Source organism: Mercenaria mercenaria, chromosome 12, assembly GCF_021730395.1.
Source record: "Mercenaria mercenaria strain notata chromosome 12, MADL_Memer_1, whole genome shotgun sequence".
Classification (NCBI taxonomy): Eukaryota; Metazoa; Mollusca; class Bivalvia; order Venerida; family Veneridae; genus Mercenaria; species Mercenaria mercenaria.
The window spans coordinates 24080159-24152247 of NC_069372.1; the positions used below are offsets into that span (position 1 = coordinate 24080159).

The 72089-nt window shown below is 36.4% G+C and overlaps 2 protein-coding genes and 1 long non-coding RNA gene across 3 annotated transcripts in view; 2 read left to right on the plus strand and 1 right to left on the minus strand.

Moving 5' to 3' along the window:
- Nucleotides 1-3251, plus strand: part of LOC128546060 (uncharacterized) — a 9324-nt gene extending 6073 nt beyond the window's left edge. Inside the window, exon 2 of the long non-coding RNA XR_006682856.2 lies at nt 1-3251. This exon is cut by the window's left edge and continues 1619 nt beyond it. This is a non-coding gene — a long non-coding RNA (uncharacterized LOC128546060).
- A 14115-nt stretch (nt 3252-17366) lies between these two features.
- Nucleotides 17367-25360, plus strand: LOC123533684 (endonuclease domain-containing 1 protein-like). The gene is made up of 3 exons (XM_045315457.2): nt 17367-18012; nt 22393-22673; nt 23211-25360. The coding sequence occupies exons 1-3, from the start codon at nt 17716-17718 to the stop codon at nt 24301-24303; spliced, it is 1671 nt and encodes a 556-aa protein (XP_045171392.2). The 5' UTR covers nt 17367-17715; the 3' UTR covers nt 24304-25360.
- Nucleotides 25361-30174: 4814 nt separating this feature from the next.
- Nucleotides 30175-54574, minus strand: LOC123533733 (matrix metalloproteinase-2-like). The gene is made up of 8 exons (XM_053519460.1): nt 54276-54574; nt 40314-40495; nt 39601-39696; nt 38206-38364; nt 37511-37737; nt 37026-37158; nt 35570-35842; nt 30175-34449 (listed from the first exon to the last, which is right to left on the minus strand). Exons 1-8 carry the CDS (start codon nt 54443-54445, stop codon nt 34214-34216), a joined length of 1476 nt encoding a protein of 491 aa, XP_053375435.1. The 5' UTR covers nt 54446-54574; the 3' UTR covers nt 30175-34213.
- Nucleotides 54575-72089: the final 17515 nt, after the last annotated feature.

Here is a 72089-nt window from a genome sequence, read left to right on the forward strand (position 1 = left end):
GTGTTACACAGATACGAATAACAACAGGGACTATTGTTGTCAACCTTGGCATGAGTGTGACGATCATGAAGAGAGCTAATGGTGCTATTATAGCAACAAGAATGAAAGCTCCTGGAAATATTGCCATTACTGATGAAAAATTCTGGAACTACATGTATTATTAATATTGAGGAAACATAATCGAAACATTACTGTAGTTTAGGAAACAATAAGGAAACTAATGCGGAAGTTTCATCAACGAATCAGTTTTATAGTAAAATGAGGGAAATATCTTTGCAATACAGTATACAACATTACTAGTGAAATGACCGTGTCTGAGCCCATAAACTTTAAGTCTAAAAATTTAAATGCTGGGAAACATGTATTCAATAACGCACGTTTATGTTTATATGCCAGTCAAACAACTTTTTATGGTAACCAGTAGTTTACTTAATATTTACAAATAAGAGCTGATTTTCCTGGAATTTTCTCTTCTTGTCCGCCATTTTATCTTCAGTCACGGAGGCTGCCGTATTGGCCTAACCCAGCAACCCTCAACCAATCAAACGAGCAATAGTGAGCCAAATCGTTCTAAGTATACTTTTACCAATTAATATGGCCCGTAGACCCCGAACTTCAGCTCCTTTGGTCTTAAATATTTAAATTAGCTGAATAAATTACTTTTGGACATCCCCTTGGCCATAGCTGCCTCTTTTTTGTCAGATACAATTTCCTTGTATAATTTACGGTCTGTCACTGTATATATTAATATTACCATTCCATGTGCAATAAAAGTCCTTCTTACGCGTATTTAGTAGGCTTAGATCCCCATTTTACGGTGGCACAGAGGTGACATCCGCAACACTTTATTTATATTGTGGCCACAACTTAGTAAATCGTGGCTACAAGTCACTAAGTTGTGGCTACAACTTAGTAAATTGTGGCCACAACTTAGTAAATCGTGGCCTTAATATAATAACTCGTGACCCCGACTTATATCAGCCGATCGAAACTATAAATAGATGGATAGACGGACGGACAGATGAATAGATTGGATGGTACCTACGTACCTACCTACTTATTTATTTGTAAGCACTTCCGGCCGTCTATCTATTTCCCATTCCTGTCTTACCCTTTGCAGAGACGTAAACATTTTTATGCGACCATTTCGTATGGTTGCTGAATTCTGCCATTTTGCGTTATCTCCCTGCGACCCTTTCGAGCGAAAACACGAGATTTAACGAGTTAAAATGCGGGGACGCAGGCTGAAAACTCTCTATTGAGTGGGGAAGCGGAGCGAAAACACGATAATTACCGGGGTCACGGGGTGAGAATTAGTAGCTGGTATGTCAGGGGTAGGGAGCGAAAACACGATAATTAAAGCTGCTTAAACGTAGTGTTTCCGAACCGTGCCCCGACATCCTGTTACCAAATTTCACTCCGCGATCTTGTTAATCATCATGTATCTGCTCCTTGCCCCACTAAATAGCGAGTTATCACCCCGAACACCCACCATTTTAACTTGTAAATTTCACGTGTTTTCGCTCGGCGCGGTCACCAGGCGAAAACTCGTTACTGAATGTTTAAGCAGTGCTAATTATCGTAATTTGGCCCCACGCCCCAGACATACCAGTTACTAAATCGCCCTTGTGGGGTTTCGGCCTGCGTTCTCGACATTTTATCTTGCTAATTCTCGTGTTTTCGCTCGACGGGGCCGCGGTGTGAATATATAATTTAATTGGGCTAAAACGCGAATTGGCAGAATTTAGCATCCTTATAAAATGGACGTGCATAAAAGTGTTTAAGTCCCTGCAACGGGTTAGACAGGAATGGAAGATAGATAGACGGACAGAAAGACAAATAAATAGGTAGATAGGTAGGCACCATCCAATCCATCCGTCCATCGGTCCGTCCCTCCGTCGATCCATCCATCTATCTATCTTTTATTCCTGTTTAACATTTGCTGGTACGTAGACACTTTTGTGCGCTCCTATTTTGCACTCCTATACAGCAGCGAAGAAAAAACAGTCGTTTCGATTTGCTAATTCTGTCATTCCGCGTTTTAGCCCTATTGAATTACATTTTCGTCCCGCGGCCCCGTCGAGAGAAAACACGAGAATTAACAAGTTCAAATGCCGAGAAAGCAGGTCGAAACCCCGCAAGGGAGATTTAGTAACTAGTATGTCTTGGGCGCGGGGCGAAAACACGATAACTAGCGATGCTTAAGCGTTTAATAGCGATTTATCGCCTGGTGACCCCGCCGAGCGAAAACACGTGAAATTTACAACTTATAATGGTAGGGGTTCGGGGTGATAACTCGCTATTTAGCGGATGCGAGGAGCGGAAACATGATAATTATCAAGATCGCGGGGTGAGATTTAGTAACTGGAATGTCGGGGCGCGGTTCGAGAACACTACGTTTAAGTAGCGCTAATCATCGTGTTTTTGCTTCCCATCCCCGACATACCAGTTACTTATTCTCACCTCGCGACCCCTATAATTATCGTGTTTTCGCTCCGCGTCCCTGCTAAAATAGAGAGTTTTCAACCTGCGTCTCCGCATTTTAACTTGTTAAATCTCGTATTTTCGCTCGAAAGGCAGAATGGTAGAAATCAGCAATCATACGAAATGGACGCACAAAAATGTTTACGTTACTGCAAAGTGTGATACAGGAATGGGAGATAGATAGACGGACGGAAGTACAGACAAATAAATTAGTAGGTAGGTACGTAGGTACCATCCAATCTATTCATCCGTCCGTCCGTCAATCCATCTATTTATCGTTTCGATTTGCTAATATAAGTCGTGGTCACTAAGTTGTGGCCACAATTTACAAAGTTGTGGCCACAATTTAATAAGTTGTGGCCACAAGTTACTAAATTGTTGCCACGATTTACTGAGTTGAGGCCACAATTTACTAAGTTTAGGTCACGATTTACTAAGTTGAGGCCACGGTTTACTAAGTTGAGGCCACAATGTATTAAATTGTAGCCACGACTTCGTAAATTGTGGCCGCAAGTTACTAAATTGTGGGCACAATTTACTAAGTTGTGGCCACAATATAAATAAAGTGCTACGGATGTCACTTCTGTGCCACCGTACCATTTAACCTAAAGGGTTACACATAAAATAAGCCAGAGTGCTTATAATGGAGTAATTAGTTTGCACATTAAAGGTATATTAATAAGAACTGGGACAATTACTCGGTTAATCGGATCCGATTCGATTACTAGGTGAAACCGGTTTCAATTTTGCAAAACCGCTAATCGCTCTCGAAAAATAAACATCACGAGTCTTACTTTATCTTTATACACTTCTTTGACCCCATAGATCAACAGTATATTTCCGCTAAAACACATCAACTTGAACAGAATCAGTAGTCTTGGATTTGCATGTCGTGATATATTTGAAATAAAATATGACTTATCAATTGTCATATTGCTTGCAAACGGTAAAGTCGGTAAGTTTCTAATGAATTCAGCTCCTGGAAGAACCTTGATATGGTCGTCAGGAAAGGAAACAGCATTTTCAATATGGCGGCCGATAAACCGGTTTGAATCGATTGCAAACAGACGATTAACCAGTTTCAAAATTTTGCAATCGTCCCAGCCCTAATACTAATACGACAAAGGCCTGCGAGGCGATAAAGGTATTTTATATATAAAAGGTACAAACTGAGGCAGCGGTCATCATCCATCCCGGCCCTGTCCCCTTTCGAGGTTCCTTCTGAATATTGCGAGGCTCGTGACTTATGTGTTCTGCACGATTATTTGATCATCAATTAATGTTAGAGACGTAACGCGCCCCTACATGCTTACAGTGACAGAGCGGCTTGTAAAAATCCCGCATATTTGTCATATTTTCATATATCAGAATTGTACTTATGAATGTTTATATGTTGTGAAATAAATGAAGAAATGAATGTCGAATGAAATAAATGAAATGAAATAATACATAGTTTTTTTCTGTGATTGGAAACTAAATTTTTGTTGCGTTATTAAACTTCGGTAAAATAGTGAATCGGGTTTGTGTCCTCAAGTCCAAGAAGTTCGTCGTTCTGGTTTTTCCTAAACAGAACCGCGTTAGATCTAGGTGGTCAGCAATTGTTTACTAATATTTAACTCCCGCGTAACCTTTTGCCACAAGAGGGTCGTCACACTATTACACTGGTCATAGCTTTCGCAGAAGCGGTGATTCCAACGCCTCGGCGGTGGAGGATTCGTCGCAGAAGCTGTGGATAAATATAGCTGGCTGACTACATTTACGCTGTCATCGGTAAGTTTTCTGATGAGTGTTCCCATATAGTTTTCACGTTTGACTGCGTTGGAATCATTTTTTGTCGTTTATTTTATATGCCTGCAATGAAAATTCACCGATTACGAAGAAACAGTTGTTGCTTGACAGTGTCATACTTACGATTTGATGCAAACGTGCTCAGGGGTCGCTTTGCACAAGATATTACCACTTTTGATGGAAATTCTACAAAAACGGCAGTCCCTCGTCAACTGTACAGACGTGTGTACATTAATGACAAAGAATTGCACTAAACAAGTGTTTGTGGCTGGAAGGGTACGTGTGTGGGCTGCTGTCTCCCTGGTTGTTTCCAGTCAAACGTGAAAAAATATGGAAAAGCTGATTAGAAAACTTACCGATGATAGCGTAAATGTATCCGGCCAAAGTATCCACCGCTTCTGCGACGAATCCTCCACCGCTGCGTCGTTGGAACCACCGCTTCTGCGAAAGCTATGGCCAGTGTGACTACATACCTAGTTCTGTTTTCTGTTCCAGACTCCTTTTCAATTATAGATTCAGGCATTACTAACACAATATCTTGTATTATCGCCGACTCGGTGTGTTCTGGATCTGAATTACACAAGTCGTCCGATTTGACCATTGATGTGGATGTTACTAACCAGACTATGGAAATCGCGGAACACGAAAGTAGGCACCGACACCGACCGACTAGGATTATAAAGGTTTAGAAAAGACCGAGGAAGGCATATATGTAGGTTATGAAAAGAACAATAGGTTAGTGTGTTGTTGATCTGGGTTAGTTTAATATTACATTGACACTTTGTTCCTTTTGTACATAAAGTAACCATGGTAAGGTTGCGCTCACCTGGATATATTTGCCGAATGCGTCTGAATTGTTCTTTCTCATTATCAAGCAAAAACAAAAGCAAATAATAAAATTATTATTCAACAGTGGTCAGTACAGTACAATCTCTACAGAAATTTAGCGCGAAATCTTCAATATATCAACTCTGCAACTCACATTTCGACTGTATCAGGTGCGGCTGTATCACCTGTGCAGTCTACATTGCGGCTGTATCAAAGCTACACTGGAATGTATAAGGTGTACAACCTACATTGGGCTGTCTCAGGTGTACAACATGCAATGGGCTGTATCAGTTGTGCAATCTACAATGGACTGTATCATGTGTACAACATAAAATGGGCCGTATCAGTTGTGCAACCTATATTGGGCTGTATCAGGTGTACAACATAAAATGGGCCGTATCAGTTGTGCAACCTACAACCTACTGTGTCAGGTGTACAACATACAATGGAATCTAGCAGGTTTGCAACCTTCATTGGACAGTATCAGTAGTGCAACCTACATTGGACTGTATCAGATGTGCAACCTACATTTGGCTGCATAAGGTGTGCAACCTACACTGGACTGCGTCAGGTGTGCAAGCTTATATTTCCCCGCCCCCACTGCTTTCCGCCTCCCTGCTCGTACGTTTGTGATTATATGACAATTACATATTCTTTTTCGCAAACTTATATTCTTTTAACATTTACGATCATTCAACGTGGTAATGAAACGAATTGTTTATAATACGCCTTTTGTTACTTACATTAGTAATTTTGTTTAGCTATCAGAAATAGATAATGCTGATATTCAATTTACAATCGATGACCAATTATTCTTAGAAACTCTTTTAATGGAAATAAGAGGAAAAACTATATCGTATTCTAGTTTTAAAAGTAAATCTACTAAATCTAGAGAAGAGCACTTAATTTTAAAGATTAAAAAGCTTGAGGAAAATTTCTCTGAATCTAATCAGGAAGATTTACTTATTTCAAAGGCAGAATTAGAGAATATCAGGCATGAGAAAATGAGAGGACATTTTATTCGATCAAGAGCTAACTGGGTTGACAATGGAGAAAAACCGTCAAGTTTCTTTTGTAGTTTAGAAAAGACAAACTATGTCAACAAAACAATTCCTTTTATAGAAAAAGATGACGGAAGTGCAGTTTATTCACAACAAGACATTTTAAAAGAAACCGAATTGTTTTAAAGTAAATTATATAACAAGGGAGATACAGCCTCTGATATAAATATTGAAGCCTTTTTAGAAAATGTTAATATTCCGAATCTAAATAATGATCAGTCAAATGACCTAGAAGGACTTCTTTCATATGCAGAAGTTTCAGAAACCCTAAAATCTATGAAAAACGACAAGAGTCCCGGCTCGGATGGCTTCACTTCAAATTTTTTTAAAGTATTTTGGTTACAACTTGGTAACTTTGTAGTAAGGGCTATCAATTCTGCTTTTCTGAAAGGACATCTATCCGTTACACAAAAACAAGGTATTATTACTTGCATTCCAAAGGAGAATAAACCAAGACAATATTTAAAGAATTGGCGGCCTATCACACTATTGAACACTGTCTATAAGTTAGCTTCAGGTACAATAGCAAAACGACTTAAGTTGGTTTTAGATATTCTTATTGATAGGGATCAAACAGGGTTTCTCAAGGGCAGATATATAGGTGAAAATACGCGTCTTATTTATGACATAATGAACTTCACTGAGCAAAATGAAATTCCGGGTCTCTTGATGATGATTGATTTTGAGAAGGCTTTTGATACACTGTCGCTGGAATTTATTGACAAGACTTTTGAGTTCTTTAATTTTGGTCCAATGTGCAAGAAATGGATAAAACTGTTTTACACAGATATCAAAACATGTATTCAATTAAACGGTTATTTGTCGGACTTTTTTATCATAAGACGGGGCTGTCGTCAGGGGGACCCGATAAGTCCTTACATTTTTATTTTATGTGCCGAGATATTAGCAATTAAGATTAGAAACAGTAAGAAAATAAAAGGAATTGTAATTGATGGAGTAGAATATAAAATAAGTCAGTTTGCAGACGATACATCGTTATTGCTAGATGGTTCTGAAACCTCTCTGCACTCTACTTTAGATGTTTTAAATGAGTTTGAAATGTATTCCGGTCTAAAGGTGAATTTTGAAAAAACACATGTTGTTTGGATCGGTGCTTTGAAATATAGCACAAGGTCGATAAAAACAAAATGGAAACTAAACTGGGGTACAAAATCATTTAAACTGCTTGGTTTAACATTTCATATTGACCTTAAAACCATGTGCGATATAAATTTTAAAGAAAAAGTTGATAAAATAAGGAACGTCATTTCGTACTGGAACAAAAGAAACCTTACACCGATTGGACGGATTTCTGTTGTAAAATCTCTTCTTTTACCTTTGCTGATACACCTTTTTATGTCTTTACCGAATCCCGAAACACAAACTTTACAGGAAATAAATAAACTGTTTTTGGACTTTGTTTGGCAAGGGCCGGCAAAAATTAAAAACTCAGTTGCAGTAAAGGAATATGCAGAAGGCGGTTTAAAAATGGTTGACGTGTACGCATACATGAAAAGTTTAAAACTTACCTGGTTTAAAAGGATGTTAAAGGGTACAAATAACAAATGCGACTGTCTTACTAGTAATTCATTGAATCTGGAAAAACTATGCAATTGTGGAAAGGGATACATAGACATAATGGTCAACAATGTTAAAAATTGCTTTTGGAAAGATGTATTGCGTGCGTTTTCTGAATTGATTGAAAAATCTGAGATAGTTACGGTGGATAATTTTCTTGAAATGCCATTATACTATAATCACTTTATTCTTATTGATAGAAAACCTATATTCTTTAAGTTATGGTATGATAAAGGTATTAGATATGTGAAAGATATTATGAACAAAAATGGGATGTTTATTGACCAACAAGACCTAGAGAGAACTTCAGATTTGAAAATAAATTTTCTTATATATGAAGGAATTAAAAGAGCAATCTCACAAGCTTTTAAATCTATTCGTTTACTTGATAAAATGTCGGATATGGACCATGTATTCCCATTCATACCTTTTTTTATGAAGCCTATTTTAAGTACAGATAAAGGAATGAAACAAATGTACAGAATTTTTATAAAAAACCCTGACAATCCAACGTCTCAAGAAAAATGGTGTAATATCTTTGATATTGATACTGCTGAATGGAAACACATATATCCTTTCGACTACCGCTATCGTACACCGACGCACTACCTGAGACGCCAAATGCAGACTATATTTTTGGGGTTCTCCATTACCGCTACTGTTTTGCAGGCGGGCTACCGCAGACGACTTATACGTACCAGAAAAATGGGGGTGCTCATTTCCATAGCGCATAATGCAGTATTTGGGTAAAAATTGTATTTTTTCGCAATTGAAAATAGAAGGAATTAACAAAAATATACTACATTTTTATGCTGCGGTAATTTTTATGTAAAACGGTTGCTACACTATGGTAATTATGTCCATTGTGTGGTTATTGGTATAACTACACTGTGGCACAACTTATAGCTTCTTGTTTCCTGCAATAGTCTACTATGGTATTTATATGCAGATAAAACAAACAGTTAATGTTATTTATTAAAAGTGACATATTTAAACGGCCACTGCATCACTGTGGCAGTACATGCTATTTTGTGTGAATATGTATTAATACGCTGCGGCACTCTCTTTGGTTTCGCATGCCCTGCATTATACTACTGTGGTAATCGGGGGAATAAATAATGCCTACAGGATAAGTTTTGATTACTAGTATAATCCTTTCGCAGGGTAACTTTCTCAGCACTTTGGAAGTGCACTTAATTTCATTGAATACGTATAACTACACTATGGCACTGCCTTAAAATTCAAGTTTCTCACAAAAGTCTACTATAGTTCTTAGTAACAGGACGAGTAAAACTACACTGCAGTACTACATTGAAATTCGTTCTTCCTGCAAACGTCTACTGTGGTAATTATTTGCAGAGTGGTTTGGTTGCTGTACCACTTCCTCCCTATGTGAGCCCCTCCCCCTCCCCAATCCCGTCTAACAAGACATATGCATCCCCACTCCTATACCTAGATCCTCACTCCCTGTAATTACTATAAGTACTCTTTTTTCCAGGCACCATAGTGCTTTTGAATTCCCTTCCAGTACAACTTATGCAAGCCCCAACCCTGAACCAGTTTAGGCAGGGTGTAACCAAACTTGCACACAATGCTTAACATGATAGACCTGTTTCTTTAAACTGCTTTTATCTGTAAATCCTTCTTGTTTTTAACACTATCAACTGTATTCATGCCTTCAATACACATCGTGTATTACTTTTATTCTCCTCTCCATTCTACTTTTAAAATTCTTGTACAGGCGCGCAGCTGCACGTAATACTCGTAAAGAGGAGTGATGCAGTTTAAAAAGATAAATAGATAAACATTTAGTTAATAGTATGTATTAAAGAGAGGCTTTAAAATATTCGTTTTAGCAGATGCAGTTTCTGCATATCTTTGGAAGTTTAAAGTTTATATTAGAGGGAAAAAAAGAAGTAGAACTAACGAGGAAGGTTGTTGAACATCTGGTTGAACCGTATAGTGCTTCTAGACACATCCCTTTCGCACAGGCGTTCCTTGCCAGCTCCACCCATCTTTGTGGGTCTTTTAATAAGGGCGAAAATTCTTGCCATATGATTTGAAACCACAGAAATTAGTCCGACAGAAGGATGTTTCGGCAGGAATAATGTAATACATGTAATACATTATAATTCATGGTTTCGGTTAGTACAATGAACAAAGGACAGCATATGACACGTCAAATCAAAGATGGAAACATGGTAGCTAGGTATGGAAGGTTACCGTTCAGGAATTAGGAAACCCAAACAAACGCGGGTAGTTGATACGATTGAACGAGAGTTTGCAGACTCACATGAAATTATCTCAATGTCAGGGCGAACAAATGCTTGTCAGTTTTGCAATATGAAGAAACTAAAGACCGCCGGTGGTCTCCGAACATAAACATCATCATTTGGTTGTAAGCAGTGTAAAGACAATTTACACAGGTATAACAATACTCTTCTTATTAAAAAGTTATATTGATCTAATGAGTAGTTTTAAAGATTCATGGTATTACTGAGTCATTGCTATGTTACTGAACGTACTTTTCTTTTAACTCCATGTATATAAATTGGGTCTGAATCAACAAGTCGCTCAAATCCAAAAATGTACTCAAATTATCGCTCTGGGTCAAATTTCTCGAAATATTTAAGCATGTCAGAAGAGGAAAAGTCTGTTATTTCATTATATATTCGACTGCTCTTAACAGGTTAATTTCTTAGTACAGGATAAAATGTTTCGAGAAATCCAGCCCATAAGTACAAAAGCCAGTTCCAGAGAAGTTGTCCAAATAATTGTAGTTGAAAATCAAATGTCTTGCTTGCATAAAAATATTTGTCATCTATTTTCAGGGTTAATCCCCGTGAATTTTTAAATAATACTTTCAGGGAATGCTTTCTTTCGTATCATGCGTCCAGAACTGGGATTGGCTAAATAAAGGACAAGTCCATACAGACCTCCAGTCCGAAAACGTCCGTAAAACTTATGGCAACAAGAGCAAAATTGGAAACTCCAGAAAATCGACTTTAGTATATATAAACATTGCAAATCACTAAATGTTATAATTTGAAACGTTTTATTATTGCTCATTATTATTACATTTTAATAAGAAATCCCTTCCTTCAATTTAGCTGCATAACGGTTGCAAAAAATTACCCAGGAAGGTACATATTAAAATAGAAACACCCCGTTAAATGCAAACAAAATTATCTTGGAAATCGACAAAGAAGAAATGACTGTCTGACTAGCGGACATTAAGCACAAACTGGAGAAAGAAACAGTCAGTGTCTAAGATTAGTGACAACATTACATGGTGTACACATTTTTACTATGTGTCGTGTGTATATGTACGTTATGTTTTAGTACGAATGAGAAAGTTTGATTGGTTCATCTTTTGAAAATTTAATTTCGAATGCAATATACTTTTCTAATATGAGCTGTCTCAAGGGAAAAGGTGCTTAGAGTTAAAGTTTTGAAATTCAAGAAAAACATGTTTCATAAAGTTTGACTTCTTGTGAATTTTGATACATTGTAACATGGTATAGAAATAATAATCATACAACCGGGCATATTAAATATAGACACATAACTAACTGATTAAACAGTTCTACCGATGACATGTTTATCACAGTGAATTTTGGACATTTTATCTTTCTATGCGTCATTAAAAATGCTAATTACCCTACCCCACCTCCCCCTTGCCTTTAGACGGCTATTAAAAAAATACATATATATATATATATATATATATAGATTAACGGTTATTGTCGTAAGTTGTTGACAAAAGTGTAGTTTAAACGGACTACAGTACAAATTCAACAAAAAACAGGAATTATTTCATGACTTTTAGTGAACTTTTTGTGTAACATTACATATACTCTATGTTACCTTTTGCGATGATTTGTAAGTAATGAATGATCCTCATCTGTTATAGCTTTTACAACTTGCTTTCGTTTAAATATATATATTTTTTTATTTTCTGTCAAATGTTTTTGCTTGCTTTTAATGTTTTACTTTTAGTCTCCTACCCGTTGCTCCGGATCGGACTATAAGTAGACTGTCTATCATGAAATTTAGTCCAAAAGACGTTGTTCAGGTTGTGTAGCATTTGATATATGATTCTTCTTACTCATACCCGTTCATAGGAGATTTCCTGTACTGTAGTGTTTTCATTCAGTTGTTAATTTTATTGTTTTATCTTATTATTTTCTGTTATAAAAATGTTTTTGTTGCATTTTACTTTTAGTCACCTACCGTTATGTCAGCGGATCGGACCATGTAAACGCGTCAACTATACGTTATTAAAGGGTTCATTTAAATTTATTCATATTCATATCTGTTTTTGTGGTGTGAACGATGCAAGTGCCAACACAAAACTCAAAAATGTCGAATGACACTACGTGGTAAAACTTATAATAGTAGCTAAAAGTGTCTTTTTCTTAGTTTGTTATGCCTTACTGACTTTCAAACAGATTTTAAAATAACTGAATTTATTAATAGCATTATATCTAAATTAGAGCGTATCCCAGTTGCGAGCTGTATTCCGTTGATACTTTTCTTTAAACTCGCAATTAAGGTATCAATTGTTTAATCATATAATGAAGAATTATAAGATCTCATTTCACCGGAAGCACATTCATGTACGGTTTTGGAAACAGGTCATTTTAGGGTCTGTTTTTGTTGAATTTATGGCCATTTTCAACATTATTTCCAGTTATATCAGGCAGCCAGTTCAACTAACCATCGTTCCTGGGAAAGACCAGTACTAGACGCCAAAGTCCGTAAGCAACTGCCTACTTTCTCACATAAAAAATCCTAGTCGGTAGCAGAACTCGAACCTGCGACCCTCCGTCAGCGAGAGGATTCAGAGATTACAAGTGCACGAATGCATCTCCTACATTACGGACCCGGACTATAAATTAATATTATGAGTAAACAAAGGCACAGATGGAATACTGAATACTGTACCATTTATAAAGCATTCCAGAGTATCCATGCATTATAATGCATAATGCATGGAGCTCAAAGTCAAAATTACCATTGTGTACTTTGGGATAATTTAAATGCATCCTAACCTAAAGTTTGAGTTTTAAATTTGAAAAGTACAATACTTCCATAGTGGATAAATTTACACACGTCTAGTATGCAATGGAAGAAGCGATGTGGCATATGTATAACCGTTGCGGCGTAAAAACGATGAAGCGTTCTGTAGAGAATTACCACAGTGTATTATAGGTATGTTTCCATGTGCAATAACAATTTAAAATATTACTGCCGTAGTGTATAAATGTACACTATTTCTGATTACCACAGTGAAATTTTGTATTTCATGGAAAAAAAGTTTAGAACTACCGTAGTGCCACAGTGGAAGTAACTGGTGAAAAGTCTACAAAATGCATCAGTGGCAGACCCGTGGTTTTCAGACTTCTAGAATGCCGGAGCCGCATAATGCAGACGTAGTAAAATAGCTTTAAATACCGTAGCGTAGAAATGAGTAATTAATTAAGTTTTAAAAAACTGAGTTCGGTAATTACCGCGACGAACAACCATCAAAACTAATGGGTATTTTTGGAGAGTAATGATCCCTTAATTGTCTGAAAAGGATTTTCTTATCAACAAATTGCGATAACAATGATTTTAGAACATTATTGCGCACGAGACGTTTGGTTTTGTTTTTAAATTTTATGGAGACCTGTAATTTGTTGCGTAATATTTTTTAGTATGTCATATGAATGATTTAACTTATTAGTTTAACTGATTTTATACCGTTTTGTTAATAACATAAATGGAAGTTTACACTTCATATCAAATTCTGCAATAAATAAAAAGCATTCAAATTCCCCCCAGATACAAAGAAAAATTAAAAAATTCCGGTAGTCCTACGCTGTACGATATCGGTAATCTGGACCCCCGTTTTGATGGTACGTTTTAGGCGTCTGCGGTAGTCAGTCGGTGTATGATAGCGGTAATAGCGACCCCCGTTTTTATGGTACGTATTAGTCTGCTATGGTAGCCGAAAGGATATAGCTGGGTTTATATGACATGTAAGGATACGTATTTACAGTGGCTACAAACTAGAATTTCTCATAGAATATTAGGTACAAATGTTTTGTTATTCAAAATGAACAAGACTATAACTGAATATTGCACATTTTGTAAAAGTGAAAAAGAAACTTTAGTTCATTTATTTTGGGAATGTGGTCATGTAAAACACTGATCACAGAAATTGAAAAACTTGCCAAACTTATGATAATATGTTTTTTACTAATTTAAATCTTTTATCTTGGGTTTCCAGGGAAAACTGTATATAATTATAATGTGTTGTGCTTAGAAAATTAAAAGATATATATTTCTCTGTAAAAGAAGGGATGTTATACCATCTTTACATGGACTTAAGGCAAGCTTTAAACTTGCTACCGCAATAATTGATAAAACTTAGAGAAGATAAACAAAGGGATGGACTCTTGTAGATCTTCTAAGCCAGTGAAAGTGGTATACTGACGCCTTGCTCGATATTTAATTCTTTAATTTGAATTCCTATTCAAGAACAAAGTTAATAGTGTGGAGAAGAATTTTTTTACATGAAAAATTATATTTCTTGTGGATAAGTTGGTCATGTTGTTTTCTAGTAGCTGATGTTTTTGAAAAACATTTTAAACATTATTAGAACTCATATTAAAAATGATTATGCAATATGCAACATTCAGAATTGGATTAACTTAGAACTGAAATGTAGATAATTGACTGGAAATGTATAAAAGTGGGGTAAAAAATAAACAACTTTTTTATTATCGGTAGTGTAATCGAACAGTAATATCTACATGAAATTGTTAAATTGTTATTAATGTATCACAGCTATTTCTATAGATCGGTTTTAACGCTTTCTTATCAGAAGATATACTTTGTAGTAAGTGGTGATTGTTAGTGTAGTATTGAAAAAGCCATAGAGCTTGTTTGTAACATTTGAATTGAATTTTTCTAAATAAAGATTTACCCCTGAAAAAAAAAAAGTAATTTTGTTTAGATACAATCGTATTCACAGTAATAAAAATGTTTAAAAGTTGCATTTTTACACAGTGCAGTCAAGTTTTGTTTCTTTTTTACCCCCACACATGTTATAATGTTATTTATATAGCATTTTTTTTCATAAAACCGCGTCGTTCAAAGGTGCTTTACATACGAAAATTAAAAAGTACGGGTAGATTTCTAGGAGGGACAGAGCACAGCAAACACAGCCAGAGCCTTGCATCACAAGAACCGCAAGAGACAGAAACTGGAGTGGAAAATATAGCAGACCGGTTGCTTCAAAAATCCAACAACTCGAAGGCAGGAACTCAGGGCGCCAAACTCATCCTCTACTAGTACATGCATTAGTACATTTTCTGTAGGGTTTAACGTCCCACCGACACAATTATTGGTCATATGGCGACTTTTCAGCTTTGATGATGGAGAAAGACCTCAGGTGCCCCTCTGTGCATTATTTCATCAAGGGCGGGCACCTGGGTAGAACAACCGACTTTCCGTAGGCCCCGAGTGAGGCTCGAACCAACATCGACGAGGGGCAAGTGGTTAGAAGTCAGTGAGCGACCTCAACAACTCGGCCATGGAGGCCCCCTGGCATTAGTATAGGCACAGACCTACCTGCCCATGTAAACGTGCATTTACATTTTTATGCGTACACATATAAATATACACGTGGACGGACGTACATATTTACTTGTACACACATATTTTATACGCGCATGTATATTTTGAAATGTGCGCACACGTATGCAGACTTGCGACCAAAATTGTGCATCATACTGAACCATAGAAAGATGCAGAACGAAAAAGTTTTAACACGTCTCAAGTTGCGTTATTGGAGCATTCCTTATATCTTTTTCTTCAATGGTCATTGATTTCGTAGGCGTTACATGAGACATATGTCGCAGCATTTTAAAGAAGGGTAGAGCAATAAGCGCAAGTTAAAAGGGTATCCATTTATATTTTGATATTCTCGCACTAGAAAATCGAGGTTGTTTTCAGGTCGAACATTTCATCGTTGGTCCGCACATAGGAACACTTTCGGAGATTTACTAATATCTTCAGTAGTCGTTATCAGTGTGATCTCAATATCTTGTAGGTAATCAAATTATGAATAAGAAAGACATCACTGCTCTGTACTTGTCTCACTTAACATGCTCTACAGTTGTCCTGTAAGACAAATTTCGCCGGGGCGGCGTTCGGCAGGGCGCCATAACGACGTTTGTTGTTGTGACAGTACGAAATAACAAAATGGCACAAATCAGCCACCAAAGGAAAATAACACGAAATATTTAGTCTACAACGAAGTGTTACTTGAAGAAAATGCTCACTGTTACCCGACCCCCTTGACCCCCTCCCCAACTTTCAGTCCATCAGTGAGTCCTGTGGCACGATGTGTAACTTTAAATAACAAGCTTTTTCATGACATATAGAAAAAGGGCAATATGCGTGCGTCCGTCCGTGCGTCCGTATATTGTTTTTGTCCAAATTATAACTTTGCTGTACATCTGGAAAATACTTTATGCTTGCCTCACTGAGGCGGATTCTCGCGAGCAAACATAATATCTCTGTCTGGAAGGTCAATGTCACACTTGACTGAGGGGGATTGGCAAGGGTTATGCTCACAAGAATCCATCTCACTGAGGCAAGCATATTTTCTCAGACGGACGGGCAAGATTGCGCTCAGTCTATCTATATGTCATAAAAAAAATCATGTAATTTAAATATCACTGATAGATTCACTGATGGGTTGAAGGGTTTGGTTGGAATAACTTAGATATACAAATGAACATTTTTATATGGATTTGTCTCACTTACATTAGATTTTGTAAAGTAGTAATGCTTTCCCTGTGACTTACACTATATACATGTTTACATTTCTAGAAGCTACACAACCATTATTTTGTGGATCAGTTAATAATGATGTTACATGTAAAGCTAGAATCACACTGCCCCGGATGGGTTTGCGGATTTGTTCCGGATAACATTCGTAACGCATCCTAGAACTTAGAACTCTTAACTCATTCGTAAGTCATCCGGTGTATCCTTTCAGAAATCGGGGGCATCCGAGGGCAAGGGTGCGAAGTTTTGAACATGCTCAAAATTTTGCCACGGATAATATATCCGTAAGGAATCAGTAATAAATCCGTTACAGTTCTAAAAAGATCGGTACAGATCTTAAAAGTTCGTAACAACCCGGAAGACAATCGCTGTAACAAAAAGAACGAGTTATTACGGGTTTTTCCGGTTCCAATTAAGTAAGTTAAGGTTCTGTTGCCATTGCATTAGATATTTATAACGCAAAACCCATTTTTTTCTGGAGCAATCCGGGGATGGGAATCCGGAACTCATCCGCGAGCCCATCCGGGGTAGTGTGATTCTAGCTTAACAAAACTCCTCGATGTTGTAGAGGCCGTATAAGAATTCTTCGCGTACTTTGATTTTTGTAAAAATGTTTTCGCCGAGACATTACTACGCTTTTAGTTAACATCAAGATAATTATCTTATTAATAACCATGTTCTTTGAATTTCATTCATGACTGCTCTTTGGGTTATTAACAATAAATGACACGTTACTTGATGATTATGATTTCTAGAAATTCGACTTAATTTAAAAAATAACCTCTGCTGTCGCTTAGAAAGATATCACATCATTGAACAACATAATTCATAATACAATGTATACAAATGCTACAAGGTGGGAAGGTCGAAAGTAAAGAGTTCAAAAGTTAACCATTGAGGCGGGTTTAAGTAGAATTCAACAAAAACGATATATACGTATAGACGTATTGTATTTTTTATGTTTTCTGTTAAAGTAAACAAAAATACTTATAAACAGAGAAATATTAAGCACGTGGCAAAAGAAGAGACCGCAGACTTCATTTTCTCTCAGAGTGAAATTGTCTACGCAATATATACAGGATTTATAGAATTTATTTATTTTACACCATAAGTCAATTACTGAGACAGAAATATGCATGTTGATATTTTGTTGGCTTTAACACTGTGTGTGCGTATTGCTGAAGGTGAAGTTGTGAATTCGTTCAATAAATGCCGTTCATTTTTCTACAAACGTTCGCCTCCTTCCGGTTTTGAGTACGACGGACTCTCAGAAATATGTCAAATGTACCAGATTGAGAACAGATATCATTTTGCTACGTTGTACAGTTCCGAAGACAGAGTGCCGATCTACTCAGCATACACACTGGACACGTTCTATTGCCCGCCGAATCAACCATCCAGAAGAAGTAAATGGTTTATTGAACCACAGGTTAGTACTCGAAGTTTATACTTTTTGGGGGTGTCCCACCGATGTGCAAGTTACACGGGGTGAAGAATCAACCTAGGTGAACGTGAGTCTGAGAATGATTTCAGTCACGACTTGGCATCAAGCAAGTGACAAAAAGGCTGTTTTATTTGTTAAATTATAAGACACGGATTAGTGCTTTACTGTTGATTTGTTTCGCTGCATAGATGTATCAAACATTGCAAAGTTTTCACTGGTTACCCGGTGGGGACTTTTTCATGTTTTCTAGGTGGTTCTAGGTCCAGCTGAATATGAAAATGGCCATTCTTGTATCATTTAAAGCAAAACTGCACACACATCGTTTGGCCATACTTTGATCATTTATACTTAATCATGTATAAATTACCATGCCTAAACATGTCATTATTCGATCATTTTCTATAAATGCTAAAACTTCAAAATCAGTCTCATTATCTACTATTATTATTTTGTAAAAGATATGGCTTGTATTTCACAAATAAATACAAACTGGTAGATATCAAAATCCGTATTGCACTAGGTGGTAATCTGATTCTGTATTTTGTGTGTGTCGGGAATATTATCTTTGATATCTATGACACGTTGAATAAATAGTTCTTTAATTCTTTCGGCTGTGGTAGTTTGAGACCAGGCTGTCGCAGATCCAGTCAAGCCGAATACAACATCCCAGATCACTAGATCTAGCAATTGAAAATAGGAGCAGAAATTTGGTTGATGTTGAGTAGTTCTTGCATTTTTCAAAGACTGAGTAATTAATAAAGCATATTCAATTACAAAATAACAATTAGTTGGCATTATTTCAGCCTTTATACTTTCCGTGCATCCTTTCTGATTGACATGTCTACAATGTGCATTTCTCTGGGCTTATTCAGTCTTTACACAACATGTTATTTATGCGCTAAAAAATAATCGGCTGTTTAGTAATTCGATTTTCCAAAACCTCCAAGTAGAATTAATAATACTCTTTCAAACAAGAATTCCGTGCACGATCGAGTAAGCTTGGAACCAGCATTTTGAACAGAAGCATCCTGTCGTCTAAACATAACCACTAAGGTAGAAGGGATTATTCGCCAATGCATGCATATTGCTTCACGACATTTCCCTTTACATTTCTAGCTTAAGTTTAAAGATATACAAGATGCATCTTTCAGTAAAACAGTTTAGTAAAAACGACATATTTTTAGATACTAACTTTACCACATCAAATGAATTTAACTAGACTAAAATATATAAACAAACTGTGTTTGTAGAGCTACAGTCATAATTAAACGCCATGTATAACAGCCATTTGTTAAAAAGAACTTCAGTTTCAGCGTTTAAACTGTGCAATAACTAAACATATACTCAGTTCCAAAAGAAAGTGTGCACTTTTTAAGTTTAAATATTTCAAAAAATTCCCCGACATTTTTGTTTCATTTTTTCATACACTAACTCTCAGGTATAACTCAAAATCTAAAATGCACACCAATTTGTTTACGAACTGATTTAAATTTTGGTACCAAACATTATAAGTTTTCTTGAAAATAACCGAGAAAAAATAACAGAAAACTAAGTGCACACTTTCTTTTGGAACTGAGTGTATATTAGGTGTATACTGTTTTAAGTCTAAAGTAGAGCAATGTTTGTACACATAAACATGATATATTTTTACTTTTAGAGATCTTATGAAGTAAAACTATTCATATTTAGAAATACGAATATGTGTCTAATATATCTTTAACTTCTTAATGGCATCAATAATGCTTAATGACATTGATTATCTTGCTAACCTTCTTAATTACATATTTCTAATGTGACATGATATTCTTACTGTGACATAAAATTCGTGTCACATGAATAATGTAATGTCACATTAACACTTATCATGCTGGACACAATTGATTCTGCCTTGATCATGATCAGCGTGCACATCCATGTAGTCTGATCAAAATCTGCACTGTTCGCCATTCTGTCAGTATGTTTTTGGTAAGCACCCCTTTTAACAGTTAATGGTACTGTCCAAATTGAAAGGTGGACAAGTGCATTATAGAAATTTAGCAGGGTAAGGTTTAAGATTCATATAATGTAAATGATCACAGTATGGTAGATATAACCCAACTTGTACGCGTTTATTATATTCCATTATATTTATATGTCGTTACCTTAATTCATTGGTTGAAAGTATTTAAATATAGTATTTCAGATAATTTTCGCAACGTAGAAAAAGACTTTTAACAGATTTTGATTTCTGCAGATTCGTATTATTTAACCTATTTAGTGCCACGACATTTGTGTTATACCACACTATTTAATTAAACAATGGTAAAAGAGAAAAAAACGTATCCAGTACAAACGAATTAAAAAATTAAGTTCATTATCAGGTGTACCAAGCTGGTAACTTTTACAGTGCACCCCACTAACGGCTTACGTGTGATTTCTACTTATATCTCGTTTTAACAGTACATATTTCAAAAAAATATATATACCCTTATTTACGACTGAAACCGTAATCTTCGAGATGTTGCAGATTAGATTGCTATGTTACGTATGTGATGTCAACAAGTTGTTGACAAAAATAACTTGTTGACAAAAATATAGATTTAGGATGGTCTACCCACTTAGAAGAAATTAAATACATCTTAGAAATATTTTTACGCTAGGAAAATATAACTTTTAATGTTCTTTGAAATAAAAACATTTCAAATCAAATTGTGTAAAATGTATAAAAAAAATGTTAAAGTACAGGGATGTAACGGTGATGCGTGAAAGTAAAAACTTGGTCTGTAACACAATACTTGGCATTCAAATATTTAGCACTTTTTCAATGTTGACATTCAAATAACTACAAAGGCCATCTTCTATAGCTTTAGTTCCAATTCTCAAAAAAAAAAAAAAATCTAGAAAGACCGGAGAAAAGTATCAAAATTTGCACAGTGGTAGATTGGACCAATACAAGACCTCTTTGGAATTATATTTTTAGAACATTCTTAGAAAAAAGCTGTTTTAGTAAAATTTAGTTTTTATTTTATTCTTGATACATATTTATGAATAAACTGATTCATACCTACTCCTAAAGTCAAGTAATGCATTTACATCAAGTGATGTCGATTTTCCCATCAGTGTGTCTGTACATCCGTCCGTCCGTCCGTACGTCAATCAAACGACGGAGAATTTAGTTTTTGGAAAATTATTTGAGTAAGCCGACGCCCAAATTTTACCATTCTTTTACGTTGCGTTTCAAGTTGTGTTTCAAAGATATCTGTGGTGAACTCTCGAAACCCCTCACTTTTAAAGAGAAAAATCTTTTTTGCCGGAAATATTTATCTAAGACCCCTTAAACACGCACATAATTCACCATTTATGTTTATTTGGGATGTTTTAAAAAATATCTAGGTGGAGGACCCACGTGCCATCCTCACATTTATACTAGTATTTTAAAACAACAAAACAATACAGTGTTATTGCATAGGAAGCGTCGTTTGAGGCCCCTTTCACACGCTCAGGAATCTACATTTTGGTTGTTTTTATACGAAAACTATATCTCGGGAGGGGAACTCCGAACCCCCTCCCCCACCATTTTTATAGGAGACATTCCCTCCTTTTATCTCTCTCTTTTGTGCGTAATGTAAAAATGAGCACATCCCCTGAGGTAGAAAAAAAAACTACCAAAATGCGTTCCGTTCCATGATCCTTAACAAATCATACGTACCCTTGCAACGCATTTTGTCGCTACCAAAACTCGGGCGATATTGCATGGTGCTGTGGTTCGTTAAGAGAGTGCCAATGGCCCAGCACCTCTGTCTTCAATTCTCTAGGTTTCTTACGGGGTTACCTCACCCTTAGTTCCGAGTTAAAACCCTATCCTGGGAACACAGGTGCTATTTGTCCCATAGCTGGGGTCTGTTCATAGGCATCAGGGCATATCCACACACCGGTGGGCCTGGCATGCCACATGTCTGTGGACAGACCTCCTCCGAGTCCCCTGCAGTTTTGCCTGAGGCCGCAAGGTGCTCAGTTACCGTGTGACGCCAACTTGGAGGTACTGCAAAAGGGCTTGTCTGCAGAGAGGCTATGCACTGGCAGAGAAGACTTACGCACTCGGCTCCTTTTTCACCAGAAGGCTAACCAGCGGTGGAGGCTGAAAGCGGAAGGTGACAAGCACACAACACACAGCACACCACACTTGACGCATCAGCAGACCAATGCCACACCATTTTGGTAGTGTATACCAAAATGCGTTGCTACCATTTTGAGGTGTAACAGTGCTGCTTGATTTTAATTCTGTATTGGTCTAGAGGAAATGAATATGTCTGACCAAATTATGGGGTAGGCATTTTTTTTTCGCCAGTCCGTATAGTTCAATTGATATATTTTCATCTGTTTCAGTTGTCTGGTCTTATATATTCAAAACATATGACAACAGAGGGTAATGCAGCAGACAGTTATAAGATAGAACAAGCGATTAACATCGACTATCCGAACACCAGCTACGACCGAGGCCATCTTAACCCAAACTTTTACCAGGGTAATGAAGGCCGTACTGCTACTTTCACACTCACGAACGCTGTTCCACAGGATCCTTGCTTTAATCAACAAATATGGAAAGACATGGAAAAAAGGTCCAAAGTCATTATGGAAACGAGGTGCAATTTTTATGGCGCTAGAAGGTTAGTGTGTAGTTTAAAATTTAGCCAACGGCCTTCACGGCTCTGATGTCTTTTAAAGGCACTAACTTTCAGATTTTGTTTAAAAATGATAGTTCTTTAAAACTAAAGTTTGGTCATATTATGAACATTAGAAATGAGTTTTTGTTTCTAAACTGTCTTAAAAATGCCAAATCAAGAAAAGAAAAAAGATGCCCTCGTCGAGAATCGAACCCGGGCCGCCGCGGCAATAAAAACTTTTACGCTCTCTTACCAATACCACCCGAGTTTAAAATAGAAGCTACACATAGAATAAAACCCGGTCAAAAAAAGACGCGAAATGTATCGTTGTTGATTCGCAAGCGTTGAATGAAGTTGAACACAGCCAGTGCCTTTATCGTGAACATTTTATTCAACAGATATTTACTGATATAATTTTGCGGTGAAAGAAGTCATTTGGATCTATATAACAACAGAATATGCAGAGTTCCCCTCAAGTATGATTTATGCCAAAACATTCCGCTTATAAAGTGAATTGTTTAAGGTATTTTTCTCTTACAGGTACTTTGTAACTGGTGCTGTTCCGTCTAAAAATAAAATTCCCTCCGTATTACATGATAATGAAGGAGATCAAACGAGGGAATATAACAGAGTCAGTGTGCCGTCGGGAATGTGGACTGCTGCCTGTTGTGACTCTTCAAATGCAGTTTATGCCGACGATCGGGATAAAGGTTTCTCTTTTGGCTATTACGGTGACAATGTTCCGGACTCTTACGTCTTTCCATACACAATTGACCTATTAGAAGAAACACTTGCCACTAAATATATGGTAAACACGTTTGAGATTTTCGCTGACTCATGTTACTCTTCGTCAAAAACCACTGAAGTAGTTTTAAGTGAGTTGTCTATCCCGGTAGAACGTAAAATTGCAGAAACACTTGCTAATATGGGAGATTCTAGTGAGTCGTCACTACGGCCTGCTAAAAGAACATTTATAGGATACGTAAATTCAAATTTACATGATAATGAGGCATTCGCTAAAAATAACTGGAGACTCGCCGATGTAGATTTCGGATTAAAAGAAAAACGGAGCGATATTCAGAATACGCGCGATTTGTTGGCGCTTTTTGAAATGACGACTCTGTTAACATGCGCAAGTAATAACAATGTTGGAAAGCGTGAAGTTTACGACCTCGCTAACGAAAAAGGTGACGACTATGTTGTTGTTCCGACTTTAGAGTCGACGCTCAGTGCTACTGGTTCCCGATGTAGACAAGATCACCCTTGCGGTTATCACAAGAAATCTTACCAATGGTGCTATATCGACTGGAGTAGCAACTGGGATTACTGTTGTATTGATGCATGCGGCTTTGAACAAAGCACGAGCTACGCATGGTGCTATACAAGTTATTCTAAACACTGGGCGTATTGTTCACAAAGAAGTTCCATGATATCTGTTTCCGGTAAACAATGTAGAGCTGACCATGAATGCGGGTTACACGGCAAGTGGTACCACTGGTGTTACACAGACACGAATAACAACTGGGACTATTGTTGTCAACCTTGGCATGAATGTGACAATCATGAAAAGAGCTATAAATGGTGCTATTATAGCTACATGAAGGAAAGCTACTGGAAATATTGCTATTACTGAGGAAAATTTCTTGAACTATTACCACTATTGAGGAAACATAATCGAAACATTACTACAATTTAGGAAACAATAAGGAAACTGTAATGCGGAAGTTTCATCAACGAATCAGTTTTATAGTAAAATGAGGGAAATATCTTTGCAATAAATACACAACTTTACTAGTTAATGACCGTGTCTGAGCCCATAAACTTTAAGTCTAAAAATTTAAATGCAGGGAAACATGTAATCAATAACGCACATTTATGTTTATATGCCAGGCAAATAACTATTCATGGTAACCAGTAGTTTACTTAATATCTACAAATAAGTACTGATTTTCCTGGAATTTTCACCCCTTGTCCGCCATTTTATCTTTGGTCAGGGAGGCTGCCGTATTCGCGTAACCCAGCAACCCTCAACCAATCAAACGAGCAATAGTGAGCCAAATCGTTCTAAGTATATTTTGCCCGTGGACCCCGAACTTAAGCTCCTTTAGTCCTAAATATTTGAATTACTTTTGGACATCCCCTTGACCATAGCAGCCGCTTTTTTGTCAGGTACAATTTCCTTGTATGATTAACGGTCTGTCACTGTATATATTAATATTACCATTCCAATTCTAATGAAAGTCCTTAAGCGCGTGTAGTAGGATTAGATCAAGGTTACTGAGTGCTTATAAAGGAGTGATTCGTTCGCACATTAAAGGTATATTAATACGATATAGGCCTGCGAGGCGATAAAGGTATTTTATACATAAAAGGTACAAACTGAGGCAGCGCTCATCATCCATCCCGGCCCTGTCCCCTTCCGAGGTTATTTCTGAATATTGCGAGGCTCGTGACTTATGTGTTCTGTAAGATTGCTTGATCATCAATTAATGTTAGAAAAGTAGCGCGCCCATAGATGTATACAGTGACAGACCTGCTCCCGCAGCCTACCCTGTAAAAATCACCGCATATTTCCATATAATCATCAGGATTGCACTTATGAATGTTTATATGTTGTGAAATGAATGATGAAATGAATGTAGAATTAAATAAATGAAATCAAATAATACATTTTGTGATTGAAAACTGTACTTGTGTTGTGATTTAAACTTCGGTAAAATAGTGAATCGGGTTTATGGCCTCAAGTCCAAGAAGTCCGTCGTTCTGTTTTTTCCTCAAACAGAACCGCGTTAGATTTAGGTGGTCAGCAATTCTTAACTAATATTTAACTCCCGCATAACCTCTTGCCACAAGAGGGTCGTCACACTATCACACTCTCCATAGCTTTCGCAGAAGCGGTGGTTCCAACACCGCGGCGGATGAGGATTCGTCGCAGAAGCGGTGGATAAATATGGCCGGCTGACTACATTTACGCTGTCATCGGTAAGTTGTCTTATAAGCTTTTCCATATTTTTTCACGTTTGACTGAAAACAACCAATGAGACAGATGCCCACATACATACTCTTCCAGCCGCAAACATTTGTTTAGTACAATTCCTCATCATTTATGTAAACACTTCTGTACAGTTTGACGAGGGACTGCCGTTTTTGTAGAATTTCCATTAAAATGGTAAAATCTTGTTCAAAGCGACCTCTGAGCACGTTTGCATCAAATCGTAAGTATGGCGCTGTTAAACAACAACTATTTCTTCGTAACCGTTGGATTTTCATTGCAGGCATATAAAATAATCGACCAAAATTGATTCAGTGACGCAGTGTGCGGTCGGTACAATTGCAACGCATTACGCAGTGTCAGATTTCTTGAATGTCCGTTTCGGTTTTCTAATTGAACTAAGCTGAACCTGCAATTTTCATCTGTGTTCTCTAAGGAAGATGACACCTCTCATCCCAACCTACCATCTAGTAAAATCCCCTCAGCTGGCACCATCAACATCACAGAGAAAGGTGTTTAAACTTCTACAGGGGCTAAAACCACACAACATCTGCGGGATCAGACAAGATCTCTTCTAAACTTCCGAAGCTTGCCGCTGATGAGCTGACACCAGGGCTTACAAAGTTCTTCAAACTGTCTGTCGACCAGGGTCAAATACCATCTGACTGGAAAACTGCACTAGTTTCCGCTGTGTTTAAGTAGGGCAAGCGCCCTCTCCTTCCAAGTACCGTCCTATCTCCTTGACCTCTGTAACCTGTAAGCTCCAAGAACACATCATCTTCAGCAACATCATGCCTCAGTTTGATTCCAACAATATACTCACTGATTTCCAGCATGGCTTCCGAAAGAATCGTTCCTTTGATACCCAACTTATTCTCACTATAACTGACCTGGTTAAAGGCATCGATAAAAGAAGATGCTATTCTTCTAGATTTTAGTAATGCATTTGATAAGCTTAGTCACCACCGCCTCCTACAGAAGCCAGATCACTACGGAGTCAGGGGCAGCATTCATTATTGGATCGAAAATTTTCTGCACTGTCGCACACAAAAAGTAGTCCTTGATGGTGCTATAGTCTATAGTTTAGAAGTCTCTTTAGTCTCATCTGGTGTCCCACAGAGCAGTGTTCTTGGTCCTCTTCTCTTCCTTACGTACATCAACGAGTTGCCTTCGAGAGTCAGATCAGCAGTCCGACCTTTTGCAGATGACTGTCTAATGTACAGACAAATCAGGAGCCAGGAAGACGCCGGACAACTCCAACGCGATCTTGATTGTTTGCAAGACTGGGAACGTGAATGTCTCGTCATTTAATCCTGACTAATTGTGAAGTTATTCACATAACCAACAAACGAAATCCATTTGACTTCACATACAACAACTATGGACCCCGCCTGAAACCTACAGAAGGCGCTAAAGATCTCGGAGTCACTCGATCTCTCTTGGAAAACCCATATAAATAACATCACCAAAAAGGCCAACTCATTTATCCGTAGGAACATCCGCTCAAGTCCACCAAGTGCCAAAGCAACAGCCTACAAGACATACGGCCATCCCTAGATGGAGTACGATTCCACTGTGTGGCCTACGCTGATAGCCACATCAGCCAGCTGGAGATGATTCAGCGAAGAGCTGCAAGGTTTGTCAAAAACGACTACCAACGAACAAGTTCAGTCTCGAATATGCTCCATGAACTCAGTGGGACACACTTCGGCACAGACGCAATATGTCCAGAGTAACCATGTTGTACATAATAAGGCATAATCTTGTCGACATTATTCCTGTTCCTCCTCTACGGCAATCAAGATCAGCCAGAATCCACAACCAACAGTACAACCAAATCTACTGCCTACCAACACAGCTTCTTCCCAGCCATTGTTGTTCTTTGGAACCGCCTGCCTCAATGTGCCGTAAATCAGCCTAGGCTAGAGGTCTTAAAGGCTGCTCTATGAAATACAACAACACATTCTAAATGCCAGTCTGTTTTATCAGTTTTTTAAACTGTGTACAAAGAGAGATTTTAAGTCTTTTCAGATGTAAATAATTGTCCCTTGCGGCTGCGCATGTACATATTTCAATCAAATCGCGTGTATACTCTTTACTGAGCATTGCATATCTTTAAGACTTAGCCTTAAATTTTTAGTAAAAAATCAAACAACACCAAATCATAGGCAGAAAATGTTGTTTCAAATGAAAATTGAACAGCATATAAAACATGTATATTACTCTACATAACAACTTCATTTAACTGATATTTACATAGAATTCCAGAAAAGGGCTGCATAAAGGGGTCATTCATTCGCTGTTAAAAACTTTCCGTTTTCAAAGAACTGTTACATATCTTCGTTTCGATGTCCCAGTGCTGAAATTTCAAAAACTAGGTTGAACGTAGTTTTCAGCAATTGTATATTTTCATTTCCTTTAAAATGGTATTCAGTGGTATTCATTTTTAAAGGGGCTAGGGGCAACTTTTTGAGAATATTTTAAGTATCCATCGCACGGGACAGTACGGCTCAGGTAGATTTTTTTTAAATATTTTTAGTCCAAGGGAAATAAGTCATACAAAATATCATGTAAAATAGTTACAGAGTGAATTCCCTTGAACAGCTTGAAAAAGTTTCGCATCATCGGGAAATTTTTTATTCATAATAACAAATAAGTATATATTTATATATAATTGGGGTCGTTATAAAGAAAGCTGTACCTTGTTTTCATTTTCTTTTATCAAATTCGCTCGTTAAAATTTCGATTTAGGTCACGTATTAATTAACCTTTAGTCTGCTGGCTGCAAATGATTCTGCCTTTGTGACCAGTGTAGACCAAGATCAGCCTGCGCATCCGTGCAGTCTGATCATGGTCTGCACTATTCGCTATTCAGTCAGTAAAGTTTCAATCAGCACCCCTTCGATTAATAAATGGTATTGCCAAAATTGAATGACGGACCAGTCCATTTTAGAAGTATAGCAGGGTAAGGGTTAAGAAATATTTCTAGCAAGCTTCGATGAAGCAAACAGCAGCAAAGGTTGACTGTCTAAGTCTGATTTTCTTGACAACTCACTTGTTCCTAGTGACGAGGCATCGATGTTTACGCTTCAAGGTACAGCACTGTAAAGAATCCCCGTGTACATGTTCAGTTTACATTCAACTGCAGTAAATAATGACCAAGGAAATTTTATCAAAAGTGATGTCAACAAAATGACTTTAAATCCTTACCATGAACACAAAATAACCCATAATAAACAGTGAACACAGTAGTAAGTATCCTAGAGCTATGTTGTCGTCGCATACTCTTTAGCCTGATTTTGCCTTTGCGACCTGTGCAGACCTAGACCAGCCTGCACGGACATGGTCTGCACTGTTTGCTATTCAGTAAGTAAATTGTCCGTGAGCACCCTTTTGAATAATAAGTGGTACTGCGCAAACTGCATGATGGGCCAGTCCATTTTAGAAATTTAGCAATGTAATAGTTAAAATTTGAAATTACTTCAGATTTTGAAAGCATGAGATGATACTATTATGGTCTCCGATTGGTTCAACTGTAATCCGAAGGGTTAACTAAATGTTATTCTTTATATTTAAAACTAGCTGTCCAAATGTTAAATTCTACTTTTTCAAAAACGTAGGACCTTCTGAGTTGTGGAAAGATCTCTCGTTGGTTAAGTCAGCCAAGATTGTGTTCTTTTAAACTTGAACACATTTATCTCCCTTTAACCTTTAAAAGGTTTCATCACTAACTATTTTGTTTTAAGTTTTTGACTCTTTAAGTAAATGTTACTAGCACACGTGTGAGAAATATTGCGACAAAACTGATTTGTTCTTTGCTAAGATAAAACAATATATTTTATGCCAGACTAATTGAACTTTATACATGTACAAACGGTATATAAAAATTAAAGGATGCAGACTCAGCCTAACGAGATATGGACAATGCCTAGTAGATATACCATATCGGTAGAATGTTGCTGTAAGACCCGGCACCGTATTCATGGGATAGTTCAAGCCTTGAAATTGGCATGGCAGGTACAGTCAAACCTGTCTATAAAGACCACCCTTGGGAGAGCCAAAATGTGATCTTTATTGGGAGGTGGTCTTTATTCACAGGTTAAAATACACTGTAAATGCTAAAATGGGAAACAAAACACGTGGTCTTTAGAGCCAGGTGGTCTCTGTTCAGAGGTGGTCTTTAACACAGGTGATTTCAAAGAACGATGCATTTCGGTATTGGCGAAAAATATTAAGGGACTTGAATATTTTTAAAGTTTTATCACAATATGATAATTCTAAAATAGCAAAGCAAAAGAACATTTTAGCCCTTTAAACCTTTAGCCTGCTGTCGGCAAATGATTCTGCCTTTGCGACCAGTGCAGACCAAGATCAGCCTGTACATACATCCGTGCGGGCTGATCATGGTCTGCAGTGTTCGCTATTCAGTCTGTAAACTTGAGCAGATTTACTTGGGAAATTATTAAGACCTTTGGTATACGAGAATGAAAAAAAGACTACTAAGATCACGTCCTGCTTTATTTATTTATTTGCTGAAAGTTTTATTTTCAGTACATGATAATGTTTTTTAAAAGCAACAACAAAAACTAGGCTCAAAATCCGGGCATCAGTAGAATCACAAAAGTACTTTAAGCAGATATGGGCAATGAATCTAAACATGCTGGCATGCGCACTGAGTAATTTCAAACTCTTAAATTGTAAAAATTGAAAGAATGTGGGAGGTCATCTTAGATTTATTCAAGAGCCTATTTATTGTTGTAACTTTTTTAAGATACAATATGGTTTATATTTCTGACAAGGAAAATGGGCATAATAAAAGACGGTTGGAAAAAATATGAATATTGCACCTATCATAATACAAAGAAACCGGCCTGACTATGAATACGCAAATTGACAATTTGTGCAATATGGATACATTTCTAAGTAATGTGCAATAAAACAAACACAGTTAATATGAATATATTTTCTACAGTTCAATACTGAGTCTTTGTATTATATTTTGTTTCCTAAAATTTGCTGAATAACGTAAATCTGCAAGACATGCAGAATTTAACTTCATAAAATCTAACAATTTTGCTAACTGTCAATTCATGACAAGTCTACAGTTAAAACAAGTGCAAAATATGATGTCTGATGAAGCAGTGAAAGCAAAAATATTTCGAAAATTCAAAGGTCCTTATGATCTTCAATGACATCACGCGATCCATCAGAAGTTTCCATTCAAGTATAGCAAGACAAACTGCTACGCAGTGATCTCCCTTGCCGCTTCTTAGCGAAGTGGCAAGGGAGATCACTGCGTATGAGTTTGATAGAAAGACTTATTCTACACATTTATATCGTTTAAAAAATGGTGGACCATGTATATAGTGATGAAAATGAAGACACTGAATCAAGATGTAAAACACATTTTCATGACCAAAATAGAAATTATTTGTTGTGGATTCACACAGCCCACAAATATCTAACACGTTTATAATCATTTTTAAAAAATACCTTGAGTATTTCCGGCGAAAGGAGTATTTCATGACGTCATCGGTTACTAAGTAACAAGACTGGGAAAAGTGTATGGTAACCCAAGACGAACCTAACTACAAGCATAACCAAAAGAACATAAAAACCTAAAATGCTGAGGAAAAATACACCCACCGTTAAGAAATCAAAATCTGAAGAAGAAAAAAAAACATGTTATGGAGTCATGTCATACCCAAGATACCTATAACAAGCTAAAGTATTGACACGAAAGTTTACAAAGCGACGTTGCATACTTTCCGACTTATAAAACATACATCATCCCAAAATATAAGGAAAAACATAAGAACAAAAGCATTACAAATAATTTATAAAAATTAAACACAACTTAAAAAATATTTGAAAATGGAAGTTTATAAAGGATACGGTATGTACACAGAGCTGCTTCGTACATGAATAAATATTGCATATAAAATATACTTGTAAAATAAATTGCAGAAAAAGAGACACAAAATTTATACACAGGATTTCCGTCTATTGGAACATGAAAAGAAACAGTTTGTTAAAACAAAACAAAATTTGATTTACAAAATACTGTTAAAATATATAATAACTAAATAATGATGATATATTTAAAAGAAATTCACCTCTACAGTTCATGCAAACTTTTGATACAGAATATTTTCGGTACATTGTATTTGGGATACTTAGGTTTAAATCAACTTTATATTTGGTACCTTTTATACTCGTAATGCCCGGATATAGCGGTATGAGGCTGCTAAAAATGGTCGGTTATTGTTAACTGCTGTAGCTCATTTTAAATCTGCATGAACTATGAGACGATTAAATACATACACTTTGAACATCATGTGAAAAAAACAACAAGCAAACTTTGTAGTATATCTTATGAGTACCATACATTTGTATTTATCAGTATTTTACTTCTCCTTTATGTATTTTAACTATATAATTGTTATTGTTATCAAAACAAAACATAAAAAAATCCAACTATCACCGTCCAAACGTCATTTTTCCAAAACGTTCCTTTTATCGTGGTGTTGTTCTTTTGAATGACAAAAAATATGAAGTTTTAGACAAATCACTATATTATATCTTGGTGCATTATAAAATGCTAGAGACATACACACTGTAATCTATACATGTATAGCACTTTCAGGATAAACTAACATATTAACACACCATTCGTTCAATATTATAGAAGCAATGAGTATTTACATCTTTTATGATAACAACTTTAACAATAAGCATTCATAGAACACCACTACGTACATGTTTAATCTATCTACAATCTCATTAAAATATAAAGGTGTCATCAAAATTTTTACTTTGATACACGAATACAAAGTTAAAATATAAAAGCACGTGTTCAACACTTAAAATTTTCAGATTTAGTATAAAATCTCGACTTATTATGCAAATAGTAATGTCAGATACGGTTAAAAATACGCATGCGTAAACATAACCAAGTCAACATTATAACGTTTAATCCTAGGGTTCAAAAGTATATCTCAAAACAGTCTAGTACCTTTTCTACAATATAGCATAAAGCACATAACCATGAACTCCAGATTTGTGTTTGAAAGAAGGGAGGTAACTTTTATTAATCACTAACACACAAGACTTTTATATCGAGTATGATTAATTTTTCAATACTGCGCAAAAAATGACAAGTGGGACTACATTTCGCATTTGATACAAATTTTCTCACATGCTCTCTCACAACCAGGAAATGGCAAGGCATATAATGGCACCCATAGAAGGTCTGCGGAAAGTCAAGAACAAATCTGTTCCTGGGTTTTCCAACTGGTATCATCCTTTACTGCACGTTCTTCACGAAAAATTATTTCGAAAATTCGAAGAACGGCCACAGGATGAGATGTCAGTGTTGTAAAAAAAGGGTATTTTATGCACGATTCAAATGACTTTAATGCTATGGTGGAAGTGCAGCTATCTAATGTTTGATGGTACTGGATGAAGAAAACTACGCTATGTCTCTAAATCACTACTGATGTAACCCCGTAAAATATGGAATTCACTGCAGTATTTTAAAGAGGACTTCACGTTGTTTCACAATAGCCCTTTTTGGTATCTCTTCATACAAATTTCACTATTGCATGAAGCACTGACCAACAGATTTATGGTCAATCGAAATGAAGAAAATGAAAATATTTTGGTCGAAACTTTTTAATTGCAATTTGCAATTACTGAATGCTGTCAAAAAATCAACGCGATTACGTTGATACTACGGAATCCTACCAGGATTCCGTATGATACCGACACTGGTGCGAGTAGCAAGAAATCAACACCACTGTATGGTATAGACAATAGTTGATATCTAGGTGATTCATCTGCAGTGATTTGCGTTTGAGCTGAACTTTGATCCCTGTGGTAAAAAAATGCTGTACAGCATTGGAATAGAAATTGCTTAAAACATATGCATACATTTTCTTCAGATATTTCATGAAACTAGTTTACACACACGTGTCTGCTTAAAGCAGTTACAAGACCACAAACATTCATAAACTGATTGTACAAATAGGCACGATCCTGGACATGGTATCAACCAAACAAAGTTGCATTTTTCTCTATAAACTTACATTTTACCCCAGTAAAAAAATCGGAAATGTATTTTCAGCGGACAATGATATATTTTGCTACGTAAACATAAGAACTAGTTTTTTTTCCTTCCAAATAAAAAAACGACCTTTACACATTAAGAAAATCAATTTCAAAATGATTTTTTTTGCTTTAAAAATAAAAGTTAATAGATATTGCCTTGCTGTATATCTTAACCAATTACTAAAAGTAAGAAAATAATTATACAGTGAATTTAAAAAAATAATGTAGATATTTATAGCTCATCTTTCATTATATAGGCTTACTTAATTACCACTAAGAATAGAGATAGAGCGCACGCAAACGTGACCATTGTTTTACTTTAAACATCATTTTCCCATCATTGTTTAACTAGGTACCTTTTCTATAGAGTGCAACTTTTATCATGATAAATTCTCGCTTCATGTAAACTGATATGAGAAATAAATACATACTTAATCTATCATTATAAGACATGTATACAAAATAGTAAAATGACTAGATTAGAAAATAATATTTGAACACTCGTCGCAGACGATCCATCGTCAGTGTCTTCTAATTCTAAGGCCATTGAATAGGGAGTGAGTTTTCCATTTCGGCAACCAAGAAGTTTAGAAATGGGTTTTCCTTCTTTTCTGCGGGTCCTCATTTTATTGTCGTAAAACTCCCAAAATTGGTCCCCTTTAAGAAAGTAGGTTTTACCTGAAAATAAACAGAGGTATATATGTAAACTGTTCTGAAAGTCCTTTTATTTTGATATTCTCACCGAAAACTATGAAAACTTGTATAATATTATAACACTATGTTTAATGCAAGAAAACCTGGACTCAGACAAGTGAAAATCAAAATCAATGTCCAAATTTAAACTACAGTAAAACCTGTTCGAAAAGCCACATCCGAATAAGGACAGCAACTGTTAACCCTTACCATGCTAAATTTCTGTAATGAACTTGACCATCTTTCAATATGGACAGTACCATTTACTGTTAAAAGAGGAGCTTACCCAAAGATACTGACTGAATGGCGAACAGTGCAGATCATGATCAGATTGCACGGATGTGCAGGCTGATCATGATCTACACTGGTCGCAAAGGCAGAATCGGTCGTGTTCAGCATGATAAGGATTAAAGACCTCTATTTTCTCTTCCTTTTTACCATATATAGTGTAAATTTATATGTGTTAAGAGACATTATTTTTCCTATTCCAAGGGCGGTCTTTTTATACAGGTTGGGCAGTGTATGTGTAATACAGTAATGTTTTTAGAGAATAATATCAAATATATTTAGTAAAATAGGCCATCTTTCACTGAACTTATTTACACATACTAACTATTCTTATTCAAGAGCCCTTAAAGTTGAAGCAAAGTCCGGATATGAGATATCTTATAGTTCAAAGACCCCATTGAAAATATAATAACATATAATACTTGAGTGTATTCAACGTGTTTCCGGTATTTTCAAGATAATGTTAACAAATCCTGCATGTCCTCATGTACATACTATTGTTCATAGCTGATGAAACTAAAATGTATATAACCTTTATTTGCCCAGCTGCAAGCTAATTATTTCCCTATGCTAAATGCGTCGTTCTTTCTTATAAAATTTTGACACTTAAATGTAAATAAGAAACTTTATAAGTGAATGCAGCTTTAATAATCACCTGCCAACAAATGGTATCTGTACATATAAAACGATATGTACTTAACCCCCTACAGGCTGATAGTTAGAATATGCCCTCCTAAAATAATCATTGAAACCTCTTTTAGAAGAGAGTAAATTTCTGATTCTGATCTACAATATAATGATAACAAAAGTTACTTACCGTCCCAATGCTGAAACGCACTATCTAATGGAACTGGCACGTTTCTCCATATACTCATATCACGGGGATAATCGTATTCTATATAATCGTCTTTGGAGTTGAGTTTCCAGTACATGTCGCCTGTAACTAAGTATGTCCTTTTGTTGTACGCCCACACATAAACGGCGTCAATTTTCTTCACTTCTTTATCTATTCCAAGCTCTGTTAATCGTCGGCCTTCTTTTGGAAAATTGGATACCATGTGGTTACTGCTGAACATCCAAAATCTGTCCCCTGTAGGATGAACATGATACCACATGATTACTGCTCAACATAAATCATGAATGAATATCGATTTGTCAATGTTCAAACGACTAAATCCATCCCCTTACAACTAGAAGATGAAAAAGAATCACTGGTACTGGCACTAAAACCGTAAGCAATAGCAAAGAAAACTGATCAGGTGGAACATAATGTGTCCCTTAATTGAACCGGAAGTTTGATTAAGTGACACATGTTCTACCTGATTTGCCGTTTAACTGTTATCTGGTGAGGAGGGATAGCTCTATCAAAGACTGCACTAACTGCATATCTGTAATGACAGAAAGACGGACACGAAGGGGGACTTTAAAGCTTACAATAAGCGAACAAACACTTATGTTAGAAGAGACGATAATAATCATTGTGGATTGCATTATCGTGTCCGCTTTTGACAATTAATTTTTAATTAAATACTTAATTCGATAATCCATTTCATAAAAAACTGAAGATGGGGGCGAACATCACGTGCAGTCACTTTTTTACTTCTCTGACAATAATACTTTTAAGTCAAAAAAGACCAATGCATTCTATAATCTAATTTTGCATATCAGATCGGACAAGTATTCCTTTACTGAAATATGAGACTGACTAAAGCATTATACTCGTCAATGTTCTTATCTGTGTTTATCGTCTTATAATAGTAAAAGCTTTAATGCGCCTAACGACTTGGGTGTTTGTTTTGTGGAAATATTAGATTGTCGGCGTTCATTAAAGGTTGAAAACTAGAAGTAAAACAACGATAAAGCTTTTAGCACTTAGGCAGCCAGACAACATCACTCGATTTCTGCTATTATCAAAATAGCAAAAGTCTTTTCATGGCATATTTCGTGCACAATTGGCAAAATAATACCAATCTAATAATTGTGAAAAGACCATAATGATCATTTTTCAGAACAGCATGCTTATATTAGGTAGGTAGGTAGCTGGGTAGGTGGGTGGACAGGCGGACGGACGGACTGACGGACGGAAGGTGGGTGGGTTCGGGAGCGGATCGACAGACGGATGAACGGACAGACAGATCCTGTAGCGGTTAAACTGGCAAAAAACAAATTCTTGAAAAAGTCCATTATGTCCACAGTGTCCGAAGCATAGAGCTCTTTAAAAGAAATCAATCATTGGTTTTCCAGGCACAGTATGTAAAATCATCATTACATACCTTTAAAGAAAACAATTTTCCCATCAGTCCGTTCATACAAAGCGTCTATGCCATCTTCCGGGAGATCGTACCAGAACTGGTTGATCTGTGTCGGTGTGGAGCTCATTCCATTGCTTCCAAGTCTCCAAAATTGCTGAAGAAAAACAACAAACTCATTTGTAAATGTTTTAATAAATATTTAGAATTATCAGTTACGTACAATTTATTCATAATCGATACGCCAACGCGCATGAACAATAAAATTTGATATTTATGTATCGCCAAGCTATATTAGACATCTGGAACTTCTTCAAAGTGCTGGTCATGTCTCAGTCTACAATGTGTTATACTTCATGTTAACTTTAAAAGGAAATTCTACTCTAAAAGGGCATACCGACAGATCAGTTACACAATTTGTTCAAAGTCCATTAAGACACACATAAATGAGTTTAGGTACTTTCTGCGGGTTGGAAACGCGTGAAAGTCGTTCAATAGATTATACTTACAGAACCAATGAAGATGAAGACTTCTTTTCGTATAACTGTTATTGCGTCAATCGAGTGTGAGCAAGGATTAACAGCGTAATCTGGTCTTTTAGGGGTGGGCCGGGGATTTACGGTGTAACCATCGTTACGATCCCTGTCTCTGTCTCTGTCTCGGGGGTCTGGGGTCACCGGGGGTCGTCGTGTTGGAGGGTCGGGCCGCGGTGGCAGACGGCCATCTCCCTTTGAACCTGTTGAAGTTAAGTCAAGATAATAATAACTTGAAAGAAAGTTCTGTAACTACAGCTGATTTTACTTGATTAATTTATCTTAATCTACTTCAACTAAAATATTGCACTCAGTTTTATCTCATTACATCTGTAAGTTACTGTATTTGAAAACCCATAAAGACTCACGTGACTTAACTCTTTCCTATGTTATTTCCAAAGTTTGAGCATTTGTTGAATAATATTATAGAAATAATGATTGTGTTCAATGGTTTTTAGTACCCCCCACCCCGCCCCCTTATGGCTTTGACTGTATAAGTTCATGCGATACATTGAAAGTAGTGATTTTCTAAACATGTAATTTATATGCATATTCTCTGCCTTATTTGCCTTCATAATATTAAAATCATTACGGAACTTAAAATTCATACTTCATACATATTGAATGTTTAAGAAAAAACGGCATCTGCAATGAATTTACTACCAGCTTACCGTAAAGAGTTTGGATTCCCGCGACGTCATCGTACGGTAGTTTAAACCCGTCCACGTACCCCTGATACCACGGGTACATGAGGGCGTCTGTATTACTGCTGTGGGCCAGTCCTAGGGCGTGACCGAATTCATGTGCAGCTACCATAAACAGATCCACTCCTGGAATAGAAAGATATATGGCTCAACGACTTGTCGGATAGGTATAGGAGCTACGCCACGTCGACGAACTTTACGACAGAACCAGGAAAATACAATTGCACACGTTTTTATATAAAATGAGACAATGGCGTAGCAGTCAAGCCCATAAAAAAGACCATATTCCACCCAAAACATAAAAAAACAAGGATATGTTGGTCATGTTCCTGGTGTAGATAGAACTGTCACGTGATAAACATTTACGACAATTGAAAACCAGTCTTTGTTCCTATAAACTATGGATAATCTCAACAGTGCAAGGTATCAGAGCAGAACCAATTAGAAGATTACTCTAGAACACTGTTCCGAGCAGTCAAAGGAATATGACCTATATTTATGACAATCGAAGTCAAGAGTGAGCGTATGAGGAACGGTTTGCGGTACGTGTCTGTCACCCACGTGATAAAATTTTTTAAAAGATACATTAATCTTAAAATAAATGCGATTATCTTCGGCTCAAAGACTTCAAAAATAGCTTCTACGATAAACTCACAGTATCAACTTGCCAACAGTGTATCAGCACTTAATATATGCTTTTTAAAACAAGAAAAATGGTGCCAAAATACCCAAATAAAAATACAACATTTTTGAATGGCAAACAAAAATTTTGCCAGATTTTCCATGATAGACATAACAGAGCACAGAGCAACTCATCAACAATTATTGCAGGTCAAAGGATATTGATATATTCGTAGTTGCCATATGTTATACCATGCTTCATTTCCGACGCAGAATCTGTTAGTATATCCAACATTTTAAATAAGATAGTGCTTGTAGGAAAAAAACATGGTAGCTGTAACTATTACATAGGCAATAAAAACAATTGTGTCTTCTGATCTCAGCACGTGCACTTAAAGAGTATGGTATTTTCTAAGTTTTATGTGTGGTCTTCGCCACAATGGCCTATACTTTATATACATTCGTCAAGGAGTGGAAGAGGTGTGAAAGGGGGGAATCGATGAGCAGGAAAATACAATGCAAACATTTCCTTCTGATATCGAAACGTTATTCCACATAATTCTAGACAAATTGAAATTGTAAAGTCGATATTCATGTCTTCTGCATCATCTCATTTTGTGCTGACTAATGACAGATAATGTTCCGTAATAATGACTAAACATAATATCTAAAGTCTGGCCGAATTTTAAAATGTCTGTTTCCATGCATTTCAAATAATTAACAGTTCAGATAATTCAGTACCTTCGGAAGAGTTGAACGTCCAGTGTTCAGCGTCATCAAAGTGAGTATCTCCGCCTCTGTCGTCACCAGGAAAGAACGCATGCGCCAAAACTGACCCTGCGATAAAATCAATTAAGAATGTAAGTTATATTTACATATATTTGCGGATTTATTTCTTTTAATCCATTCTTATTTTTATAAACATATGTATATCTATATATGTATATGAAAGCAAAAATCCAAAAAAGTAGTTCGAGACAGCCGAATATTCGGAATTTATTTCTTGAATGAAATGATAGGTTCAAGAATGGAATAATGGCTTCATAAGGTTTCAGACATGCGACTCCAAACATGGTCTATGTACTTTTCATTATGTAATGGGACTGAAGAATTCGGCCAATATGAGAGCAGGGAACACGGAAAATACATAATATTTACAATAAAAGTGTAAACTAGGAAATATTAGGCTATTCCAGCAAAAACATTTTTAGCATTACATGACACGGACGAGAGGTGTAAAATTGCCAGATATTGTTAAATTAACCAGACATCATAGACACTTTATTGACCTTTTCAAACAAAACAGTAACTGTTTTGAGTTTGCATAATAGCAACTGGGATGATCTGCTTAAGAAATGCATATTTAGACGCACACTATTTTTTTTTTCATTTGTATTTTCTTGGCAAGACACATCTTAAACCATTATTTCGATGATGAAGGCATTATGTATTACCTTGGCCGTCGAAAGGGTAGCCATCATGATGATATCCTTCCGCAAACTGGATCAGAATGTCAGCATCGGAGTTAAGCGTCTCTGAGAATGTGAGGGATGTGACGTCACTCCATACTTTAAAAGCATTTTTAATGATTCGGCGTACCTTATCAGCAGAAAGATCCGGCGTCATATTGATAATTCTGAAATAATAGAAGAAAACAAAATTAAACCACTCCGTCCTAAAACTGCAGTGTTTTCGTCTGGCATGGTGCGTTCTGAATCTGCCATTCCGATTTTGTGGTGTTTCGTCTAAATATGACCATAATTTGATGCTGTTTCTCCTTAATATAAACCCAGTTGAAAGGTGTTTCATCTTAACATAAACAGTCAGTGCTGTTTTCCTAAACATTATGCTAACTTTGTGGTATTTTGCATCTACAGGTAGCAAAGTCTCAGTTATGTATGGTACTGCATAACAATATGACATAATGCAACGATGATGGGTATATACCACACATGAAAGTGACAGAACAACACACATGATGTTCGGGATATCTTTGTCATCTTATCACCAAGCCGATCTGGCACACACCGACGCTTTTCCGGAACCAAAATAGAAACACAGTGTCATATATTATATATAAATCAACAAGGTGCTTTTATAAAACGTGTAAAATTCGCACGATCAGTTTTTTAGTCAAAGATTGTGATACATTGACAGCAAGTTACAACTCTTGTATAAAATGGCTTTAACAGAATAGCGGGTGTGACACGTTTCCATGGACATCGTTTGTTTTGCTAGTATGGAATGATGTCTTTCCTTTAACTTTTTCCGAGTCTGTTATATTTTACTTTAAAATCGATAGCCATTAGCAAATCAAGTGCTTTGAATGGCCTTAACCCTTATCATGCTGGACACGATTGATTCTGCCTTTGTGACCAGTGTAGATCATGATCAACCTGCATGTCCGTGCAGTTTGATCAAGATCTGCACTGTTCGCCATTCAGTCAGTATCTTTTTGGTAACCACCCCTTTTAACAGTTAATGGTACTGTCCAAATTGAAAGATGGACAAGTTCATTATAAAAATTTAGCAGGGTAAGGGTTAATTTAATGACGTACAGGCAATCCTGTATACAAAGACCAACCTTAGAAGATATAAAAGTGGTCATTATTAACAGGTTGTCGTTATTCACAAGTTAAAATACACTGTAAATGTTAAAATATGGAGCAACAAACTAAGAGGTCTTTAGAGCAAAGTGGTCTCTGTTCGGAGGCGGATTTAGCACTTGTTTGATTGTAAATAAATAATTAACGAAATGAGTCTGGATTTACAAAAATCGCTCAATTGCATCATTGTAGAAATTGGAGTTTTATCAGGAAAGCATGTTTATAACAGTTTATATTGGTTACAGTGAGTCATGCCAACAGAAGTGCCACGATATACCGAACAGCGTGTTCTTTAATGAGTCAGTATCGTTCATTTGTCACTCCTGTTAATGGAGGGAAGTTCCGTAGACTAAATTTAGAATATCACATGAAAACTGATCTGTTTAAACCACTAAAACCACCAGACAGACTGCGCATGAAAGCGGAGACATCGACACAGAAAAATAGTTAATAACGCAAATGGGGCAGTAGGATAATTAGATACTTAACAAAAACCGATGCAGGTCAGAGCATTAATTGTACATTGAAATGAAAATCGTTCTCTCTACAAGACTAAACGACTAAGACCTTGGTGCAATGAGTGTAGAAACAATCTCGAACTGCCAGCATTTGCGTCTTTATTAAGGAAGATGCATTCTGAGACATGTCTCGCGCTCAGTTGAATCTCATCTTATTTTATATTTACCCCTACACGTCATGACAGTTCAGTCCGAATACTGTTTCAATGTTCATACCCCTAATTACAGATTATTTCCTGTTCACTACAGCCTGCATTCTGTTCATGCCCCCTCCCCCACCCCAACCCCTCTCCCACTACTTCGAAACGTGTAATGTTCCTTTTACTGTCCGTGGCCTTAGTCATTTACTTTTAGCTGTTTTTTTCATATTGAATAATCATTTCTTTCCCTTTATGTCCCTAGGTTTTACCGCCTACAGTTTGTTCCCACCTCCAATACTTCCAGACTGTCCACAGCTTTTCCAGTGTTTCCTGATTATTTGTTTACCTTACCCCTTTCACCTACGTGTCCAGTAGATCCGCATCTCTAACACTGTCTGCATATCGATTTGTGCCAACAGTCTCCGCTTAATAATTCCCCTCTTCATACCCCTATATAAGTCTGGTTTTGTAGTTCGAAAAATAAGTCCTTAAGCTATTCAAATATCTATAAAATATATCTATATATCTATAAAATCTGTCTTGTAGCTTCTTAGAATATGAGTAAAAAGTCAGAGCTCTTTTGTTGAGAAAGTTAAAGCGAGAAGAAAAAAATGAAAAAGATAACATTCCGTGTTAAATTTACAACATAAATATGAATTTCTGTGGCCGCATTTATCTTAAAATTGGCTGATCAAGACAAATTGTTTGACAACCTTGTTAACAACATTAAAACTCTTGTTTTGAAGACACTGTTAAACGTATAGGATAATTATATAACACTTTCATATCTCAAAACGCACGTGCACATTCTGGAAATTAGCCAGTAACCAAAGATAAATGCTCATTCATTACAGGCTGGACTTATTCCGAATTCAGCGACTGCTCGGGAACAAGAGCACTGGATTAGCCATAATTCGCGCACCTAAGTAAGTATATTTATATGTGTAGTTCTTTCCGGTGAACCATTTGTATGGAAGCTTATTTTCCGGCGTGTCGATATGACGAAAACAAAACAAGACAACTTATAGCCAGGGTGCCCTAGTAATTGATGCCTGAGCGAGCCAGGGTGCCCGAGCAAGCTAAGGTGCCCGGGTTCTCGATGTTTGAGCGAGCCAGGGTGCCCGAGTAACTGATGCCCGAGCGAGCCAGGGTGCCCGAGTAATTGATGCCCGGGTGAGCTAGAGTGCCCGAGAAACTGATGCCCGAGCGTGCCAGGGTGCCCGAGTAATAGATGCCCGAGCGAGCCAGGGTGCCCGAGTAATCGATGCCCGAGCGAGCCAGGGTGCCCGAGTAATCGATGCCCGAGCGAGACAGGGTGCCCGAGTAATCGATGCCCGAGCGAGCCAGGGTGCCCGAGTAATCGATGCCCGAGCGTGCGTGTTTCACTTATGTATTAGTCAGACAAATAGCTCATCATGAACATTGACTCTTTGGAGCTAAAATAGAACAGAGAATAGAAGCAAAACGTATTCGTATTCAGTATCATACTATGATCGACTAACCTGAAAAGACGTACTTTAGGATTAAAGGTATAGTTCAAGTACATTAATAAAACTATGCTGCCCTGTTTCACAAGTTCAGTTTATCTGGAGATTTGAACTAAATTTCTGGTTTCTTTTAAAATTGATTATCAAATATTGTAATCACTCGCCGGGTGAAGTAATCGGTGTATATAATCTATAGGCGTGCGATCAGATAATTCGCTGATCTGGTATTTTATTTACCAACGTGCTTTACATACATATCTTTTATCTCTATGAAACATATGCATTGTCAATTGTAGATTATATAATCTACACCGCCGAGGTACAGACGCTGAGCTATTTTATTGAAATGTAACATCCTGGTAGATATGAACACAATAAATACAATCAAAATATTATATGATTCCATTGCTCACGCATGATTCTGATGGAAAATGAAATTCTAATGGAAAACAAGAGGGCCATGAAGGCCCTGTATCGCTCACCTGACCTATTGACCTAAAGATCATCAAGATCAACATTCTGACCAAGTTTCATTAAGATATGGTCATAAATGTAGCCTCTAAAGTGTTAACTAGCTTTTCCTTTGATTTGACCTGGTGACCTAGTTTTTGCCCCCACATCACCCAGATTCAAACTTGACCTAAATATCATCAAGATTAACATTCTGATTAAGTTTCATGAAGATACAGTCATAAATCTGGCCTCTAGAGTCTTAACAAGCTTTTCCTTTGATTTGACCTAGTGACCTAGTTTTTTAACACACCTGACCCAGATTTAAACTTGACCTATAGATCATCATGATTAACATTCTGACCAAGTTTCATTAAGATATGGTCATAAATGTGGCCTCTAAAGTGTTAACTAGCTATTCCTTTATTTGACCCCCGTGACCTAGTTTTTGACCCGACATGACCCAGATTCGAACTTGACCTAAAGACCATCAAGTTTAACATTCTGACTAAGTTTCATGAAATATAGTCATAAATGTGGCCTCATAAAGTGTTAACAAGCTTTTCATTTGATATGACATAGTGACCTAGTTTTTGACTCCATCTGACCCAGATTTAAACTTGACCTAAAGATCATCAAGATTAACATTCTGACCAAGTTTCATTAAGATATGGTCATAAATGTGGCCTCTACAGTGTTAATTAGCTTTTCCTTTGATTTGACCTGGTGACCTAGTTTTTGACCCGACATGACCCAGATTCAAAATTGCCCTAAAAATCATCAAGTTTAACATTCTGACCAAGTTTCATGAAGATATAGTCATAAATGTGGCCTCTAGAGTGTTTAACAAGCTTTTCCTTTGATATGACCTGGTGACCTAGTTTTTGACCCCACCTAACCCAGATTTGAACTTGAGCTATAGATCATCAAGATTAACATTTTGACCAAGTTTCATTAAGGTATGGTCATAATGTGGCCTCTACAGTGTAAACTAGCTTTCATTTGATTTGGCTTGGTGACCTAGTTTTTTATCCTACATGACCCAGATTCAAACTGGACCTTGAGATCATCAATATTAACAATCTGACCAAGTTTCATGAAGATCCAGTCATAAATGTGGCTCTACAGCGTAACAAGCTTTTCCTTTGATTTGACCTGGTGACCTAGTTTATGAACCCAGATAACCAAATATCGAACTCGTCCCAAGATTTTATTAAGGTAACATTCTGACCAAGTTTCATTAAATTGGGCCAAAAATGTGACCTCTAGAGTGTTAACAAGCTTTTTCTTTGATTTGACCTGTGACCTAGTTTTTGAACCCCAAGATGACCCAATATCGAACTCGTCCAAGATTTTATTGAGGGTAACATTCTGACCAAGTTTCATTAAGATTGGGCCAAAATTGTGACCTCTAGATGTTAACAAGCTTTTCCTTTGATTTGACCTATGAACCTAGTTTTTGATCCCAGATGACCCAATATCGAACTTGTCCAAGATTTTATTGAGGGTAACATTCTGACCAAGTTTCATTAAGATTGGGTCAAAAATGTGACCTCTAGAGTGTTAACAGTCAAATTGTTGACGACGGACGGACGGACGGACGGACGGACGGACGACGGACGACGACGGACGCCGGACACAGGGTGATCACTAAAGCTCACCTTTGAGCACTTCGTGCTGAGGTGAGCTAAAAATGAAAGTCTGCGCACTGATAAACACAGAGGACGAGAGTAGCTTGAAATGCAAAATAAAATAAAGTTTTTTGTACGTATCAATATCGGGTCCTCGGTTCAGTCTTTGCCGATTGTAAGGGAAGCACACAGGTGCGGACCTGCGTATGGTCGGTGGTCGGATGCCCCCTTCCCCTTTCCCTACCAAATAAGCTCGAACAACGATTCATTTTAAACTTACTTCCGGCAAGAAGTGATAACATACATGGACGATATTCCCGTTTTTTAACTTTAAAAATTATAAAAGTGAACTCTACCAACATAATGGCTGGCATGTGAAGGGGGTAATGAATAACCGTGACGGCCTTAGTATGGCACGCCCTGATTGAAATTAAAAGAAAACGTAACAAATTTATGACTTTGCGTTTACGCACAACCTGGCATAAAAAAAATGTACACATAATTCTGCAAGAGAGTAATAAAATTAAGAAGCTGAGAGTAGATTTATCCTTGAAACAGGGCGGCAATTATATGTTTGGTATTAGCTCTACGAACTCTCTGCATGTTGCCAAATATTTGCACAGGTGAGTACATTTATCGACAGGCATTTTTGCATTGAGTAGTTTGAGGCTTAATGCCAATCTTTACGCGGTTTCATGATATGAAGGCAAGTGACAAAGAGATATACATCAGAGAAAAAGTAAATTAAAATCTAATGCACGTGGTCATTCAGATCGCAGTTGCAGATAAGTCCCAAAACATGTATTCCACTCATATTTAAACTTGAGATCATAATTTTTACAACCCAATTTTCAAGTACCTGAAAATTCCTGAAAACGTTTTTTTTACAACCAAAATATTGTGGCCTCGAAGCCATTGTCTGGGCTTCCAACAATGTTTCTTAATAGTTATAACCAAGGATATATGCACCCTTAGAGTGTATACCAGACTTAAAGCAATCTTGGAGTTGACGTTTTAGTTCAAGTTTATATTCATGAGTGGAACGTAACGTCTACGTTAACGTCGGAATGGAATTGCCGTCAGTTGGTGTTAAAGAGAGAGAGTGTATGTGTGTTCGGGTTTAACGTCTTTTTCAAACAACTTTTCAGTTATATAAACGAGAGAGCAGTTTTGCCAAATTGCGCCACTTTAAAAAAAAACAGGTCAAAACTAAGCTGTACATTGGAGTGAATTTGATTCTTAAATCCACTACTCTGTACTAGTATTAACAATATCTCAAAAGTGTTTCTATATCCCTTATAAAAGCTTATCTAAACCCCTTTACAAACTTTAAAATTTCTAACACCGGTGTAAAACGAGAAGTTGTTTAATCTTTACCCTGCTAAATTTCTAAAATAGACTGGTCTATCATTCAATTTGGTCAATTTCTTCTCAAAACATAATCAGAGCCAAGACTGATGAAGTCAGAATATAAAACAGAATTATTCTTTCTAGAAAAAAGACTATCTAGTCGGTAGCCAGAATAACCAAGATGTCGCAAAGGCATCATAATCACTTGACGACAGCTAAAGTTTAAACCGTGAGCACTTAACATACAAAACAGACAATACAAAAGCGGACGCTTTATGGTATAGTATATTTGAAAGCATATCACTTAAAGACACTGCCAAAATATTTGAAATTTCTATTTCGATTAAAACAGCTGCAATGTTCAAGTTGCTACTTAACTTTCAAATAAGTAGACGTTTCAATTTCATTTCTTTAACAATTAAAAACACCCTGTTTTCGCATAGATAATTATATATCTTAGAATTATAAACTTAAATCGCCATGTTCATAAATAACTTAATTATAAACCTAACACTATTATAAACGTACGACTTGTGTAACACTAATTTATGAATAACAATATATATATGAATATAACAGGTTTGACAGTGGTAGGGGATATCTACTGTAAATTTGGAGATGTTCTACACGTGGTGTCCATTTGTATGTTTGTTTGGGATTAACGCCATTTTTCAACAGAATTTCAGTTATATAAAAACGGGCGGGCATTTAACCTAACCGGTGTTCCTGGATTCTGTACCAGTATAAATCTGTTCTCCACAACTGTCAACTTCCCCACATGGATCAAAGGTAGAGGACAAATGACGTCAGACACAATATCTTTTATCAAATCGTCACGGAGAACACATGCCCCTCCCGGGGATCGAACCGAGACCCCGTGATCCGTAGATCCGCGCTCTCCCTATTGAGCAAAGCGGGCGGGCTACGTGTTGCCCAGCACGTGGAGTTATACAAGTGGGGACACCAGCAACAGTTGTAAAGCATTAACTGATGTGTGTGTGTAAGCTCATTTACAGTCACCACCAGTAGCCAATATGGGCGACCCCTATAAGTGTATTTGTAATGTCAAAGGGAAAACAGTGCAAGATACAGCCTTGAAGACGCTCCAGTTTCAGAAACTTCCTGGTTCTTTAGCGTGCATGGTGTAAATTACCCATACACGGGACTTGTAACCAAATGTTAGTAATTTTAGATAGAGGAGTGGGGGCTCGAACTCGCGATTCTTGGTTTCGTGGCATCACCTGATACTAAAAATTTGCGTTTTTTTCTATAATTTTATATTCCCCGGCCAACTTGCGCGCCAAATAGCTTCCGCAAAACAACGCCATCTAGTTTTTTTGAGTGCTTTTAAGATTTGAAGGAAATTTAACATGCTTCGAAACCGCAAGTTTATAAGCATATATATTTGCTATAAGAATATACATGAACATATAGAAATATATCAACATCGGCTTGAGTAAATTTTTCCCTGTCAATTGACACCATAGCAACCTCAATTGTTCAAATTCCGGAGCACGGAAGTGAAACACTACAACTTTAATACGACCCGGAAACCAAGGGGCAAGATGATGTTGACTGGTTTCCGGATGATAACATTGTTTCATTGTTTGAGATTTTGGTGACTATTGACTGGGATCCAGTAATAATCCGTAAAATCAATTCTGCTTATTTTAGTGGCCATTAAATCAAAATTGAATTGTAGCTGAAAAATCATGTGATAGGGCTTCGATATATTCTTTTGCAGATAATTATATATGAATTTATATCTTGCATGTAAAATATAATATGTGGGCTGATGTGTGATGGAGGAATAAGGCTTATTTATTGTTTTGTTGATCCATTCGATGTAAAGTAGTCATGTGGCAGCACCTTAAATACATAATCAACGCCAAAACGTTCACAAGAAATCAACACCTCTTATACACCTTGAACTCAAAAACATACAACATTCAATTTATGCAAGAAAGCTGCCACAATGGAGCTATAACACACAACTCCCTGCCGCAACAAAGTGGTAAAATCACAACTCTGCCAAGGCACTCAAATACTAGAGGTTGTATACGACGACCAGTATATGCAATCTTTAAATCATATGTAGATTACATCGTAACATGGTTTAAGAGTTTGCAGTCTGTAAGTAGCCAGATTTTAAATAGACATATTACTAGTATCCCAAAAGGCCCCTTTTGTCCGCAGATCTGACAGTATCTGTCATCTGGCATACCATGTCGTCTCAAAATGCGTTTGTCGCCTGTATCACGATGCAACTTCGTCTGTCAGTAAAGCATCTGTTTTTTTCCTGTACCTGTCCCAGATTGCACTTTATGTTGTCCCAGCGTGCACTTGTCCTCATTCAAGCAGGTTGTGATGATTTCTATTACATCGCAACCCAGCTGAACAAGGTCAAGGACACACTAAATCTGGCTTCTCTGAGTCGTCTGCAGCATCCAAGGTGTCCATTAGGCAGTAGTTTCCCCTGTGTATGGAAGACGCCATCTTGACTGTATGTGGTTGCCGGTCAAAATCCTTAGATCCTTGTTAAATCGAGTCAACAGTTATTCGTTTCGGGGTTTAATGCTGTATTCCTGACGAGCGGCCAATTTTTCATATGATAAATAATGATACAGTGTGTGAGACCCGTACCAAGCTTAAAGTCTACATCCAGCCAATGACAGACGACAAAAGTAAACAAGCTCTTCCGGTAGTGACTTAAGCGTTCGTATGAACTTATACGTATATTGACAAAAAGCCTTACAAGATCCTTTCAGCAAACTCTACGAAGGACATGGCATCTACAGCAAACAAATAACCCAAGTGTGATCCTATATACTCATGTTACTAATCTAATTGCGAGACACAATAAAAACACTGACCTAGTCAAATCTGCCAAATTTCAACAAAAAAATTTCTCATGAATCATGCGAAACTTCTTTACTAGAACACAAGTAAAATGATGTTTAACAAGCACACAGGCAAGATCAAAACTTCCGTGTAAACCTGATATGAAACAGAACTGGAAACACTAAAACCGCCGCAGCTGTATGACCGCTTTAGATGTTTTTTTTTTTTTTTTTTTGTTTTAAATGCACAAAGAGTTTGCACAAAGAAAATTCAAAACTACCGCGTTCTTTTGTTTAATCTGTACAAATAATGCATCATCTTAAAAAAGTTTTAATACGATTCATTACCGACCAAACACACTAACCCAGATATTGTTTCAAAATAATCAGATTAAATTTGATGAATAGAAAATGCCAGCAATTTTGAAACCGCCACGAATTTAAACACTGGAACGCAGCAGAAACAAACCGGAAGTGCAACAATATACAGAACTACTTTATGGAGATTAGAAATCGACAGAAATCGTTAATCCGTGTAAAATAAAACAAAATCCAATGCTGAAACATTAAACATGCATCCTTTCTCACAGAAATCCAGTAAAAACGAAATACAAAACAGCAATGAGAACTTGAAACGTTTTCACCAAACGACATTTCAAAGTCATAATAGTTACCAGATGTTGGTGCTGCCACCTACCGTCACAATGACCTACATGTCAACAAGTGTGTGCAAAGTATGAAATGTAAGATGTTAACGACGCATTTTAATATCCTCGGCAGCTTCATCAGCCTCGTTTTCATTGGCTAATTGTTTAAATACTTCAAGGATCCGCATATAGATTTTGAGGACCCGACAGAGGGACAGAATAAATTTTAAATCAAAACAATAGAGATTGAAAACATAAATCGATTCTTGTTCGTGCGCTAATCATCTCCGATTTTCCATATGGTTCCTATCAAGACTGAGATGACGGTTTTAGATTTGCATAGTTTTGCATAAGATAGGCATCTCTCAAAGTCTAAATCGTCAGAAACATGTAAATTGTGATGGAGGAAGTACTGACATTACTTTCAAACATGCAACACTTGCTTCTATTAAACTTCATTCTTTAAGTACAATGAAGACCCATTAGCCAGACCGACAATGATGCCAGGAATTATGTTGTTTCAATCCATACTGTCATGTTTCTTTTGATTGTTGCAGTGGAATTTATGAAAGTTTACGTTATCTAAAAGCGAGTAAACCTTTTTCAAATTTGCTGCTCGCAGTTTTCTTTAAAAACATCTGTTATGTGATCTTTTATTCCGATTTGAAAGGTAAATATTACGGGTTACGCAATGACTCTTTAACCCTTATCATGCTGGAGAAGATTCTGCCTTTGCGACCAGTGTAGATCTTGATCAGCCTGCACAGATGTGCAGGCTGATCAAGATCTACACTGGTCGCAAAGGCAGATCTACACTGGTCGCAAAGGCAGAATCTTCTCCAGCATGATAAGGTCTGCACTGTTCGCCATTCAGTCAGTATCTTTTTGGTAAGCACCACTTGTAACAGTTAACAGTACTGTCCAAACTGAAAGATGAACAAGTTCATTATAGAAATTTAACAAGGTAAGGGTTAATCTATTGAAGTATTCTTTGATTCGGACATTCATAATTATGTAGTCACTAACTTTAAAATTACATGTATCTTATCAAGTGAAAAAAATGACAGTAACACTATCAGGGCCTCTGTCGCCAGAGAGTAAGCCACTTGTGACACTGAATCATGCGTTTCCTGACCATGAGAAGGTTTCGTAAAGCGGTGCTCAAGTGCTATATTTACACGTCTACATGATCCGCTTGACATCCCGGAATTTAAGTATCTTTAACAAGATCATCTCGGTAGCTACATTGTGATGAAACAGAACAAGGAACTTAACCAGTATTGTGCGGCTCAGATAGGGATGCTAGTCAAGGGCCATCTCAAAACTGACACTGATTGTATCATTGTGTTTGTTTCCGCTTACACTTGATTTTTATTCGTCTTCATCACTATCACTTTCGTTATACTTTCAAAACCGATTGTTTAAACATTTACAATAATTCCATTTAAACCACAAAAGCATCTTATTTACTAAGAATTTTCTGAAATTACAATGTGATCACCGAAAATTTCCTGACCAAATCTAACCCTCATACAAGTATACAAGTGCTTGTACTTCATGCAAAATTGTTTCTATTGTCAAAAAGACCATTTCTGCGTAACACCTGTATGAACAGGACAAATGGAAAGTATCTTTATTTCGTAGAATAGTAAGCAACGTTCAAGTAAGCCTTTTTTTAAAAACATCTAACAAGTTCTCAAAAGTGTTGTGAAACTTTTTATTGAGAGAGGGAATTATTAACAAAATTGAGTAATGAGCATTATAACTGTCCAGTTTATTTCAACCATTACACTGCTGAATTTCTACAATGAACTTGTCCATCTTTCAATTTGGACAGTACCATTAACTGTTAAAAGGGGTGTTTACCAAAAAGATACTGACTGGACGGCGAACAGTGCAGATCATGATCAGACTGCACGTGTGTACATGCTGATCATGATCTACACTGGTCGCAAAGGCAGAAACAATCGTGTCCAGCATGATAAGGGTTAAAAACTTTACGTTTTATTAACTGACGCTAAGCAAACAAATACTTTCGTATCGCTTGTGTAAGTAATGAAATGTTTAATGAACTATTTTTCAAAATGTACAGATACATTTATAAGCAATTAACCTTATTCCATGAGAGCAATGAATCTGCAGAAAAAAATTTACAGGGACCACTCTACAGTTTAACACCACTGGAAAGACTGTGTTTGTTGTGGGGAAGTTGTCACTTGGGAGAGGATAATTCAGCCGTGCCATGAGAAAACCAACATAGAGGCTTTGCGACCAGCATGGATCCAGACCAGCCTGCGCATCCGCGCAGTCTGGTCAGGATCCATGCTGTTCGCTTTCAAAGCCTAATGTAATTATAGAAACCGTTAGCGAACAGCATGGATCCTGACCAGACTGCGCGGATGCGCAGGCTGGTCTGGATCCATGCTGGTCGCAAAGACACTATGTTGGTTTTCTCATGGCACGGCTCAATTAATTTAGAATTTCATCTAATGGAAAACTAAATAGAAGTTCCTTGCTTCTGTCACGGTATAGAACTTGAATATTAAAACTGGAAAAAAATGTGTAGGCGCCCGGCTAGCTCTGAGGCCCCGGGTTCGAGTCCCGGTCTGGCTGCACATTTTTCTCACCCTGTGATGTTTCTTCGAGGTTTCGTGACAGCTACGTAGCCAACAAGCAGATGTTTCAACAAGCATTCAATACCACCGCGCTTTGTTTATTTTATTTTCGTATTCACTTGCGAGTATTTTTGCTAGTGTCTGTTTAATCAATCAGCATAAAAAACATATACGATGGGTGCTTTCTCATTTTCACTCTGTAAAAATATTCTGGATTTCAAATGAAAAAAAGTTGTGCCAGCTCGTATATTGCACATACGTTCATAGGTTTGCTAATTTAAACATTTCAAATTGCTGTTGTTTTTTCCAAGAGATCAATGAGAGCGTAGTGGCAAGGGAGATCACTGCGTACGATTGCGGATCTTTTGTCCCAGATTTACAGGAAACTGTAGGAACTAAAGAGTGTTACAAAGCACTGTATGTTTTACTTTGTACATCGTATATAGAAATTTTGTTTATGTTTCTGCGTGTTATATACGTACACAATTTATTAATTTACGCATTCAGATATTATGGTCACTTAACCCCTTCCTTTAAGATAGTATCAGAATAAAGAACCGCCCTTTGAAGTTGCGCTGTTACCACTTAACACTGTAAGGATTGTTACAGATTTGTTTACTGTCCACATTTGCACAATCTACATAAACAGGAAAACAACAGGTCGCTGGATTGTACACTAAAGTCGGATAGTATTTTGTTTGATACAAGTAGATCTACTTTAAGACGAAATGTTCCCTTACTTTTAGAGATTGCCTAAGTCTGAAGAGTTACAATATTCAGATCCCTCTGGGAAGGATATGGAATGTCAAACCATCTGATAACCTTAAAAGTATCACTTTTGGTCAAATGATGCAAAACTGATGTAAAACTGAGTAGCGTTTACGTAGAAGTTCAGATCTACTCACCTCTACTCAGATTTGCTCAGCTTTGCTCAACTCAGATCACCCTTGCTCACCTTTGCTCGCCTTAGCTCAGCTTTGTTCACTTTTGCTCAGCTTTGCTCGCCTTTGCTCACCTCTGCTCACCTCTGTTCACCTTTGCTCAGCTTTGTTCACCTTTAAAGCATTTAAGGGGAATAAACTGACCTTTTTCCGAACTAAACGGAGTAAATTACTACACACAAACATCCTACCTGTATGTGAGGCCACTTTTCTCCCATTTGGATGGCGCCGTGACGTATCTTTTCCGTCGGTGCCGTGTAAGCGACTCAGGTCCCATATCGTCCTTTACGCCACACCGCGGTTTTTTAATGAGTTCAAGTGTACGTCTGTCTACAACACCCGTTTCCGGTATGTTACCCATTCTTTGTAATTTTTTAACGGCCTCTACGTACACAGCCTTTGACGTTAAACCCGAAGGTCCCGTTTCCTGGTTTGGACCAAAAAGGTATCCGAATTGACCTAGATATTTCTGAAATTAGAACAAAATTGCTAATTTGATAAAAAGTACAGAAAAATGTTACTCAATCGGTAAAAAGAACCACTGGGACCATAAAAATTTGTTAACAATGAATGAATGAATGAATGCATGAATGAGTCAGTCAGTCAATCAGAGAATGATATGGCTGTCAAGTATTTAGCAAAACAAAACGAAACAAAACAAAAAAAAAAGAAAAGAAAAACAACACCAAAACCAATAACAACGTAAGAACATGGACATTTTACATATAAATTTAGGGCTTTCTATGACTCTTAATTAAGTGTAAAATTTCATTTTATTTCTGAATAGAATATTTTCTGCAAACAAATATATTAAGAAAAAACCACAATTATTCACGACGGATGTCGGCGGAAGAAAATATCTATAGAAAGAAGGCACCAACAAATATTAAATCTCATATACATTGATGTAACCAGTATGTTACTGTTATGTAACATGGAAACTTGACCCCAGACCCTGCGGTTTTCAGCTTTATAATAGCAGATCAACATGCAAGCTGACTATATGCTTTTATTGATATATCACCATGGTTCCAGACTATTTTGCTTAGAGTTACATGTTCTCTATCGGTAATCATTTATCGTTTTAGATTTTTTTGTAATGTTTCAGCGCATGCGCAGTTTTTTTATTTTATAAAATCACACTTTTTGTAAGCAGAAGTTGTATAGGGTAAATCTGAGGCCTGAGTCAGCTACGTGACTTAAAATATTATTGTCAATAATTGCATGTCTGTATTGTATTTCATTTTATCTTAACTTAAACGCTTGACGGCCGTTTAACCAGTACTTTAAGTAAGAGTTATCAAATTCCGCTGTCATCGAGATTTGAACGCGCAGTTTCCGGTTGAGGAGTCAGGCGCTTTACACTAAATTAGCCACTAGACTGATAAAGAAACTTCTACATGTTTTCATTTCATATAGACAAGAGTAAGTCTATTCCAGGAATGATGTTTTTATAGAATATAGACCGGCTCAGTTCACAACATGTAAAAAGAGATATATATCATAGCTTATGAGATAATCTATGGTTTTATTCAAGCTTCACAATATACTTGAGATCAAAATCACATTTTTATGACACATTATTTATTGTTTGTTTATCTGTTTGAAAATACCTGCGATTTTAAGGGGAGTTTATCATGGGTTTTATCAAGACATACAAAACATTTAATCACTGACAGCATGATCGAACTCAAGTTACACATGAACCATGCTGTTTATAAACGAACTAAGCCGGTGTGTTGATTAAACGTCGTTCTGACTGACAGCTTACATTTCCCATATCATAATTTTGACCTTTTTATCTCATCTGTTGAAAAGTGTGCCATTACGGTCTAGGTCATCGGCTGGTGCCATATCATCTCCCCTTGCTTAACCCTTATCATGCACTGTTCGCCATTCAGTCAGTACATTTTTGGTAAGCACCCCTTTTAACAGTTAATGGCACTGTCCAAATTGAAAGGTGGACAAGTTCATTAAAGAAATTTAGCAAGGTAAGGGTTAATTTCTGGAATAGAGACTTGGCAGATGTGTAGATGTAGAATTAACTCTAAGTGAGAAACTTTCCTAATAATTTCTAACAATTTCGTCCCATTAAGCATTAATAGGAAATAAACAACTGACATATATGGACGGGACAATATCCGTGTCGAGATTGTCGCATTATAATTTCTGTAATTAACTCCCTTGCATTACTACGCAAAGAGCGCGTCAATCATTAACTAACGTTTTTGTCTTAAAAAGTAAAATAATTTATTTCATTTTTCCAGTATCACTGGAATTATTTCCAGATTTATGATTTAATGTACTGCGGTTTGGAAAACAGCCAGTTAAAACATTTTTCTCTGCTTTTTTCTCTGTATATACTGTATAATGTATTGTATATTGATTTTTGTTTATTCCTCTCCCTTGATGTTTCGAACTTTTCTTCTGTGAAATGTGCTGAGGAATTCTGCAAACTGTCAGACATCTGCCAAGCACCGATTCGTGACTAAAAGTTGTAAAACAAGTCTTGCCTTATTGCCAACCGATATCGAATAACACCAACAGAACATTTTATTCTGATCACAAAATAGACAGTAATAGAAATATTATTCCAACTTTGGTAATTTAGACAGAAAAATGATATTAGATGCGATATTTAATACACTTGGATCATTTTAGAACAGTAAAGTACGATTTACTTTGACATTTATAGGTTCTTAGATACATCAATCTGGTATGAGAAAAGACAGAACTGGCGTCTTAGGTCTACCGTTTTAGCTAGAGAGTATTTTCTTTATTTGGAATAATGAATTTTTATACGATGTGAAGCATTGTAGGATCGTCCTATGCGAGATCTCGTCCTGCGCGAGATCATTTGTATTAGGATTACAAATCAATACAGTATAACAAGAATTTTCAAATTCCTCCTCTCTCGTTATGTAATCTATTGACAGCTATCCGCTTGTATGAAAGAAAGCCAGCCTGGCTACTTTCCGCACTGCACATCCGTCTGGACCGGAACTGCTGTTCAATTTTATGTTTAAGAGTGAGACTGATAGTATTATTAATTGCATAAAAATGCAAAAATGCAAAAGAAAATAATCCTTAATCCGTGTAAAACCTATGTCATTTCTTATTTCTACATTCAAAATTCAAATATTAGGCTAGACGAGTTTCCTCTCTGGAAAGTAAAGCGTTTCCATTTTCCATCCCACGCGAAACAGATCTAATTCAAAATGAAAAGAGGCCAAAATGAATATGACTTAACAAATTTTCAAGGACTGGATTTTTATTCAAGTTTCAAGGTGAAAAAAAAATCAGAATGCTGAATGCTTTACGAACTAATCTAATTTGATTACAGTACATAGAACACCTGGTCGGCATATACCTGATGGATTGGGATGAAGCCAAAATAGAAAATGTAATACATAAAACAAACAATATACAGTAGAAGGTAACAGAGCAATTGCTGTGTTAATAGATCTATATCAAAAACGTCTTGTTGCAATGAAAAAGTCAATACTATGCATTGTAAACTGTCTGAGGTACTCTTAAGAACAAAATGCAAAACCAATCGGTGTGATGTTTTTTCCTTAATATAACGGCACCGGGTAATGCAGGTTGTAAGCAGACATTGCCATCGTTCTGCAAAAATATAGTATTCGGCATATTTATATAATAGCGTTACACTTAAGCCTGTGTTATGGGGTGTTAATTTCATTACCTCTCATGAACGGACTCTTTCATCATTTTGTGTTCTTGCATTCTATGCTTTAAACGGTTTCTTAAAGTGATGACTTTATTTTTAAACAATAACTTAAGCCAGTCGTAAAACAACTTATTGATATTGCTTATTTGAGCCGCGCCATGAGAAAACCAACATAGTGCGTTTGCGACCAGCATGGATCCAGATAAGCCTATGATTCCGCGCTGTCTGGTCAGAATCCATGCCGTTCGCTAACAGTCTCTCTAATTGCAATAGGCTTTGAAAGCGAACAGCATGGATCCTGACCAGCCTGCGCGGGTGCGCTGGCTGGTCTGGATCCACGCTGGTCGCAAATGCACTATGTTGGTTTTCTCATGGTGCGGCTCATTTGTGTTAAAATAATTGTAAAAATTCGGCGTTTTATTTAATATTCAAATGCAAGGCAATTGTTTAAACCATAATATTGCTATAAATACATTAAGACTAAAGTGCACGTGGGTAATTCACTTGTGGTATGCTCAATTCCAGATGTAAAACCACATAATTCTGTAATATCTCTATTTGTATGATGCCAGTTGAGTATAAGGAAATTAAATTACAATGCCAAAACACTACAGAAAAATTACAGGTTATTTCTGCAATATATTTAATTGCATTTCTTTCAGGAAATAAATGAATGACAAAAACCTACTATTGACACAAACTATGATTTTTTTTTCATAAAAGTAACAAGTTTAAAAATGCATGGTGTCTCAACAAAAGAGGGAAGAATTGTAGCGTTTTATTACCGAATTATTATAAATCCCAGGAAAGAGAAGACAACTCAAGCGAGAATATTTTCCAACTGTATAGATTCTAAGCGTATGTTCGTTTTAAGACAGGCCTAAATGCGAAGAAGTCATTCGGCTGTGGGCACAGTCATGTCCGAGTTGTATATGCGATTGTGAATCTACCAGAAATCTATTTAACCCTTACCCTGCTAAATTTCTATAATGAGCTTGTCCATCTTGTAATTTGGACAGTACCATTGGGGTGCTTACCAAAAAGGTACTGACTGAATGGCGAACAGTGCAGATCATGATCAGACTGCACCGATCTGCACTGGTCGCAAAGGCAGAATCAATATTGTCCAGCATGATAAGGGCTAATATCCATTTTATCTGTAGATATTTACATCAAACTTTACCAAATATGTTAACTAATTTGTATATGTAGAGTTACATTCATAATTAAGTGTCATGCAGTTAGATTCAGTTGTTAAATAAACCTAATGCACAGAACTTGTAGATTTTATATTTATTATATAAGCTATATGTAGTAATTGGTCATATTTTCAAAACAGATATGTGTGTCTAGTATAACTTAAGTCGAGGCATTAAAAGTTTGATATTCTTATTTATCTTTATTTGTTTATTCATTTATGATACTTATGTAAAATACATGTATTTAGGATCATTTTCCTGTTTCCCTAATAACGATGTTCTTAGTAAAAGAACAATAACCAATACTAGAGTGTTTTCTTAGTAATTGATCAATCTCAAAATCTAAAACAATATGACTAACCACTAATTGAAAACTAGGTCAGTGACGACAACGATGTTGATGTTTATTTGTAATTAAATGTTTGTTAGTTTAAGTGTTGATGCGCGCGCGAGGTTATATAATTTTGCGTGTCAAAGGTCTAATTGATGCTGTCAATGTGTGTCTGTATGTAACAAGCCTTTTAATGATGTTGATGATTCTGGCGCTTAGTACGTTATGGGTCATCTAAAAAACTCTCATGACATTTATTGTTTTGTTTTGTTTTGTTTGGTAACCGTTCCTTTTTTTTTCAAGCTCACTTTTTTTCCAACAATTTGTATGAACGGACTCAATTAGGGACGAGAGTCTGCTACTATTTTGTTTGTTAGCTTTCTATGCTTCGTGAAAATTCGCCCGTTCTTGAACTTATTTGGGGCGGACGTGAAAATTCGCCCGTTCTTGAACTTATTTTCGTTATCTTTTTGGTTCTTTTTGATAATTTATTATAGGGTCAGGGATGATGCACTTTTCATATATACCTCTCACAAACAGATCCACCAAGACCGAAGCTGCAATAATTTGGTTCTTTGTGTAAGAGCGTGCTGTGCACGTTTGCGAGTGTCCGCAGATAGTACGACCACAAATGGACATTTCCGACCGCGCCTGTATTTTCTAATAAAGATAATTCAGAAAATGCAAGTTTGCAAGTTTTCAACAGGTCCAAGAATTAACACTTCATGACATACTGTAGATAACTGTTAAACTGACATTTTTTTATCCGCGCTTGCGGTCAACAGCTATCATTTGCATTGAAATGGTGCATTTTCTAAGTTTTTGTTGTACAACACTAATTATCTCAAAGATGTACAATTTTGAAATTGTACATTTTTCACATACAGACAGTATTCCATTCTCATAAAAATCAAAGAGATTTACCTAGTAAACATAGTGCATCAGGTACTGAAAAAAATGTAACTATTAATAATAAAAATAGTATTCACCTTTTTATGTTCCATAAATTTGATTACGTATGACACAAATGAGTCACGCCATGAGAAAACCAACATAGTGGCTTTGCGACCAGCATGGATGCAGACCAGCCTGTGCATCCGTGCAGTCTGGTCATGATCAATGATCAATTATGTTTGCTTTCAAACTCTATTACAATTAGAGAAACCGTTAGGGAACAGCATGGACCAGACTCGGAAACGCACTATGTTGGTTTTCTCATGGCGCGGCTCAAATCAATTAACTTTTCAGTGTCATCCTTTTTCTATTAAGCATCAGAAGCCATTTTATATTAAGATTTGTGTTTATTTTTTGGGCAATTGTTTCTGGAATTTCATTCACTTGCCTCTTATCAACTAATTATTTACCAATTTGTTGCTTGTCAACGTGGGTGGTACGTAAGGCAAAACTTACGAAATAGAACATGTCCTAATCTGTAAGTCAAGACTTAAGATTTACGAAATCAAGGAATAGCATCGTACACACGGTAATATTTGGCTGTACATCTTGAATTTAATTGGTGTTGTACAACAAAAACTTACCGTCTGTAGAGGGCTTTACACTAGCAACCGCCCTTTTTCACTTCCATAAAGTTTATCATTCAACAGTGTATTTATATTAGAGCGTGTAAAAGGTTCTTTATTTACGTAAGATTTTCTTGAGTGATTCGTCATGGTGTGAAGTATCATGAATCATCAAACAATGAAGCTACAGCTGCTGATTTCTTCCTTTATCGTGGTTGAGTACTACATTGTACTTTAGTACTCAGAAAGTGTTTTACTCCGACCATTAACGCTCCATAAAATCGAGGTCGAATGTGAAAATATAGTAATTAATGATAGCGCGCGGAAATATTTAAGGATGGACAAACAAACTAACTAGACTGCAAATGGCAATATTGCAGTACGGAAAATATTGATAAACTACCACAGAAAAAAGTGCATCTCAGCAAATAATCCCAATACTCTGAGTCATGATCAGTAATTAACTCGTCAATTATTGACCGTACACACTCCTTCGCTGCACAAACACAAGTAGAACCGAACCCAATACCACCACAACGGAAACCGCCATTACGGAAGACAAACGCAAGCCCGTAATATTGACACATGAAATTCTAAAACATAAGTTCACCCCCAACAACGTCATAATTTGTATTCCTATTATCCAGTATTATCCCATTAGATCCTTTAGATTATATCTAGATAAAAGACTTAATCACTTAATCCGAGCACTGTTCTTTCCGGTATGCTTGGTTATGCTTTTTGTACTGAGAAGAATAAGTTCTGCATGCTGCGCACCAAATTGTTAATCAAACGACTATTACATACAGGTGGTTGAGATAACCTAGATAATAACAAAAAATGTACTCGATTGACCTACTGAAGATTCCAGGCATTAAAACTCTCTATGTAAAAGGTACTATCTTCTAATCGGCTTGCTTCTCTAATAAGAAGGATCAGCCGTCTAATTTGTTCATAAGCCCTTACGATTTTCTCAGAATCATAGTAATACATCTTGATAAATTGGACGGTTTTATTATAATGTAACACCTACTTTAGACCTGTTTATTTCTTAAATTGTCATTAAATCAGAATAATCATATGTTAATTCCATGTGATCTTATCGTTTCGTAGGGCAGTTTTGAAAATGTTAAAGCTACAATGACATTTCTATTTTCATTTGAAAATCTGCAGGGATTCTGCATTGTTAATAAGAGCAGTTTTCGAAATGTTATGCCAATCACTGGAATAAGCATTTTTATTGCTGAAGTCAATTTATATACAAATGTTACAACAGAGTTAATGGTTCCATCAATAAATTCCTTATATTTATAATAGAACATTGCCACAATTAGCTTGTATTGATTCGGGAGTCAATTATTCTGGGTAATAAAATGCCATGTAGCCTACAGAGAATGCCAGAGACGTCTGCAACAGTTCCCCATTTATAGAGCTTATTTAACGCTTGAAATAAACACCATCACAAAATGAAAATATTAAGTCACTGAGAGGCGGATTGTTGTAGAAATTCTGTAAAAGAAGCAAACAAACAACATAAGAAATTATGGAATAATGGGGGGTAATCTGACCACATATTCTTCATACTGTGAAATCATTAATTTTCGTGGGGGACTAATTTTTGTTGATTTCGTGGTAGCGTTAATCCACGAATTAGGTCAAGAAAATAAAATTTTCCATTATTTTATCTTCGAAAGATGAAATCCACGAATTCATATCCCCACGAAATTGCTGTTTTGTCGAAAACCACGAAATTTCATGCCCACGAAATTAAATGATTTCACAGTATTTCCGCCACAGTCAAACATGTCGTAATATGTCCTAAATACGGCATTAAACGGTGCCTTTGTCTGTATAGGGCGTTTTAGAGAATACTGAAGCAATACCTTTCAATTGGCAAAGTATAACCTTGGTAGTACTGCATGATTTTTATACCCTAACCTATTGCTCGAGTGAAGAAATTTATCACATCAAGGGCAAGAAACTCTAGTTAGTAAACTAGGCGGACAAATTTGGAACATGGACTTTTCATTTCGTTTTGAAGGGATGAACGAATGACCTTGACATAATTTTCATAAATATTCTTCGAAGGGTTTAGAAAATTATGGAGAGGACACGAAATCAGACGGATGGACGGACAGACGAAAAACGTGAAAACTGTACTCTCCACTGCAGCATTGTTTTATTGGGAGAGTAAATTTGCACATCGAATACGACGTATAGAACTTGTTGTGTGCATTCCCTGAGAAACCTCAATCTCGTAAATGCCTTTTTAAATCATAAAACTGAGATGCTTTTTATCAATGATCAATTTAATTAACCATGAATTATCTCTGCCACGAAATCAAACATGAAAAAAGTTCAACAAACTAGGCTGCTTGAAACTTCGCAACATGACTCAGCGCTCTGCCTTTGTTCCAGAAACACAAAGCAGCTGACACATCGGACAATGGACGATATCTGAAAAAAATATTTTTACAACAGACGCGGGATAAAAACTTCATTACTAGAAATCGTTCTTGATTCGTCATGTTAACGCCTTTGAGATATTGACTAAAGTTGGTATATAGATGTACCAAATCACCTATTTGAGAAAAAGTTTTAGTTTCAACTGTAGCGCTATAAAGGAAGAGTGTCATTATATAAGTATTATTTTGACTGCAGTTGTAGCAAGGACTATTATTTATGCATTTATTTTACAATAAAATCATGTGACATTTATTATGATATATCATTTTCTCATATAATGCATTTATAACATCTATTTGTTATTCATATTGCAAACTTGTATTAATATATAAGTTTTTGTGTATATTTTTTGCATTTGTTTTCATTATTTTGGAAAACGATTTGAATATTAATGGGTTATACTAAATAAAACTCCGAAAATGATTTTCTTTCTCGCATTGTCATTTAACACAATTTTATGACTGTTCTCGGTTTCGGTGTCAGTGTATATATGAGCCGCGCCATGGGAAAATCAACATAGTGCGTTTGCGCCCAGCATGGATCCAGACCAGCCTGCGCATCCGGGCAGTCTGTTCAGGATCAATGCTGTTCACTTTTAAAGCCTACTGGAATTAGAGAAACTGTTAGTGAACAGCATGGATCCTGACCAGACTGCGCGGATGCGCAGGCTGGTCTGGATCCATGCTGGTCGCAAATGCACTTTGTTGGTTTTCTCATGGTGCGGCTCATATTATAAATAATGCATCTACATTACTCTGACCTACTGGCCGGATAATAACATAAACATGCAATAATTTTGATATATTCATGAATATTATGTAAATTGGCGCATGTTACAGCGACATATGTAGCATTTTAACAAAATGTTCCGTCAATACAATAATTTAATGTAGATCAATAATAATGTACTAACAGATCAGCTATATAAAACCATCCTTTTAAAAAGTGTACAACAATTTACTCGGCATGGAATTGGCAGGGGATATATTAGATATTTAATGAGGATTCAAGATATACGACGTGTATGCATTATGTAACAGAAAGGCAGGGAAAGGTCGGGCATCATGAATTCTAGATATGTTAATTACAATAAAATACATATTATGATGTAAATCTATAATATACAAGGGAATGGTTTTTACTTTCATAATTCTCGTGGAACAGCTGCTGTGCTAGTGGGTACTGAAGAGTAATTTCACACACGAGAAAACCACTGTAATGTCAACGAGTCCATAGAGTGAGTAAGGCTGCACGAGGAGTGCTCTCGTACCCGAATGTACCATTTCATAAAGGACGACAACATTCTTGAATAGTATCGAAGGCTGGGCTGACTTTGTTCGGAATGAGAGAGGAATGACAGAAGCGCTTTTGACAAATGGCATGGACACACTATAAATGGTTGAGAATGGGGACATGGTGAGGTATAAGGGACATGCTGAGGTACGGTGGCACGGTGGGATATGGTGGAGACAAGGTTAGGTATGGGATACATGGTGAGAAATATGAGATATAAAGAGGTATGGGGGTATGGTGGAGTATGGGGACATGGTGAGGTATAAGGGACATGCTGAGGTACGGGGACACGGTGGGATATAGAGGAGACAAGGTGAGGTATGGGGGACATGATGGGATATGGCGGACATGGTGAGAAATACGAGATATAAAGAAGTATGGGGGTATGGTGGAGAATGGGGACATGGCGTGATTTGGGGTACATGGCGCCAGGCGGGCGTCAGGAGAGAGACCAGTAATATTATAAAGATGCTTTCCACTGTTTAATGTAAGAATATCTCATTGTTTAAGATAAAGTGGAAAATGTCCAACAGGCCAGGACACGCATCACTATATCAAGATTTCATAAGTTTTTATGAATGATTTATTCCGCTTAACCTTTAGCATATCATAACATCCTGCGATAAATGAATAGTATATTAAGCATTTCACATTCGCTTGCAATTTTTATCAAGGACCCGGAATACCTACTTAATTATGGCCAACGGTACTTGTATCTAAGACTTAATTAGGACAAAAAACTGGGTCAGATTGAATGCTGTTAACAGCCGTGTCCTCTAAATGGAAAATGACAGCGTGAGAATTAAAAAAACTAACTTCATGACATACTTATGAATGTATCATAGTACAAATATCAGAGTTTAGTATCTTCATATTGTAATTAAACTCCGTCAAGCTCATTACAACATTTGACAGATGGACCAGAAGTTTACATATATAGACTTGAATTAATCGAAGATGTAAATTAATTACAAACACAATGATTCAGTTCAGAAAAGCGCACTGATGACTGCATAATGTATATATAATATAGCTAATGGGATCTGTCGTGTTAAGCAACTTTTTACTGAGGCACTGGATTTATTGTGACCAGTATAACGATATTTTAATCACAGCAGGCCATTAGCAAATAAATAGAAACATACTTTTTTGTCCTGGCTTTTTTTTTACAATCTGAGGTCCCTTGCGTCTAAGAGTCGGCAACTAGTCTGAGCTTGGCAGGAAATTTAACTGTTGTACTGGTAAACGGTTGATCTGATCTCTGATTAATGGAAACATGGTGGAATAACTGCTGGAAAGTTTGGCTTATTGTTCAAGGTGAGTCATTTCTTAGAACGTTTAGCCTGTCTGTCAATGTCTAGAACTCTGCTTCTGGCGAAAACTGACATGTGGATAACAAGAACACTATTACATCACTGGAAATAAGATTCCAGGTGTAATTTTAATAAGGGCCCGTTTGTTAGGCCCGGATCAAAAAAAAAAATGATGACCAGCTGGTGAACGCGCATTAATATGAGTTTTAACTGCAGATGAAATCATATAAAACATAAAGATAGTGTAAAACTTTCATGCAATATTACGTATATCTTTAAAAGTGCAAATTGATTTATACTATAGCATTTCGTGGAAAGAAGAGGAGTAAATTACATTTATTAGGTTCCTTTATGTGACTTTTATAATCACTTGTATACAGTTGTCTATCTATCTACTGTGAAAAGCTGCAAATAAAGTCTAGTGTTTGACATATCCGATTTCGAATTGCATATTAACGCTCTCCGGCAAATGTTGCTTTCAAAACAAACAAATTTAATGTTTTGGATAAACAAGTAAATGTCATGAAAGCACTTGATCACCTGAGTTAAAACTTACGTAAACACACTAAAGAACTGTAAAGTATTAACTAATTCCTCAAGTGGAAAAAATATTGCTGAAGGCAACATGCTTCAGATGTAGGTGCACTGCAGGTTGCAGTTTACTCAGGGCACGTGATCTCGTGCAATTGTCTACAAAAACAGGAACTGAGCATATTTGATATAACAGAAATACATTTGACGTCTTCTGTTGACCATATATTGTTTCAGACCATATATTTTTCTGTAACATGGGACATAACTCATCAGGATATTCAAATATATAAAAATTATGTCCCTTCGCTTCGAGTAATCAGAAAACTGGAATCTAAATGATTTTTTTTTTGCAAAACTGAATAGGTAGCAGTTTGTTTAAAGGTTCAATTTCAAATGTTTGGTCACGTCTGCGGCAACGTCTGCATTCTGTAGAATTTCTCAAATTCAGGAATGCCAACAATTCTTATATCATGATTTACATTATAACATTACATATAAACCACAGACTCTACAAGAACTCGTGATGCGCTATTTATGCAATCAGTGTAATACGGGCTTTTATCAAGTGAGAAGTATGTACATGAAAAGGTTAAATGGCCTAGTCAAGCATTTGGGATCATATTCTCGTAGATACAAACGATATCACGAGATTATGTAATTACTGTTTATGGGTTAAGGTGACACGTGCAAGTGGTCATGTAATCAACGGTGTGTGTGTTCTTAAAAAGATGCTTTGCAAGCACTTTGGCTGATCAAGCGTTCCTGATACGCACTTTAACAAGTAGAATGAATGCACGTGACAAGATACAGTTGTGAAAAATTAAGCAAGCACGGGCTGGTATGAACTTGGACAGTAGTCTGAGTGCATCCAGTTCATGAGAACATTTTACAATTTCCAGAATAATTTTCTAAAACTGAATCATTTTAGTTCAAAATATAATCCTCTTAGAGAAGCGATAAAGATAAATATAGTGGGGTGGGTGCCTGCGGTTAAGTTTATTTTAAGCAGTTAACTAGATTTTTTGTGTAATTTATAGTTTTATTGCATGAAAGTCTGAGAGTTTAGAAAGAATCAAATTCCATTTTACAACATGCCGGTAAAAAAAATGACATTTTCATTTTCAAACAATCCGGAGGTTATTAAGAATATGCTAGTTTTGTTCAAGCAGATTGTGATCCCCAAATGATGTAATTTCATAGAAAATAAACATATCGAGAGACAATTTAGCAACGCTGTACTAGAATATTAATACAAAATTTCTTTCAGCATCCATTAAAAATGTTCACATTAAAAGTAATGTTTGTATTGTACTATTTTAAAAAGACATTATACAGAGCCTCTATAAAATAAAGAATACTAAATCCATTAAACTTCATACAGGCTATGACTTCTACGCCTTGACTGGCTACCTGAATTCATTTTTGTCCACTTAATTACCTTGCTAAATTTTTAAAATGGACTGGTCCATTATTCAATTTGGGCAATACCACTTATTATTCAAAGGGGTGTTCACTGAAAATTTATTGACTGATCATCGAACAGTGCAGACCATGATCAGCCTGCACGGATGTGCAGGCTGATCTTGGCCTGCACTGGTCGCTAAGGCAGAATCACTTGCCGCCAGCAGGCTAAAGGTTAATTAAAAATTTTTTTTTCAGTATATTTGCATGATTTGTTTTATGTATGGAGACTTCCTAAATATCTTCGTGGCTAAGACAAGAACTCTTTTATGCGTTTTACGGGGCAGTTATACTATGTAAATGATATGGCAAACTAAATATACCCCTGCTGTACAAAACCACACAAGGCTGGTCAGCCTGTCTCTCGTGCATCAAAGATGTATCTTTCTTATGAATCCTGTCTAAACTATTGCTCATAAACCGCGGCAGGAATCAATCCATCTAAACATCTCTTAGGATCATAACGAACATGAATGATTTTATTACCAATATTGTCTTCGTTAAAAACCTCGTAATGAACTATAATGAACTACTTACACTGCGCACGAGATAATTGCTTAAATGTGTTTATCTTGGAAATCAGGTTTATCAGTATGCTCAAAGAGTTGGCCGACCCCTCTAGATCATCGTTCGATCCGATTATGACCCTAATATTATTGCGCGTGCATGATTTGAGGAGCGGAGATCAAAGAGTTCTGAGATTTGTATCTATGTATTTGTTGCATTGACGAACATCCAACTTGTGATAGTGGTTATATTCCACTAATGCACTAGTCAAGTGAGTATACCGTATTTGAAATTACAAACAGATGAATGTTCTTTGAAAGATAAAGAACTGTAGGCCATGTGTCAAAATATCTCCGAGGAATTTTCACATATTTTTATCGAAATTACATATTTCCGTAGTGCAAAAACACAATGCAACAAATAGCTGTGGTCATATCTAGGGTTTCTTTGGTTTGACTTTCGCACAATACATTTGTACACACAGGAATACTTTTATAAACTGGTTTGGTGAACAGGGTATTCAAGGCTTTTTCCCCTTTCAGAAATACACATCATTTTCTAAAGCAAGTTGAGTAACGAGAATGGGTAGATAGTATCGAAAATTTTCTTCAAAAGATTATAAAAGTTGAAAAGTCGCATTTTAATGAATGTATCCGGGTGAATTATGAATTATCCAGATAAAGTTAGGGATGTTTTCTATTTAGAAGATGTAGCAAAAGCAGTTCAAGGCAATCTATATTGAATAAATCTCTGCCAGATTCAAAAGAAGATGAATTTAGTGTTTCACACTAAGTCTGTATATCATCACACTTCAAACAAAACCGCAGAGGGACTATCGCATGTAAAATAATTTAAAAATTACAATATTACTTTTATTGAATTGTTAAAACCTGCGAATTTCAACGAGTTTTATACGAATTAAGGTATAAAATATGAAGAAAAAGCCGTAACAAAGTTGACGTTACTAACAACAACAACAACTGGTTTATTACCGCTCACGTCATCCGATGGCAGAAAGACAATCTTCCAAGTAATGGATGGGAAAATATTTTTTCCTTGAACATATTTTTTAATTTAAGTAATATTTTCCTTTCCCTACATAAATGTTTCCTTAAAATAAGGATAACCTTTTTAAAACTACTTTTCATATGATGAACACATGCAGAAGACAAGAGCGAGTAATAGACCACCATCACGGAAACACGCTCTTCTATTTAATCCCCGACTTTTCAGAAAGGAAATTGGTAATTATTTTATTTTTGAATCATATTTAAGTGCATATCACCTATTTTCTAAATAGATGAAGATTTATTTATATTAACAAGCTGAACATGCATGCTATTCTCACGCACGTGGTTTTTACAGTAACTCACTTGTTATAATTATTGCATTTGAATGTTATATAGAACTACTGGAACAGGACAGAGTAAAAAGTAAGTGAAATAGTAAAGGACCGCTGGCCCGCTTCGCTGAACCTTGGTATGCCAGAGATATTTGGATGAAGGGTGACTCACCACATCCTATAGCTAAGCGTACCCGTATTTGTGTAGAAGTGGTATATACTTTAAAGTACAGGAATCGGAATGTAACGTGCATTGAAATAATTAAAATATAAGGTCACACAAAATATTCATTTTCTACCTCAAAGTTCAAATAAATTATCTGGCAAGTAACCTCAAAGGCGTGTTTAGTATTGAAAATATATTCATTTATATTAAACCTGTCAATCCTTTGAAATAATGCGGTTATAGGGAACATGTAACCGAAATTCTTGAAATTCTATGCGGAAATCCGAATCCCTTTACTAGATAATTGAGTAAAAAGTCTTTATTTTTCGAACACTTAAATCATAAATGATAATCAACTCGCGTTTTCTTCTGACTGACATTATATATCATCCCCAAAATATATGTAAATGAAACGAATGAGCCTGTTTGGTTAATATTTTAGTAAATATGCATTGTTTGTTTCAGATGCATTACAAATATAAGTTGAATTATATAACATTGGATGACAGACAAACTCTAATCTAAAAATGCAAATGTTTGGTCTGGCACCAAAGCGTACAACAAATATAAAATATTCATTACAAAATGGGATATTTTAATTACACCCGGTCCATCCCCCAGACACCTTTCCTAAAGTGTTTCATTTCATTGTAATAACAGGTAAATTGATTGTTATAACAATGAATAATTAAAACGTTACCTGTTACATGTTTCTTGGACAAATATAACAAGCAATTTTAACACGTACAGGTGTTGATGCTCCCAGAATCAATAATATTGATTTAGAACACTATACAGTTTACACCTAACAGACTCTCTACCAGCGTCTATTGTATTTTCAGATATTAATCATTAAAGATTGTTTTAATTAGAATAATGCGTGTCTGTTTGGCTCTTATTTTTTGCTTCTTCATTACTTTACCTGGCTTCATTTTACCATGAAAAAAATATTAGAAATGCAGTCAGTATTAAAAAAATAATGAAGTAATGATTTTATCTAGCGTGGCTAGCCGACGGGGGTCCCCATCTGGAAAACAAGGAAACCGTTCCAAAGGCTAGTGTCATATTTACAACCACATCATCCCGTCTGGGACGATACTTCTGGAAAACGTGAGTGCCAGTTTTAAAGTAAATTGCCCAGCACTGAACGTTAGTATAAGGATATCAGCCGCGACTGGGAATCGAGCCAGAACCTCCGACCTGCGACCTGCGCCTGCCGACACAGGGTACACAGCCTATCAGAAATTGTGCGGAGGTCGCCTTCTTTACTGGAGAGCAGAAAACAAGAAACATTCCTGGCAGACAGACAGACAGAAATGACAATACGGAGAATATGGACGAGATGAGTAAGAACTTGGATGCATCAGTTGCTTTCTGTCACAACAATTACGTTTTGATCCATGTAAAAAGTCATTTCTTTGTATTTATAGCTATAAACTTAGTACTTTTCCAAGTTTATGTAAATAAAACTTTTGTATGTGACGCCAGTGTCAAACAATGTCACGGGGGTAATTTGTGGTCAATATATATGTGTAAAAAGACTAATAAAAGTCAAAAATGTTTAAATGACTGTACAACAGGATTGGTTAATTTACATTTTGTCAATTATAAGACGACAGTGTACTTGATAGCTATCTAAATTGAGCCACAATGACCAGCGGCTAGTACAATGTAAAACCTGAGATATCTAACACCAGTTAATTAAACTAAACTTCACGATATTCACATGTGTCTGTAAGGTGGTGCAATCTGGCTGTACTTGAGCCAAAAATGTAAGTAGCGTATAAAACTTACGAAGAACTTATACATAATTATTTTCTACTCTTTTATTAAAGTAATTAAGGATGTTGAAACTACTCATTAATTATTAGCAAGGTGCCAGAAGAAATTCTTGCGCGGATTAATATATAGATCCAACAAAAGCTGCAGGCATTTATAAAAAAAAATAAGAAATCTGTTACTATCAAACTTTCCTTAAAACACATGTTACCTAATACAAGTTGTTTTCTGCGTTGTTTTAATGTAGTTTTATTATAAAGGAGAGTCAGTTCTTTTCAACTTTTATTTAAAATTGAATTTGTATTGCAATTTTCAATCTATAGCGATGTTTCATATAAAGCCAGAGAAGGGTATAACCATTTATTTATTCTCTGGGTGTAATCATTATTTAAAAGATATAAAA

What these genes read in the sequence shown, in the direction of transcription:
- LOC123533684 (XM_045315457.2), top strand. Translation starts at nt 17,716, where the DNA reads ATGCATGTTGATATTTTGTTGGCTTTAACACTGTGTGTGCGTATTGCT. An exon ending in AATGGTTTATTGAACCACAG is followed by an intron (nt 18,013 to 22,392) that starts GTTAGTACTCGA and finishes CATCTGTTTCAG; the next exon opens with TTGTCTGGTCTTATATATTC. An exon ending in AATTTTTATGGCGCTAGAAG is followed by an intron (nt 22,674 to 23,210) that starts GTTAGTGTGTAG and finishes TTTCTCTTACAG; the next exon opens with GTACTTTGTAACTGGTGCTG.
- LOC123533733 (XM_053519460.1), bottom strand. Translation starts at nt 54,445, where the DNA reads ATGGGTAACATACCGGAAACGGGTGTTGTAGACAGACGTACACTTGAA. An exon ending in CTACCCTTTCGACGGCCAAG is followed by an intron (nt 39,697 to 40,313) that starts GTAATACATAAT and finishes ATTTTATCGCAG; the next exon opens with GGTCAGTTTTGGCGCATGCG. An exon ending in GGGAATCCAAACTCTTTACG is followed by an intron (nt 37,738 to 38,205) that starts GTAAGCTGGTAG and finishes TAACTTCAACAG; the next exon opens with GTTCAAAGGGAGATGGCCGT.